The sequence below is a fragment of the Lactuca virosa genome, chromosome 8 (assembly GCF_052849685.1).
Source record: "Lactuca virosa cultivar CGN04683 chromosome 8, Lactuca_virosa_CGN04683_v6, whole genome shotgun sequence".
NCBI lineage: Eukaryota > Viridiplantae > Streptophyta > Magnoliopsida > Asterales > Asteraceae > Lactuca > Lactuca virosa.
In genome coordinates, this window is record NC_136433.1 from 150,572,519 (window position 1) to 150,644,607 (window position 72,089).

The window sequence follows — 72,089 nt, forward strand, 5'->3', positions numbered from 1 at the left end:
GTTGGCCTTCCTGGGGTGATATAAGATCTCATAGTCATAGTCCTTCACTACATCAAGCCACCTGTGCTGCCTCATATTCAAATTTGGCTGATCCATCAAGTAACTCAAACGCTTGTGGTCTTTGTAGATGGTACAAAAAACCCCATACAAGTAATGATGCCAAATCTTAAGGGCAAAAACCACAGCCCCCAGCTCCAAATCATGCGTAGGATAATTCGCCTCATGAGGCTTCAGCTGCCTCGAAGCGTACTATTCACAAACATAAAAACATAAGCATAAATAATGCAAGCATTAAATAATATAATAGGGATACATACCACTGATAACATATGGTGCTGCTCAGGCCTCCTCGACCGTCAAATGGAAAGCTTAACTCTTCACCACAAGAGCCTCCGCCTTGCCTCACGAAAGTTAGTAATCCTCAATGTAGCTGGAGCAGGTGCCCTAGCTGCTCCTCCAGATAATCTTGGGCAATCGGCCTTCTTGTGGCGCGTCTGATTGTAGTGTAAGAATATCAGTGCTCCACTAGTGCAATCTTTGTTGTAATGTCCAGTCTGGCTGCATTAAAGCAGCTTCTCCCTTCTCCTGGAAACTTCCCTCATGAACCCTCCAACACTTTCCGCAATGGCCATGGCCCTGCCGGCCTCTAGATCAAAAATTAAAAGTCTTGGTCCACTTTGATAGGCCTTCTGTTGTCTGAAAAAGAGTTGGCTTCCGCTTCTTCCAAAGCTCCAACTCAATCTCCCGCTCACGGGCTCTGTTAATCATATCCTTCAGGGTCCTGTAACCCGAAATGATAACAAACTTCTCGATGTCATCCCTCGACATATCACGATATCTGGTCTTCTTCATCTCCTCGTCTGCACCATACTGAGGAACCAATAAATCCTTCTCCCTAAACATGACGGTGATCTCTTACAAACTCTAAATCGCATGACGAAGGTCCTGAAACTACCTTACCAACTAATACACCTCAATAGATGGTACAAACTATGATATGAGTCTAGTAACAAAATTTGTCCAAGTCATGACCTCAGTGGCCTCAGCTCCCAAATCATGATCAATCTCCTCCCACCAGTCACGAGCTCTGTGTCTCAGAAGGCAAGCCACAAACCTCACCTTCAACCTCTTAGGGCTGAAGCTTATCCGAAAAGCACTCACGATATCTGCAATCCACTTTCTTCTAGAAATGGGGTCCTTCTTCCCGAAGAACTCAGGATCCCTAAAAGCATGAAACTCTCGAAAAGTGAGAACACAAGCCCTATGATGACCAATGGCTAACTCTGTACGAAAGGCAAACTCTCGAAAAGTGAGAACACAAGCCCTAGGACGACCGTACTCGTGAAGCTCAGCATCACTAGGTCTAGAACCAGAGCCTGAAGCAGAATTAGAACAAAAAACAACTCATACTACAAACTCCTTATATTCTCTGTGACTTTCCTTGATTCGAGTATGGATCTTATTCTTTTAGTAGTACGGGACCAAACTACCTTCCACATCTATTCACAATTTCCTCAAGAATCATCCCAAATTTTCTAAGTCACTCCCTTATGACTACTCACACTTTGGCTACATCGCTAAACAACACACATGACATACTAAAGATACTTCCTAGGATCTCCTAGGATTCTATTCTCCACATGTGGCGAAAAATCTATGCTGACACCGACAGCCATCCAATGAGTACAGGTCGTACATAGTTGCAATAAAATTAACGTTCGAATAGATGTCTCTACCATAAGGCCTTTATCAGACAAGAACATGCAATAAGGCTATCTAGTCTTAACTATGTACCACCCTAGAGCATTCATCAAAAAATTATTAGTATCAACACAAACCCTAAAGCACCTAATCAATCCACACATATTAGACATAAAAAGGCATCTCTCCTAACAAGCATTCTATCATGCAATTCTGAGCATATCCTTAGCCCTATTCTTTCATGCAATTCACTTATTAGCATACTAAAACGTAACATTCATTTATGGGTATTTTGGGAATCACTTACTAGAGCTCGGTTAATTGCATGCATCACATCCCTTTCTTTATAAAAAACCTTTTAAGAAAATCGTTTTCTTTTAAAAGATTTCATTAATCCTCAGTTTGAGTTCAGACACACCAGAAAGTATGTCTGAATCCCTCAAACCAAGGCTCTGATACCAACTTGTAATGTCCCAAAAATACTAGGTAAAAGTTTCATTTCTATACAACCCAAAACATTCATTCATTTGTTCAAAAGACAGTCAAATCGTAATTTAAACATTAAACTGAAAGCATAAAGCTTAGCGAGTTCCATAAAATACATATAAACATACATGCCCTGCCCAAAAACATAGTGGGCCCCGTCGAAGAGTATAACGGGCCCCGTCCAACATACATGTAAGAGGCGCAAAGACAATATATCATCCTACATAGTATAGTGAGAAGACTCACCTCACGCTCGAATCAAATATACCACAGCTCGTATAGTCGAGAAACTGGTGCTACAACCCACCTAAAGAAACAACCAAGGTCAAACCTTAGTATAAACTCTTAAACTAGAAATTTAACCAAAATTCAACCCTCAGTTGTACTCCATGTCGTGGTAGCTTCACGACAAAACATTCATGACTAGACCAGCCACCACGTCGTGGAAAATATAAAAGGGAAACTTAATGGATTAAGATATTAACCCTAAATATTAATAGCTCAAAAGGTCAGATCTGAGCCTCCTCAAGTTCTTGATGGATAAAGTGTCACACCCCAAAACCGGAACGGCGGAAACGTTCGGGGGAGGAGGATGTCATGTTTAGTATCACAAATCATGCATCATAGTAAGCAAAGTAATAAACAACCATTTCATTAGAAATAAAGTGTTTACAAAGTATGTGGTTCACATAACATAGACTACAAAGTAAATAACAAAAAGACACGAAGCTATTATGCTCCATCTTCTGAATCCCAGAGCGCGTACCTGTCTACTGGTCTCCTGAGAATACAAGTTATTTTGAAAGCGTAGATCAGCATTTAAGCTGGTGAGTTCATAAGATTTTAGTGATGTAAGTAAGTTGTAAGAAAGTTGTAGTAAGTTGTAAGTTCTGTTTAGAAAAGTTCGCCTGTTCCTCCAGAAAATACTATATTTCCTGCTTTGATGAAAGATAAGTAAAAATGACTCTACAATCCTTTCTATGAGTACTAAATGGATACAAGTTATATAAAACCCAGAGTAAACAAACAATCGGTTGTGTGTATCTGCCCTAAGCCCACAACCAATCAAGGAACAGGAAATGAGGCCGAAGGCACACATCCCATTGGTTGTTAGATCCTTGTTGTATATAACCCTGGTGTATTCACTTGGTACTCACGGAGTTAACTGTAATAGTTCCTTTAATTTGATGTAAACATTCTTTAAGAAAACCCTTATTTCTTTTAGTAAAAATGGTAACCACAATAGTTCCTTCTATAATCCTTTCTATCTTCTTGCTCTCAGGGGTAACCATCCCGGGGCATAGTGCTGCTAGGTCGCTAAACCTGTCAGTGTAGGCCACTATGTCTGAGCCGACCATAGTGAGCTCCCATAGTTCTTGTTCCAGTTTTTGAACTTCGCCCATCGGGCAGTATTCTTCCAGCATTAACTCTTTTAGGTTCTCCCAACCTATTGAGTTAGCAACTGATAGGGTCAGTGAATTAACATGGCTGTTCCACAATGTCAGGGCTCTGTTGGAAAAGGTGCAGGCAGCAAACTTCACTTTGCTCCCTTCTGGGCACGAACAGATTACGAAGATCGAATCTGTTTTCTCGAACCATCGCATCAGAGCGATGACTCCACCATTTCCATTAAAGGACTTGGGTTTGCAGTTCATGAAGTCCTTGTACGAACACTCCCTTGGGTGTCCGTGATAATCTCCGGGGTTGGTTAAGTGGGTACCGCTACCAAATCCGAAGGTACCACTTTAGCCGATGTGAGCTAGAGCAGTTGCCACTGCAGTTGAAATCGCTGCTTGGATAGCAGCAGGATCGAACTGTGGAGGAGGTAGTGGCAGTTGAGTTGGATTTATCAGAGTAGTGTGTCTGTTTGATCTGGGAGGAGGCATCTTTGCTAAAAGAATACAAAGATGAGATGGAATAAGTCTATAGCAGTGGTTTATAAGCCGAAAGCTGAAAGACAAGGTTATCCTAGTTCTGAGTGTATCTGGTTGTGGAAACAATTCATAAAGGAAGTCTATACAAAATAAACTTTATGAATTTAGAAATGGCTATCCTCGAATGACTATCTGCGAATTGAATAACTGATACTAGTTGCACGAAAGAAAATAATCCTAACACATAATGTGAGCAGTGTTCCCACTAACTCATTTAGTTAACCAAGATTATTATTTATTAGTGTGACACATAAGACGTTTTGGTTACTTCGGCTGATCCTTCTTTGAAAGCTTCTCCTGAGCCTGCTCTCGTTCCTCCTTGACTCTTCTGTTGTCTACTATGAGGAAGTGGTTACATCTATCTGGGTTTGTCATGCGAGAATGGAAGTGACTAAAGAATCTATGAGATTAAGTGAAACATTATGGGGTGATCCTTACAGAGTCCTCCTATAATTGAACAATGTATACAAGTTGTATATAATTTAAGATTAAATAGACCTTCGACTAAGTGATTCTACTCCAAAACCACAACCAAACAAGGAACAGGTAGTGAAGCATAGATCACAAAGTCTAAGTCTATAAAATCTCAATTATATAAAACCATGGAAGTATACACTCCAAAATTATAGATCTATCCGTAAGGGTCTTTTAAGTTATCAGATAAGTTATTTATAGTACCTAAAATACTCCTATAGTATTTTAATGTAATGAACTTGGTATTTTTTAAACTTGTTGTCATGTTATAGTATCATAAAATACTCCCATAGTATTCCAACTTTGTGTACTGATCTAGAAATCCCTTGAATAGAGTTAGGTAAGTTTTAAGACTGTTGCAACACCACATCACTCCCAAACACATGTCGGTCACATCTCGAATGAATATAGTTAATCAGGCTATATTGATCCTAGATATGATTACATAACTGTCCAGGTTTGACAGTAGTGTTCAACCTTTAAATACTTCTGTTCTGTTCTTCTTGTGATACTTGTTCTAGTATGTATATATGTATAAGCATGTATGTATACTTTTATAAGGTATCATTATATATTTAAAATATATTATTATCCAGAGCACTTCGGCCCCATTGTATTTATAGTTGTATATCTTTTATCGGTTGATATACTTAGTTCACTATAAACAATGCTCGGATACCAATCTGTCACACCCCAAAACCGGAACGGCAGAAACGTTCGGGGGCGGAGGACGTCATGTTTAGTATCACAAGTCATGCATCATAGTAAGCAAAGAAATAAACAACCATTTCATTAGAAAGAAAGTGTTTACAAAGTATGTGGTTCACATAACATAGACTACAAAGTAAATAACAAAAAGACACAAAGCTATTATGCTCCATCTTCTGAATCCTAGAGCGCGTACCTGTCTACTGGTCTCCTAAGAATACAAGTTATTTTGAAAGAGTAGATCAGCATTTAAGCTGGTGAGTTCATAAGATTTTAGTGATGTAAGTAAGTTGTAAGAAAGTTGTAGTAAGTTGTAAGTTCTGTTTAGAAAAGTTCGCCTGTTCCTCCAGAAAATCCTATATATCCTGCTTTGATGAAAGATAAGTAAAAATGACTCTATAATCCTTTCTATGGGTACTAAATGGATACAAGTTATATAAAACCCAGAGTAAACAAACAATCGGTTGTGTGTATCTGCCCTAAGCCCACAACCAAACAAGGAACAGGAAATGAGGTGGAAGGCACACATCCCATTGGTTGTTAGATCCTTGTTGTATATAACCCTGGTGTATTCACTTTGTACTCACGAAGTTAACTGTAATAGTTCCTTTAATTTGATGTAAACATTCTTTAAGAAAACCCTTATTTCTTTTAGTAAAAATGGTAACCACAATAGCTCCTTCTATAATCACTTAGTTTATACTAGCTATATATAATCTAATATCGAACAGATAGTTAGTTGCGTGAATCTACCCTAAGCCCACAACCAAACAAGGAATAGGAAGTAAGGCGGAAAGCACACATCCGACTACCTAGCGGATATTAAATATATATAACCCTGATCTATAAACTAAGGTATTATAGAATTAACCACCTAAGGTCCTTTAAGTTATACTGGTTTAATAAAATGGATTAAACCTTTACTGGTATGTTTCTAGTTTTGACTACCAAATGTTCTATTTGAAAGGTATGTTTTGTACTAGAAAACGGTGCATTGAATTAGTGTCCTATGACCTGACCCATACATGGTACTCCTTATGATTACTTGGTGTATACGGAATATATACATAGCTAAGATCGGATAGATAGTAGGTTGGGTGAATCTGCTCTAAGCCAACAACCAAACAAGGAACAGGAAATGAAGCGGAAATCACACATCCTACTACCTGTCGGATCCGCTTAATATATATCCATGATGTATAGACTAAGGAATCATAAAGTTATCATTATAGGTCCCTTTCTACTGAATGTACTAGACTCGACTGTTCTGTTTGTCGCTTGAAAAGATGTAAGTTTTCCCTAGTTTATAACTATCTTAACTCGAAAATAGTTTGCATTAACTTTCAAGTGGAACTGTCACAATATGAAAGTAATTGGAAAATGTAAGTACACAGTTGTGTTTTGAATTGAAAAACTGAAGTACTGAGTTCCTTAAAACAAGTTTGTTTTATTAAGGTCATAATGTGATGAATAGTACCCATACTATACGCTCTCCCTGCAAGAGATTCTGGTTACCAAACGCGACTTCCGCAAACATATTGCTAAGCCGTGTAAATTCATATTAAAGTTATATGATCATGTATACCCAATTTACTATCACCTTTTGTTTAGAACAATGAGTTAGTGATTATTGGTATAATTAGATCCTATATTGTTCTTCTGCTATAGCATCTTAGTATGTTCTTTCTGTTATAGTATCTTAGTATGTTCTTTTTGTTATAGTATCTTAGTATGTTCTTTCTGTTATAGTGTATTGTATCTTACTCCCTGTTTCTCTTTATAGTATGTTCTAGTATCTAGTATGAACTGAACCCCTAAACTATACCTATTATAGTTTACTACTATGTTTACTTGAACTGTTACTGAAAAGACTCACTTATCTACTAAGTTATGATTGTACTTATAAATGGAGTTTTATAAACTATAAAGTAACATAACTTAAAAAGAGTTTTTGAAATGTTTTGATCACTTATAAAAACATAAGCAATCCTTTGAAAGATGTTTATAACAAACATTTACACAATTATCATTGTGTTCAACTTGTATCCCCCCCTTAAAAGCATTTAAAACAGTTTAAAAGATTGATTATAGGGGTATGAACTCGCCTTATGTGGGTGATTCTAATGAATATGCGCGTAAGGATGAGAAGTTCCACGAATGAAGTCCCGAGACACAAACAATTCCTAAATGACATATATGGCATGTATTGGCATGAATATAGTGTTTAGAAGCAACTAACATGCAAGGAAACACTCTTAGGGACTAGGAAACACTTGGACCAAGTGTTAGAATCATATGTGATTCATCAAATGGGTGTTTACGGCCACACATAGGTGTTTACGGCCATGATGTTTACGGTCTAGGGTGTTTACAGCCAAGGGGTTTACGACCAAGGGAGTTTACAGCCAAGGGGTTCACGGCCAATGGAGTTTACGGTCGTAAACTCCTGGAGATCATCCTCAAATCGCTTTCCAAGCATTTAGGCTAGTGATTCTACTAGGTAGCAAGTGTATGGAAGGAATACTCACCTTTGGGAGGCTTTATGGAGTTCACGGCCACTAAGAACAAGTGTGTGTTCTTGGTGTTCTTGGTGAAAGATGAAGATCTTGAAGATCTACTCAAAAAGATGATTTTTATGGATGGAATCAAAGGGTGATTCATGAATAAGAAGGATAACAACAACTAGATGGAAGAATCACTTACTTTTTGAAGATCGGGAATCGAAAATCTTGATGATACTTGAGAGAGAAATCAAGTGTTCTTGAGGTGAAAGTGTAAGAAATGAAGAAAAGTGAAGGAATATGATACTTAGAGGCATGAGTTTACGGCTGGCAAGAGTTTACGGCCGTAAACTCCTTGTTTGCGGCCGTAAACTCCTTGAGATGGAGTTTATGGCTTGAATGATGCACAGTGAACTCAAACAGATACTTCCTAACACTTTATCTCTTAAGGTAACCGACTTAAAACACCTTAACAGACCCTTAACAGGGCTAAAAGATAGCAGAAACGAGTCTGACACATGGTTGAATTGAATGGTTGGACTTACGAGGCAAAAAATTTCGGGTTGTCACATAAAGTTTCCAACTTTATCCATTAAGACACCCTAATAAGTCACGATCTCTAAACCTAAGTTCTTAATGGTTGCACCAAATGCATGGACACCAAACTAAGTCATGTAAGACCATTTTCAACTAACACCATGGTGTAGAAGCCAAAAAATGCACTCAAAGGCTCTAGAGTTCACTCAAACTCCAAGAATAAGAATATTGTGACCAAAAAGCTCATAAAATAACCTAGAACATGATCTAGAGCATTAATGACAAATTTTGAGACTTTATACTTCCAAAAGGCCAGAAATGTGGTGAAGATGTTGGATCTAAGTTGGAACTAGGTACACAAGCAACAAGGTGGACTCCTTTTTCCTTCAACCTTCATAAAAGTGGATTCACACACTCAAAACATACATATAAAGACTAGGATTTGGACGGGGATCAAATTTCAGAGGATGGAGGTTGCAAAGTGAGGCAACCCTAAGAGTCAGTGCCTTTAAATATCACATAAATTTTGGAATCTATGATTTTGAACACCTACCATCACCACGTCGTGACGAATGCCTTTCCTTGTCGAGGTGCATCGCAAATGCCCGTTTCTTAAAACCAAAATGCAACATCGTGGTCACTCCGTCACCATGTTGTGGCCAAGCCAAAACCCCAAAACTTACATTTAAATAAAATAAACTCAGAAGTGTTGGATTAAAGTGTCTAAGCACATAACTAAATTTGTATATTCATGCAATTAAAAACATATTCCTTTTTGGGTTGCCCTCATAGCTAAAAATGGTATAGAATAACTTTTGGAGAATGAGGAAATAATTTGTTAATTTATTATGGTTAATAAATAACTAGAAATTGATTAGAAAATGTAATATTTAATTAAGAATTAATCAGAATTAATTTTTGGTTAACTGAAATTAATTTTAAGTGAAAGGACTGAGTTGTAATTATTTAATAGTTGAGAAATGGAGAGGTTCCAGAATCTTCCTAGTTTTGATGAATTTTGAGTTCCATAAAGGGGATTCTGGATGCTTCCAAATGATATAAGGAAACTAGATATTCACTTATTTAAAATAATATTATTTTATGTTTAAATCCAGGGTTTTCAGGGTTTCTATGCAACTATATAAAGGGTCCTCCATCTATCTCTCTAGTGAAGGCATAGCCGAAATTATCCTCTCTCCTCCTTTTTCATAAAAGTCTTCTAGTTTTTAGGGTTTGGGTGTGAGCCATTAGAGGCATCATACTTTTGGTGCTAAGCTTTCTGAAGTTTTAGAAGGGAATCAAGGGTATTGTTTGTTATAAAAATATAAAAGTTATCTATCCCTTACTTATAATTTTTGATTAGAACATAGGGATCTTGTAGTTTCAAAATATGTTGTTATTTATGTGCAAAAACATAGATCCTTTCGGTTGCATGTACCCTTACTTGTAACCTATAAATTTCATCAGTGGTATCAGAGCCATGTCTTGCAATTAAGAGTGCATGATAAATGAAACACAAAATATTCGAATGGCGTGCCAAGTTTTTTTTGGTTTTTTCTGTTATTTATCTGCTAATTCGAATCTAGCTAGTTTTTTTAGTGATTACCTGGATTTTGAACTGCTAAAATCCGAATTTTAATGTTCTAGATATGATTATAATCCTAATCCTAAATTTATGGAGATAAATAAGGAAACCTAACTTTTACTTATAAGATAATTAAATAAGATTATCCTATATGGATATTGATATACATAAAATTAATTAAATGTTAATCAAAAGAAAAATATAAAATCCATAACTGGATTATATGATTTAACTAATTTAATTAATTATTTAATTAAAAGATAAATATAAATCATATTAGGGTTTAAAAGATTAATTAATTAATAGTTAATTTAGATAATTAATATTTAAAGCATTACGTTTAAAATGTTTAAAGTACACCCTTTACATATATAAAACCTTAATTGTATATTTATAACTAAAAGTCAGTCTATTCAATAGTATGCCTCATTCACGAAGCCACACTATAAGAGAGGTATAAAGAAATAACATATAAAATGATCGTTGAATGGGTGTCCTTTTCACCAACCGCTTCTTTGTGTGGTGGAGAGTTGTTAGCCGAACGGTTTTTATAAGACATAAAGAAGATTAAAAGTATAATATAAAGTAATAGAACCTTTTTCAAAATCTCACTCTAGTTACTTTAGGAAAAACGTAAAATGTATGCTAATCCATGAAAACTATAACACTTGTTCTAAGTATGAATTAATCCATTATATTTTTAAGTCTTCATTTTGGGTTACCACGGTGTGGTGGAGCCTCACGATGTTGTGGCCATGTTTTCAAGAATCATGGGATTTAAAGTCCCGTCACGGCGCGGCCATATGTGCCACGATGTGGCAGTTGATTTTAAAGAAACCCTAATTTCTGGGCTTTGCACCCTATTTAAAGGAACGAGGAGGCTAGGGTTTATTCATCCTCATCCTCCATCACTCTCAAACCCCCAGAAACCCTAACCCTTATCTTCCTTGAGGCTTTTGGAGCTCATTGTCTAGCTTTTGGTGGTTTAGAAGGAAGTAGAAGAAGATTTTGTGCAAGACTTTGGTGGTCTAGAGTTATTTTGCTTAATAATTCTTTTATTGGATTTTTAGTGGAGCAAATAGATAAAGTTTGAAACTTTATGACATTTAGGAGTCCCAAGGATATTAAATCTCATAGATGGTTGTGATTTGGAAATCTTCCATGAGCTTTAGGTCCCATTTTTTTAACCTAGATTTGAGGGAGGACATGCATGAGGCATGCTTATCCATAAAGTTCACATTTGTAGGGATCAATAGGACCCCTAGAAGCTTTCTAGAACATTTAGGCTTGTATCCTTTGTGATTAAGGAAATAAAGGATGAGTTATACCTCTTAAATGACCTTTAGAACATAGATTTAGAGATCTTGTCTTAATGGATAACGTTGGAAACTTTATCCATCAAGACGGGTAGGAGTAGATATGGGCTTTTAAGCCCTTGAAAATGTGTTAAGAGCATTATACCTCGAATAAGCCATTCAGACTAGTCCCCACGACGTGGCACTAGCTCGCCACGGCGTGGCTACCAGAGACCAGTCGACTGTTTTGAAGTTTCATGCCCACAGCATGGCCAAGGAAGGCCACGACTTGGTGGGGTGCTGATGGAATTTTGACTTCTTTGACTTGGATCCAGACTAGGTTTAGAACTGTACGCCACGACGTGGCCAAGGATGGCCACGACGTGGAGGTCAGCTAAAATTGAATTTGTCTTTGTCCGTAGACTTTTTGACATGAGTTAAATTTTGGTCAACATTTAGTTTTTGGAAATTTTGAATAAAGGTCTACCTTTTATGAATGTAGGTGGGGTATAGCATCTGTGTTTCGGAAGAGATAGCAGTAGCATTTGATTATCGTCTGAAAGGTAAGTCTCTTCACTCTACTTGTGGGTCGAAGGCAACAACCCCGACCCAATGGTTTATGTATGTTGGATGGTAGTTGTCTTTGTGACTCTTGCATGTATTTGTATGTATACCGGGCGGGGCCTGATGTCGGGCTAGGCCTGATGAATACCAAGCGGCGCCCGATGTATACCGGGTAGGACCCAATGAATTTCGGACGGGGCCCGATACTTTTATTGTATGTGGTATTTTGGGGAAGTCACTAAAATTTGTGCTTACAGTTTTATTTTTATGTTTCAGGTATTTCTGGTACGAAAGGGTAGACCTCGACGTGATTGCATCACATCCTATGGTGTTCCGCATTTTATAGCATTGTTTTGTACTCTGATAATTATTTGATACTTCTCTATACTTTGACGAGTATTTGGGGTGAATGAATGCTTGTTTTAGTTGACTTAAACTAAAATTTACTTAGTATTTTTTGGATGTTACAAGTTGGTATTAGAGCCTGGGTTTGAGAGATTCGGGAACACTCTCGGGTGTTTCTGAACTCAAAGCGAGGAATTGATAATATTTTCGAAAGAAAATGAATTTTCTAAAATATTTTTATAAAGAAAAAGGGATGCGATGCGTGCAATTAGTCGAGTTCAAGTAAGTATTTCCCAGAATACCCATACATGTTTATTTGTTTTAGTGTGTATATATATATATATATATATATATATATATATATATATATATATATATATATATATATATATATATATATATATAGCATGCTAGATTAGGGCTAAGGATCTGCTCAGAATTGCATGGTAGGATGCTAGGAGAGATGCCTTTGTATGTCGGTTGTATGAGCCTTTAGAATGGCACGCTAGTATGAACTTCAGATGATTAGATAGAGTGGCATGTTTAGGCAGTGTACTGGTTTAGAACTCGATGCTTGAACGCTACTTTCTATGTGCTTTTAGGAACCTCCACTGGTATCAATTAACTATCAAGTGAATATTGTAGGTTACATGTTATAAAAATTATATAATTTTAGAAAGTTAGGTTTAACTCTATTGTGCAGCTCTTATGTGAGTCCAACCGTTGTAGTGTGATACCTTGCAGTTAAAGAATTATCTAGTTCCTGTTGCATGTTATTATATCCGTAAGGTAGTTAGTGAGTATAAGTGGGAGTTTCTTCTGCAGGTGATGGAGGAGAGAGGTGTGGAGGGAATCCTTGGAGAACCTAAGAAGCATGTTAGCGTGCCGAACGCATATTTTAACAGAATTGGAGAGTATTTTATGGTAAAGGAGTAACTTAGAGGATTTGGGGCGATCCTTGAGCAAAGTACATATAGGCGTGGAAGGTAGTATTGGGCTTGTATTACTGGAAGCACATGATCTATACTCAAAACAAGGGAAGTCACAAGGATACTAAGGAACTTGCTAAGTGTGGAAAATTCTTCGAGTGTTTTCTAATGGCTGCATCGTTTATTTTCAGTATCATGGTCACTCGAAGTGGTTCAGGACTTGGTGAAGGATCGAGTTCAGGCTTTGGAGTCACACTCTTGGATGATCAGATGTGAGAGTTCATTTTACCAAAGATCACTCACAATATTTTGGTGCAGACTCATCTGATCTTTGGTCCGATCAAGGAGGGAATTATGAAGATGTTGGATGAGCATCTGGGCAATCCGTATTGAGATTGTGGCTATGGTGCTTGCATGCTCTCTGACCTTTCGAGAGTTTCGTGCTTGTGGGGCTCCTGTGTTCTTCGGTAGGAAGGATCCCATTATCAGCAGGAGATGGTTGGCGGACATCACGAGCTCTTTCCAGACTAGCTTCTTCCCCGAGGGGTCGAAGGTCAGATTTCCATCCTCTCTTTTGATGGAAAGAGATCGTGATTGGTGGAGGATGTAGACCACGCCTTGGGAGGCAGGTCTGTTGAGACGATGAAATAGGAGGATTTTACGACGAGATTCAGGGCTGAGTTTGCACCATTGATCGAGGTTCGGCAGTTGGCGAGGAAGTTTTAGAACCTTCGTCATACAACTGAGTCTGTGGCGTAAGTCACCGTCATATTCCGCGAGGTACCATGAGATGCTGAAGGATGAGATTTGAGAGTTTGTTAGCATGTCCATGTTGGAACCTGAAAGTGAACTTCTAGCAATCCTAAGTACATATTCCGAAGGCTGTTGGTTCCGAAGGAAGATGTGATCCGGAACCTGTCCGGAGCTGGAGAAAAGGAATGAAGTATTTTGAAGAGGAACACATTCCGGAGCTGATCCTGGAGTCCGGAATGCATGCTGATCCGGACCAAACTTTTATCTCCGGAACATTACTTGTCCGAAATGAAGTTGTTTTGTCTCTTATGCATTTATTACTTTTGTCTTGTATTTTGATGTAACGTTTCATAGGACTTAGTCTAAAGTTGATTTAGGACAATCAGAATCTCAGACTTGTATCTTTTGTCCGGTCCTACGTAAACACTTGGGTTAATTCACTGTAACATTCTCTCCTATATATAGGAGCATTCAATACAAGTCAACAACGGATCTTTCACTCACTTTTGGCACTTACTCTTATCACATTTAAAACATTCTTCTTGTTCCTTATTTATTAACTTTACCTTGATCACTATTTACTTGTTCTCAATTAATGTCTTGATCATTTGTTGAACTAATTATCTAAGACTTGACTGGTCTTTCCAGTCTCGACTTGAACATCCATTTTATTAAGCAGACATTGATCTCAAGCATTCACTCAAGGTTTGAGTTTTCAAACATTGTCCATGCGCAAAGATCTTGTTCTCACAATTGGTATCAGAGCTCGAGTGGTTCTCCTTTGAATCCATAAGATCAGATTATAGTTGGTTTGAATTTACCTTGGTATTTCAACCATTTCTGTGTTAAGGATAAAAGTTCTTCTATATACCACTTAAGCTTGAACATATCTTGACTTCAATGGCTGCTTCAAATCCTCAGCAAATGATTTCAATGCAAATCGCAAATAGCGTGGGTGGCCCTACACGTGCCCCATTGCTAGTTGTTGAAGAATATGATCATTGGAAAGTTAGAATGGAAAGGTTTTTACTAGCCAAAGAGAAAGGTGAACAAATCTGGAGATCCGTCAAAGAAGGCCCTCATGTTCCTATAAGAACAGTTGTAAGAGATGCACCTGCTCAGCTCATGCAAGAGGATGAAGTTCTTCCAGCCCCTCTAACTGCTGATGATATTGAGAAGTTGCATGTTGATCAAGTTGCCTTCTCAGAAATGGTGTTTGGTGTTCCTCCATCACTCTTTGAGCACATCAAGCTATGCAAATCAGCCAAAGAAATTTGGGACACTCTTCAGGATCTGATTGAAGGTTCCGAAAATATGAAGGAAAAACGCCTCACCTCAGTTTTCAATGACTTTGACACCTTCACCACTACTCTAGGTGAATCTGTAGCCTCAGCCTCCAACCGATATCGAATCATTGTCAACAACATGACTGCTCATGGGATTGTTCAAACTCCTCTCGAGTACAATCTCAAGTTCATTAACAGTCTTGGTAAAGGATGGGGAAATGTAAAGTCCTGTCTTCAAAGCAATGGTTCCTTAAAAAAATTGAAACTCTATCAAATTTTTGATGAGCTTCAAGGACATGAATCAAACGTTGCTCAAACCATAAGAGAAATTTCCGGAGGACCACGTGCTCTAGTCAGTTCTTTTGAATCAACCATTCCGAACCCACCTGCTCCGGAACCTTACAAACCCACTGTTCCATTAACTCAGTCATCCTTAACTTCTTTACCCACACACATTTATCCTGATGATGATTCCGAAACCTTAGATTCTGAACTCCGTTTCCAACAAGAATTTGCCTTACTCTCAATGAAATACAAACGACCTTTCAATCCCTCTTACAAACCATACCAAAACAGATTCAACGCTCCTCACCAAAACCATCCTCAACCATATTCTGCTCCGGAACCAAAACACACCTCCGAAAATCCTCCTGCATACAAACCTAACCTCACTAAACCAAACTCAGCTCCGGAATCTTCTCAAAATTCCAACTCAGAAAAACCAAAGATCTTGTGTCATAAATGTGGTCATGCAAACCACTTTGCCAAAGATTGTCTAGCTGATGCTCCACAAAAACCAAAAGTCAAGGACTCAGCTTATTATGTTCGAAGAGCACAAGAAATGGCTGAAAGTGAGAAGGCATTTGTTACTACTGTTTCAAGAGATGTCGAAGGATATTGGTCATCCGGAGATGATGGTGATTTAGTGATTGGAAGAAACATGTGTTTGATGGCAAGACAAACGGTTGAATGTGATGAAGGTTATTGGTCTTCTGGATCCGAAGATGAAGATGATGTTGCTGAACCGTACTATTGCTACATGGCCACTAACGATCCACCAGGTCGAAGCATTGTTCAGCAGGTAAAATCCATGATCTCTGATAATAATTTTGATTTGACTTTATGTGAACCTTATCTGACCCAGATCCAAACAGATATGAACACCATCTATAAAGCCTATGAGTCTGCCATAGAAGCCAGTGAGAAGAAATACTGTGAACTAAGTCGTCTTAGATTACGTTTTGAGGATAAGAAATTGAAAATCGAGTCTCTAGAGCATGAACTTGTAATGTCAAAAGATGAATGTATCATTTTGAAAGATAAGTGTGAAATCACTTACTCTGAACGAAATATTTTGATCTCTGATAACAAACGTCTCAATGCCAAAATAGATGCTTTGCATAACTCTGTAGACATGCTTGAAGCTGACATTCAGATAACTCATAATTTTCATCATCCATGGTCCAAAGCTCCTGGTCTCGGAAGCGAGTTTTCGAAACCAATTGTTAGTCCCCTGAAGGAATTGCAAAATTTGACATTCATGGGAGAGGTTCCGAGCATTAAACATTCGGACACTCCTGTCTCTCCATTGTCACCCCTTCCGGAGGCTAAAAGATCTTTTGAGTCCCTAATTCCTGAGTTCCAACCAATAGTTGTCAAATGTCCTGATTCCACGCCTCTTCCGCCTCTGATAAACCTGGACCTGAATCGAACCACGGAATATCATTATAGTCTTCCAAATTGTGTAGACTATGTTCCTAAATGCAATCACGTCAACAACTGTGTGATTGAGGAAATTATTCCGGAAACAACTGAAGTCAATGCCTCGAAATTTGTATGGGCATCTTTAGATGATAAAGTTGAAGTCTCAAGCAATGTGTCCTCTGATTCGTGTGAATCGGACTCCGTAGTTTTTTCAAAGACCAAATTGGTTCCCATTACTCCTGAGTTTACAAATCCATCCAAAGGACAAACTTCTGGACCCTCTCCTCATCCTAAGAGAAAACCAATGTTGAATAGAAAAGATGTTGTAGATCCCAAGGTAGAAGCTAGAAATGCTTACAAAAAGGAAATTAAGACTAGACAAAATTCCAGGTTCCTTGCTAACTCTAAACCAAACTCATCTCGGAACAACACAAGGAAGTCCTTGTGTCAAAACCATAGTCAAAACTCGTTTGTTCCCACAAGGATCCTAAAAAGACCTTCCGAACCTCCTGTTCGTTCGGAACGAAAGGAAGTCCTTAACTCCAAATCACCTCAAGCTCATGTTAATGTCCATGTCAAAACCATCCGAAATACTTCGCCAGCACCTCGAAATGTTTCTTCTGTCTTTATTGCAAAATCTGATGGCATAATTTTTAAACCAAAAATTTCAAAGAACAATGTGTCATCAAACAAATCCACAAGTTCAAAAACCACTATTTCAAAATATTCAAATAAAAATCTTGTGTGGAAAATCAAAACATCTGTTAACAAAACAACTGTCTCGGAGATGACAAAAACTGTCAATCCTTCGGATACCAAAGTTCCGAAGAAGTCAGCTCCGAACCCATAAGTAGTTGAATATGACTACTGGATAGATGAAAAGACTTTAGCATTCTGTCTGTTTCCAAAGAACTCAAGTAATCTCACCAAGAAACACGTAGTTGTTCCAAAGTCACAATCAAAGTCCAAAGTCCATGCCTACGTCACATACGTCCCAAAGTCCCAAAGTCTAACTCACTAATTTTGCAGGCACTTTGTGCTTCGGAGCAAGAAACAATATGGTATATTGATAGTGCTTGCTCCATGCACATGACGGGGCAGAAGGATTTTCTGCGAGATTTAAAGCTTTCTCCAAATGCTGGTTACGTGACGTATGGCAACAACTCCAATTCTCAAATTCGTGGTTATGGAACTCTCACCAATGGAAACTTCTCTATTTCACAAGTTGCTTATGTAGCTGACTTGAAACATAATTTGATAAGTGTTGCTCAGCTCACTGACTCAAGCCGACGTGTGGAATTTTGCAAAAAATATAGCTATGTGATGACTGAAGACCGAAAAGAATGTTTGATAAAGTCTCTTCGTAACAAAAACATGTACCCACTTGACATCAATATGATTATCGGCAAACCGCAACTCTGCCTTCTCTCCAAAGTTGTTCCTGACGTCAGTTGGTTATGGCACCGAAGGCTCGCACATCTGAACTTTCGGTACATGAATGATCTTGTATTAGGTGAAATGGTAAGAGGTTTACCTCTTCTCAAGTTCGAAAATGATCATTTATGGGCTGCATGTGAGTGTGGTAAGCAATCAAAGAAGGGTCATCCTGTTATCATCGAAAAATCCATTTCGGATCCATTGGAACTTCTACACATTGATCTTTGTGGACCATCCATTGTAGAAAGTCTTCATCATAAGAAATACATTCTTGTGATTGTTGATGACTTTAGAAGGTTCACCTGGGTCTTCTTCCTAAGACTGATATCCGAAACAGCCTCTGAGCTCATCAATTTTATCAAAGGAATAGAAGTCCTTATCAAATTCCCAGTCAGAAGAATTCGAAGTGATAATGGTTCGGAATTTGTTAATTCCACCATTGAGAAGTTTCTCACAGAAAAAGGAATCGATCACAACTTCTCAGCTCGCTACACTCCCCAACAAAATGGTGTACTTGAAAGACGTAATAGAACACTTGTTGAAGCCGCTCGATCAATGCTGAACTATGCAAACCTACCACTCTATCTTTGGGCTGAAGCTGTATCCACTGCTTGTTTCACTCAAAATCGACGTACCATCAATCGACGTCTCAACATGACACCATACGAAGCAATGAATGGTCGGAAGCCAACGATCTCGTTCCTACATGTCTTCGGATGCAGATGCTTCATCAAAAACAACCGTGATCAGCTTACAAAGTTCCAACCTAAAGCTGATGAAGTTATCTTTCTAGGGTACTCTTCCAAATCCAAGGCTTATAGAGTTCTCAACCAAAGAACTCGTGTTCTGGAAGAAAGCTTTGATATTACCTTTGATGACAACTTTGTTCGGAATTCTGGTCCCACTCACGTCACAACTCACATCATGGAGTCTGATGCTCCTCCGCCAGGATGTCCGAACCCTCAAACCATTCTCGAGGTTGACTTTGAAACCCTCTTTGGTCCTTCCAAAACAACTCTTGATTCCGAATCTCGATCACGACCATCTCTGATTCCAGTTCCTCCTTTGGAAGCCCCAGTTTCTCATAACCTCTCCCGTTCACTTCCGAGCCTACCTCCATTTGATTCCGAACCGTTTCAACCTTCTCAGGTTGAGAGGGAGAATAATGCAAATCCCTCTCTTGAATCAAATGTGGATGGCTTCCAAGATGCAGCTGCTGATTTCGATGACTCAAATCCTCTCAACATTGATGAAAACAAAAATTTCTTTGTGTTTCCTTCTGATGATGATGTCAACCTCTCCGGTTCAGAAGTTCAGGGGGAGCATCATCCCAATATTCAAATCATTCAGGGGGAGCAAATCAATTCTATTGTTGATGTAGGATCTTCGGCTGCACAAGAACTCCCTCGATTGCATGTTTGGACGAAGGATCATCCTCCAAACCAAGTGATAGGCAATCCGAATGTTGGTGTACAAACTCGCTCAGCTACCAACATCCAAAATAAATGCCATTTTTCAGCATTCATATCCATGTTTGAACCCAAATCCATCAAGGAAGCATTAGAGCATGCTGATTGGATTACAACCATGCAAGAAGAACTGACAGAATTTGACCGAAATGAAGTCTGGACTCTCGTACCTCCTCCTCAACATCACCCTATTGTTGGTACAAGATGGGTATTTCGCAAGAAGCTAGACGATACAGGAGTTATCATCCGAAATAATGCAAGATTGGTAGCTAAAGGTTTCACTCAAATTGAAGTTCTTGACTACGACGAGACATTTGCTCCTGTTGCACGACTTGAAGCTATCAGAATCTTTCTTGCTTATGCTGCCCACAAAAGCTTCAAAGTTTATCAAATGGATGTTAAGAGTGCTTTTCTTAATGGTGAACTTGACACTGAAGTATACCTTCAACAGCCCCCCCATATTTATTAATCTTTCCTTTCCGATCTACTGTTATAAACTCCGAAAGGCTGTCTACGGACTCAAGCAAGCTCATCGGGCTTGGTACGAGACACTCACCGATTTTCTCAAGCGCTCAGGTTTTCAAAGAGGTATACTTGATCCCACTCTATTTCGAAGATCAAATTGAAAGCATCTCATGCTGGTACAAATTTATGTGGACGACATCATTTTTGGATCTACGGATTCATCTATGGTTGCTGATTTTGCCAAACTTATGGTCAGTCGTTTCCAAATGATCATGAATCGAGAATTAAGCTTCTTTCTTGGCCTTCAAGTCAAACAGACTAACAAAGGTATTTTCATTCACCAAGAGAAGTACATTTCTGAGCTTCTCAAAAAATACTCTATGGACACCTGTGCCTCAGCCAAGGTACCTATGGTCTTCGGTCACAAAATCTTTGCCGACCCTTCGGGTGTTTCAGTAGATGAAAAGAAGTATCGTGGAATGATTGGATCCTTACTCTATCTCACTGCAAGTCGTCTGGACATCATGTTCTCAACATGCTTATGTGCCAGATTTCAAGTCAATCCGAAGATGTCTAATCTTTTGGCTGTGAAACAAATATTCCGGTACCTCAAAGGTACAAAGAACCTTGGAATCTGGTATCCAGCAAATGAAAGTTTCCTTCTGCAAGCTTACTCTGATTCGAACTATGGTGGTCTTCAACTCGATAGGAAAAGTACATCAGGAGGATGTCAATTCCTAGGTGGTCGTTTAGTCAGCTCGTCATCCAAGAAACAGAACTGCATTGCTCTCTCTACAGCTGAAGCTGAATACATTGCTGCTGCCAGCTGTACCTCTCAAGTTCTCTAGATGAAATCTCAACTCTTGGATTATGGTTACCGATTTCAACGAATTCCTATCTACTGTGATTCTCAAAGTGCCATTGCAATCTCTCACAATCCAATTCAGCACTCCATGACGAAGCACATTGACATTTGGTACCACTTTATTAAAGATCATGTTCTAAATGGTAACATCGAACTTATTTTTGTTCCATCTGACGATGAAATTGCTGATGTCTTTACTAAGGCATTAGACGAAACCAAATTTAATGGTTTTCTGAACAAAATGAGTATGATGATGCCTGATCCTCAATTCTTTCAGGAGACATGTTCTCTTTGATAGAAGTATTCAGAACAAAAATATGCTCCGAACTCAATTATTTTTGCTTCGGAACTATTTTCCCTCTAAATACATAGGATCCTTTTACCTCCCTTTTTTACTAATTATCCCTTGAGTTTTTAAGCTGTACAGTTCATTCTATTCATCACGACTATCAAGAACGACCATCATTATATGTTCACCTTCTTTCTTTCGGAAGAAGGTTGGGTCAACCGAACCTTGCCTGAATTTTGACATTTTAAGAAAGCGAGTTAAAGTTTCATACCAGGCCCTCGGTGCTTGCTTTAGACCATATACAGCTTTATCTAACACATATCAATGATCAGGGTATTTCTCGTTCACGAACCCAGGTGGTTGCTCAACATATACCGTTTCTTCTAGTTCTCCATTCAAGAAAGCACACTTCACATCCATTTGGAAAAATTCGAAGTTTTTATGAGCAACATATGCCCGAAAAATTCTAACTGATTCCAAACTTGCTACTGGAGCGAAGGTCTCCTCATAATCTATTCCTTCTTCTTGGCAATATCCTTTCACCACCAACCGAGCCTTATTGCGTATTACGTTCCCCTCTTTGTCCAACTTATTTCTGAAGACCTATTTTAAGCCGACCACTGAAGCATCCTTTGGAGTGGGAATTAACCTCCATACTCGATTACGTTCAAACTCATGGAGTTCATCTTGCATAGCTTGTACCCAATCAGCGTGATCAAGTGCAGCATTAACCGTCTTCGGTTCGACTTTGGATATAAACGAATTAAACATACAGAATTCAACCTTAGAGAATAATGCAGTTTGTTTCGCTTTCAATTGAGAACGTGTTAGAACTTTCTCAGATGATTCACCAATTATTTGTGCTTTTGGATGGTCCTTAGTCCATTTCATTAGAGGAGGGTAATTAGGGTCATAAGCTGGTTCGAACTCTGCGTTTACTTCTTCTTCAAGTTCTGATTGATCACCTTCGTCAGTTGTATTCTCTTTCTCCCCCTCAAATGGCGAAGTGTAACCTTTGTCAGGTTCACAGTTGTCCTCCTCTGTGGGAGTCGGATTCTCCCCCTCGATTGGACTATTATTGGGTGGGTTTGGAGTTGGATGCTCCCCCTCACCTGGACTTTTATGGGTTGGGGATGGAATTGGATTCTCCCCCTCGAAAGACATATCGGTTGTCTTTGGTGCTGATGAACTTTCCCCCTTGAACATTGAGCTGTTGTTTGGAGGGTCAGTTGAGGGTTGACCACCATTCGGTTTAGGAGGTTCATTTTCCATTTCTTTTGCAGCTTCATCTATGATCTTTTTGATATTGTCGATTTTGTTGTCTGCTGCTTTCGCCTCCGAGTGTGCAGCCTTCTCAGGTTCATCAAATAGCCTTATGTATTCTTCAAACAGGTTGGAAATTGGAACCGAGACTTGTCCTGATTCAGGAAATATTTCCCCCAAGGCACTTTCGCTTCTTTGAACTTTCTTCATGTAGTTATCATCAAAGGTTACATAGTATGTTTCTTCAATTCGTTTAGAACGTTTGTTTAAAACTCTGTATGCCTTTGAAGTGAGTGAATAACCAAGAAAAATCCCCTCATCAGCTTTGACGTCAAACTTGTTTCGGTTCTCTTTGGAATTAAAGATGAAGCACCTTGAACCGAATACGTGGAAAAATTTAACGTTGGGCTTTCGATTGTTCAGTATCACATATGGAGTTATTCAGAATCGTTTGTTGAGAAAGGATCTGTTCTGAGTGTAGCACGCGGTTGCAACTGCATCAGCCCAGAAGTATAGCGGAAGAGAAGCGAAGCTTAGCATGGTTCGGGCTGCCTCACATAAAGAACGGTTTCGTCTTTCAACAATTCCGTTCTGTTGTGGTGTATAGGGGGCCGAAAAGTTGTGAGATATCCCCTTTTCAGCCAGAAAATCTTCAAAGTCTTTATTCTTGAATTCAAGCCCATTGTCGCTTCTGATATTCCTCACGAGCTTTCGCAGCTGCACTTCCACTTGCTTGAATTCAACATAACCTTTTTAGATTGCTTCTCAATTATTTCAGAGCCCTCATCATCGAATGAAACCTTCAAACCTGTTCCCACAACTAATTGTGATACACTGATGAGGTTATGCTGCAAACCTTCCACATATGCTACTTTTCGAATCGAGAAGTCTCCGTTGGTTATCATTCCATAGCCTTTGATTGTGCCATACGAGTTATTGCCATACTTCACACATCCACCATCCTTTAGGGACCAAAACTCCCTTAGCTCTTCCTTCCTTCCAGTCATGTGACGCGAGCAGCCACTGTCTATATACCATTCGTCATCGAACTGCTCGTCACTAATCACCTGCAAATTCAAGCAGATTTAGGAACCCAAAGTTTCTTGGGCCCTAGTGAGTCTTTCAAAGAAAAAGGAATTGCAGTGGAAATATCAACCAAATAAGTTCTTTTTATTAGAGTTTATTGATCTTTTCTTTCGATGGTATACACCTTGATTTTGGTTTTATCTTGTTTAAATTTTGGTGTATTCGATGGTGTGTTGTTAGATGGCTTTGGAATTTTCTTTTGAATCTTAGGGTTAGCTGACTTTTTCTTATTATTGAAATCAGAATCTGAATTAAGCTTTCCCTTTCCTTTGATATCCTTGACTGGTTTCGGTTTATTTTGGGAGTAGGAAGGACCGAAATTAGTCTTGGGACCGAAACTAGACGTTCGGTTGTTATCCTTGTCGTTGCGACCGAAACTAGACGTTCGGTTCTGAGCACTAGTTTTGGAACCGAAAGTAGACGTTCGGTTCTGAGCTTTTGAATTGTGGGATCTTGGACTAAAATTTTCTTTTCCTTTTAGCTTTTCCTTTCCTTTGTCAATCGACGCTTTCTTTGAAGGAACGTAGTTAGGGTTTTGAGATTGCCAATACCGTTTTCGCTCATTCAGATTTTTCATGTATCTTTGATTTCTTTGGCGTTTCTGTTCAGCTAACTCCTTCTGAGATTTGTGAATATTGAAGCTTGATTTTGGCTTCTCCTTTTGAGTTTCGGTTGTCTTAGTTGTAACATTCGGTTTTCTTTTTGGTTCTTTAGGGATCTCTTTTGTTCCACTTGTGCTTGGTTTGTCGAAACTTGAGGGTTTGTTGATGGGTTCAGCAACATATCTTCCTTTTACCCTCCATGAGGTCTGCTCAGATAAGTCGATGGTTTCGTCTGCGTTATCAATAGGGGCTGACCAAAAGTAATCGTCACACCCTTCAGCATTGTCTTTGTTGACCATGATTTTCAATTCTGCTGTTTGTTTTGCAGTGACTCCTGTAACAGCATAGACCTGATTCGGCACAGTTTGAACCTTTTGATAAACCATAGATTTTTCTTTGAGTTTCTGTGGCTTGTCCTTTGACAGGCGAGCGTATTCAACCGAATTTTCAGATATTAGGGGTTTCTCATTCTCGGTTTCGCTTTTCATAAACTCAGAGCAATCAACTACGTCTTCTACTGAGATTTCGCTCATCTCACTTTCCTCATCAAATTCAGACATATTTTCTATATTCATTTTATGTTCTGAAATTAATTTGGCGTTTGACGAGTCAAATGATTGAATAGTCTCGGACTTAATTTTTAACCTATCATTTTCATCTAAAAGATTTTTGAGCATACATTTATGTTCCTTAGAGTCAATGAAGGTCTCTATCTTGTCCAGTCTGATTTTGTAAGCGATGGATGTCTCTTCTGAGGACACTATTGATTCACATTCAGCAATAACCTCATCCTCCTTAAATTCAAGGAAGGGTAAGATCATCTTATGAATCTTTTTCCCTATTTCACAACTTAGGTGCAATTGAGCAATATTAGTATATAAGCGCTTAGCAATTAAACAAAAAACATTCCTTTGTTTCAAAAACTTTAAATTGTCTCGTTGCAAATAAATAGTTTCATCCCTAGCCCTATTTAACTCCGTCTCCTTCAGCTCAATCCACATCCTTCTCTCCTCAATCTTTGAAGACACCCTGCTGAGTTGGTCAGTTAGGTTAGAGTTCGCTAAGCGAGTTTGCATGAGACTACCACTTAGGTTAGAAAATTTAAATTTCAATTCATTTAATTCTTCTTCATAATTTGTTACTGGAACTTTAAGTGAATTAAGGATGGATTATACCTTTTTGATCAGCCGATCACAGTCGTTGATATTCTCACTCACGGGATTGGCCGCAAAGCACTTGTCCTCAGTCAGGTTCGGTTCCATACTCTCACTTTCAGTTGATCTACCAGCTGTAACCACCAAACATCTTCCAGCCGAACTTTCATCTCTCGCCACATAAGCTCTTCCATGCGTGGGCTTTCTCACTTCTTCATCCTCAGAATCAGTTGACCAAACTTCAACGCCACCGAATTCATCTTCATCTGCATTTTCCTGCACAATCAAGACATTCATTGAACTGTTAGTTGCCTTCTTTTTCTTGATCTCTTCCAACTTTCGCATGTAGTACGCCTCATCTTCACCATCTCTTTTCTCCGCCATCTTCCTCAGCATGCAATCTTTGGCAAAGTGGTTCTTACCGTGACAGTAATTGCAGTCGAATCCAGAGTCTCCTGCAAGCTTGCTCTCCTTCTTGTCGTCATCCTTTTGAGAAGTATTCTTCGCTTCATCTTTCACCTTCTGAGAACTATAACTTCCCTACCAGTTTCGGTTCTTGTTGACAGGAAATTTCCTTCGTGCAAACTTCTTTGGATTGGTGACCATCATAGCATATTCTTCGCTTGTAAGGTCACACTCAGACATATCCGACTCCTCCTCTTCTTCTGCAACGCTTTTTCCATTTGAAACAAGGGCCAATGATCCCACACCCGAAACTACCTTCGCCTCCTTGGTTACCACACTTTCATGGGACTTAAGTATTCTGACAAGTTTCGTTAGTGAGTAAGATTTAAATTGTTCATGTGCTTTCACTGTTGAAACCACAGCCATCCATTCTGGTCTCAAACCATTCATGAAGGTTACTTTTTGTTCGATCAACTTCCTTTATATACCATGCTTGATCATCTTGCTTAGGAGATGATTGAAGCGATCGAAGGTTTGTATCAGCTTCTCTTCTGGTTTCTGTTCGAAAACTCCAAATTCTGAGAGCAACAAGGTTTTAATAGAGTGTTCTAGATCTTCATCGGTTAAGTAGAGTTCCTTCAACCTATCCCAGATTTCTTTAGCCGTCGTGTATGAACCAACTAACCGAAAAGTGTCAGATTGAAAAGTGAATCTGATCATTCTCATGGCCTTCACATTACATAACAACTTGTCCTTCTCATCCTATGGCATTTTATCTACGTCTGCCACTAGCTTATTATATTCTTTTTGACTCTTCACAGTCGTGTTCGTTCCAGAGTGAACAAACGGCCCAAGCGTGATAGCTTCCCAGATTAGATAACCATTATCTTTAGATCCAACCACGTAATCTTCAAAGTGATGCGCCCATACTTCATAGTCTTGTGTGTAAAGAATGGGAACCCTTGTAGTGGATCCAATGCTGTTAGAGATGTTGATGGGATTTGTTTGAGAATCTTCGTGAGACATGGTGAGCCTTTCCTTAGAACCGTTAGAATCAGACTTGTAAACTTGAGATTAGGGTTTTATCAAACACCAGAGTTACCGTCGACAGGAAGAAGACGGCTTCTTTATATTCGATAAAAGCGGAAACCCTAAAGAATTCTTAATACATAAGGAATGTGTATTGATCACACAGTCTCCTGCTCTGATACCAATTGTTAGAACAAAGTTCTAGTAGGATCGATAGATTCTAAGCAGATAAATAATTAAAGACGCAATTAAGAACACAGGAATGAATTTAAAGATGTCGAATGATTAAACTTTAACACCTCAGAAGAGCTCGATTAAGAACTTCGACTGTAGAGGTGTTTAGGGTTACAAAAACAATAATAATGATAATCAAGAGCCTTTGTAATGCATACATGCATGCACTATTTATAGTTTAACCCTACAAGTTAATCACGGATGGACAGGCCCAATCCGGATATACAAAATAAGCCCATGACGCAACATATAATACCTAACACTTACATTTTAGCCCCTTTTGTTTGTGAGATGGTTTTGTTTATGATATTAGTGAAGAGTGGCTAAAGAGAATGGATAAAAACATGGCATCAATAAAGCCGATAATGGACTCAACATATGGGAAAGATTCAGCAGTCAAATGGGCAGTTTATTGGAGAACATTCTTCATTTCAGTTGCTGAATTATTTTTTTCAGGTTAAGTTCAAGACTTCTATCATGAAGGAAATGAAGAATTCAAGACTTAATTTATAAACCATCCGTTTATTGTTGTTGTTTTTATGTTATGCTTCAAAATTTTGGTTTTATGTTATAATGGTGTTTTTTCAATTGCACATGGAAAAAGGGTGTGAGAAAATGGGAAATTTTCAAAAGTCTATGATTTCAGCTCTTAATGTTTTTGCAGTTAAATTTACTCCTTTAGTTATATTGTGATTGTGAAAATTGGAAATTATAGAGAAAGAAGAGCAAGTTGTATAACCTGTGGGCATAGCTATAGAGACGACATGTCGTCTCCATAGATGCATCTATAGAGAAGACAAGTCGTTCCTACAGGTGCATCTATGGAGACGACATGTCGTCTCTATAGCATTATCTGTTGAGACCGGAAACGTATAGCGACGAACCAACACGGATGACTTGTCGTCTCTAAATGTAACCTATTGCGACGATATCCATAGCGACGACATAAACGATCTACTGCGACGGGGCTATGGAGACGAAAGCTATAGGGACGACATGTTGCCCCGGTCACCTATAAGGACGACATTTGAACCTTTAGAGACGATAAATGTCGTCCCTATAAGTCCCATTTCTTGTAGTGCACCAAGTTCAGCCATATTTCACCCTATAAATAGAACCTCTCCCACCCTCATTTTCTTCACATCTTTCCCATTCTTTCTTCTCTCTACTCTCTATCTAAACCTCCTACCCCCCCAAGCCCTAGGGAACTCCCCTAGCGCTAGAAGAAAGCCCCGGAGCGCTCGACGGCTCCGAGAAGAAGAGCTTTTCGGCTCAGAATTGCTGCTCTAGCGAAGCCCGATTTTTAATAAAAACCCGCTGTAAGTGAGATACGCCTACCATACTTTAAATATAGCTTATATATAAATATAATATCGTTATTATGAACCTATAAATAAGATTTATCAGTGATTCAAAGTCGTTATACTGATTCATCTACTTACGGGAATGATGTCTAGGCTGTGATTTAGTGAGGTGTTTAAAGTGGGATTTCCAAACAGTATACTTCGTATACCAAACGGACCCTACCTCCGATATAATCCTACCTGGTTGTTCCTTACTTGATAGATCATGAAAGTAGACTTTGAGTTAATGATGAATCTAGACTAATAGTTAGTCGTAATAAATATTAGACTAAATTCTAGTGGTAATAATACTAGGTTTCATCGAAGGAAATCATATTGTTAAGAAGCGAAGCGCTGCTCGAATATCGATTCGTCACTTTTACAAGTGAGTGCATAGTTACTTTCATCTTACAATAGATATGAAGTAATTTATATAACTTACATGCTATGTGTGCATATTGTCTGTATACTTGCTATCTATGTTGGATGAACGATTTTTATACATGTTTTAAATAATTTAAACTGTATATGTATTTTATATCTACAAATGTGTTGGGTAAAACATGGATAGATGTAATAGATGATGTGTGATAAAATGATGTGAGGCCTCGATGTTTTAAGATGATGCAGTCATCCAGCGGAGTATAGATGACAACCACGGACTATTCTAGACAGTCTAGTGGAACGCTAGCAGGCTCACAACTTGTAGGTGTTTATTTGAACTTAGTGTTCACCAGTAGTACTCCATCCCCCACATGGTTGCCTTATTTGACATAAATTGCTGAGGAACCCCCGAAACAGTGTTGTCACCCCGATGAAAGTCCTTAGACTAGGTCCCTTGTGTTAGATGTTTTAGGGACGTAAAGTGAGGATAACGGGAATGGGTAACCGGGTTTGTTTGGTTTGATAAAGTTAATAAATTTATTTATTGTGGTTTGAAAACCCTATGTGCTCACCAGGCTCCCAAGTCTGACCCACTCAGTTTCTTGTATTACAGGTAGTGGCACACGGGCATAGATATGATGTTGGGATGAGAGATTACGGATTATAGGCCTGTAAATATGAAATTATGTAGTAAGGCTTATATTGTACTGTTTATGCTTTTGATCTATATCAAACACGACATCCTGAGGTTTTTAATGAAATACATTTCTTCGGAAATGCTTTGATAAATCTTTATCATATTTTATTTTGGGAACAAATTCCGCAACACTTTTCTTTAAAATGTTACTCTGATTTTTAAACAAGCATAAACAAAATCGGTCTTTTCTGGCCGTAAAAATGGGGATGTCACAATAATCGAATTTCAGAATGCAATTTACACAATCGCTATCTCCTTAAAATCTCTCTTAGTGAAAGCGTTTCCTCACAATTCATTTTCATGAAGGAGAGAAACCTTATGACACTTAGATTTTATGGTGTATGTGCTCATATCCATGTGAATTTGTCATAACCATAATCATAAGATAATGTTTGTGACAAATCCAAACTCTTATGGACATAACTTGTTCATTCTTAATTTCTTGCCTTCAAGGGTCCCACCATTGCTTCCAAGTTATTTAACAGCTCACCTATACTAGTCAATGTACTTTCATTGAACAAGGTGTTTGCCTTTATGCAGTCTATTGAGAACTCGTAGAACTCATATGCATGATTAACTTTACTGGAATGGCACAGAAACAAGAATATGTCAACACGATAGGTTACAAACCTCAAGTCGTGTGCTAGTGTCTAATAGGTTACTCTTGAATAGTTCTTGAACCTTTTTCAAGATCGTTTAGACTCCCACTGACCTCTTGACATATAAGATTCTCTTGTCAAGAAACCTTTCTTGACAAAAAAATATTCAAGAGTTAGTGCGGATTCTTATCAAGACAAACATTACACACAATTGGTCTTAGTTGGCCTTTGTCTTTTCCAAGACATCACAACTTACCAATTTCAAACGTGCAATAGTAACAAAAACAATTTTTCTACTCCACATTTGATGAGTGTGTTAACAACTTACGGAAGACATGTCACTCAATATCACAATCTTGGAGTATGATTCTAAGACTAGATTTTGGAATGAATTATGATTCACCTATTGATTTAACCATTTCAACAATTTCTGATTCCTCTTCTTATCCATACTAGTGCACTAAGGTTTAAATAGAGGATCAATTGTGATATGGTTTCATAATCAATAAGACGATCATAAAATATGATACAAAAATACTCTCCCTTCTTTCCAGATTGGAGAAACTTTTATCTTTCTGCCTAATTGATTCTTCTTATTCGTTCTGCTATTATTGAAACTTTTCAATAATTCAGAATTATACTTAATCTTGTAAGCATAACCATATTTACTAGACTTTTAGTAAATCATGACGAATCGTCTTATTGTTATTTGTGGTGGACTTGACCGGTGCACAACATTGTGTTCTAGTCCTTTAGTCCTTCACTTGACTCACTTGTGTGATCAAGGAATTAGTCTTAATTTCCTAAGTATCAAGATTTCCACACATCACATGATTCAAATCATGTGATTCCAAGCTTCTGTCCAATTGAAACTTGGGCGATGGTAATCTTTCCTTACTTAGAAAAATTATGACATTACCATAAATAACATAACTAAGAATCACATCCACTTAATATTGCTTACAATAGAAACACATAAGCATCAATTTTCATAAATAACATTGCAAGGAGATATAAATAAGAGAAAACTCAAATTTTATTTTATTTATAAAAGGTGCGGAAAAAACTTGTCCTTACAATGTAAATTCAAATGAAAACTATGCTATTTCATATTCCTAAATAATCTATCATAACTCCAAAAGTAGCAGCTCCAAAAATCCAATCATGGCATCATGCGATCGAAATCCATTTCTTCGCGATCAGACTCAGCTCACTTCTTCCTTTAAGCTTCCTTTCTTTTCTTCGATCCTACAAAATACCAAAATGTAATCTTATCACATCATGTATTAAGAATCTACAAATAGGAAATTAATAGAATTAGATAGTGGATTTTACCTAAAGCAGAGTCATACATCTTGACTCTCCCATCTCTTAGATCTCTCAGGTAGTCATGGCAGCTTCTTAACCAATGCCCTTTCTTTTGGCAGTAGAAACATATGAATTCTTCTGGAATGGTACACGGGACTATCTCAGACTCAGTCTTTATCTTGCGTAGAGAAAACGTTTCTGGACTTCCAATGTTGCCATTGCCCATAGAGGGTTGGTATATTGATTTACCAGACAAATTTGCTCGACCAGTGCGCCAAATCATCGCTGATTCAGCAGCAATAAGCAAATAAGTCAAATCAATGAGGGTCACGTCATGGTCCATCATATAGTACTCTCTTTTGAACTCACTATATGATTCAGGAAGTGACTTAAGAACCAAGTCAACAGCCAACTTCTTTGAGACATCGACACCCAACATTCCCAATCTATCAATATGCAACTTCATATCCAAGACATGAGCACATACAGACTTTCCATCTTTGTGTCTTTTTGCCAATAGGGCTTGAGTGACCTTGAACCTTTCAAGTCTTCGAACACGTGGGTCAGGGAGAATTATTGGAGGAGGCGGAGGAAGTGAAGCATGATTTCCATTTCTATAATCCAATCGTGGAACATCATCCTCATGTGGAAAACTTTTTCCAACAGATTCAGGAAGACCATGGTTGTCAGACTTTGACATCTACAAAATGGGAGAAATTCAAGTTAGTTGATTGGAATCCTTGATATAACACCCAAATGAAACATCAAGGCTAGGACCTAACATAATATTCTACAATTTGGAAGAGGGATGCCGTAATCCAATTTTGCAGAACATTTGAAGGTAGGTAAATGATGATTTACCAATTTCCACCATGAAAAATGAAAATTGAAAATTAAGTTTTAAATGAATTGAAACTCCTAGATCTTTTGAGATTCATTGAACTTTTCAATGGCATGTTTAAATCTCGAGTGTGCCCTTCGTTTGTGACTGGGATGCGGAGGATCACAAACAAGTTGTGGATAACCATGCAAATATACAGGGTGCCCCCAATGTTACAGTCACCTAATCGACGTGCCGGTGAACCACACACGCTCCATCGATCTATGACAAACATCGAGTCACCCTTTGGCACCTTTGCTTAGAGCCCAATTAGTGTGCCGGTTAACCACACACGCCCCACTAACGTCTTAGCAAGGGGACAAAGTGTAATTTCATGGAATAGCACCAACTCCACATTTTTCCTAAAGTAACTAAGATTTGGGAATTTATAAAACATTTAGTTACTTTGTATTTCATTATACTTATAATGGAATGTTGTGTCCTATCATACCCGTTCGACTAACGACCCTCCACTAGTCAAGAGTTCAGTGGGTAAGAGTGGATACCCAATGGCGGTCATTTTACAGGCCGCTTTCTTAACCACCCCTTATAGACCAGCTTCATGAATGAGGCCTACTAACGGTAAGACTGACTTTTTACTCATACATATATAATATTAGACTTTTAATTTTATATAGTATAAGGGTGTATTTTACACTTTTAAAATACTAGGTGGTTTAATTTAATAAATTATACCTTTAATTTTGTTAAATGTAAACCATTTCATTATGGATTTATTAACTCTCTTTTAATTACACACTTAATTAATTTAATAAAACCATAAGGGTGTAATTTGATCTTTTCAAAATACTAGGGTTTTAGAATTTAATATTTCAAAATTAAACTTTTCATCAAAATTTTAAATTCCAAAACTTGAGGACAAATTTTGAAACTTTTCAAAACTTTAGGGATTAGAATTTAAATATTCCAACATTAAACTTTTAATCAAAAATTTAAATTCAAAACTTGAGGGCAAGTTTTGAAACTTTTCAAAACTTCCTAGATCAAATTACAAATAATTCAATTAATCAAATAATTGGTGGTTATCTAAATTTGAACTAATTCAATTTCCATACAAGATAATGCAAATCAAAACTACAAATAATTAATTTTTATCTTATAAAACAAGTAATTTTTTCTTAATTTTGACAATTATCAATAAATTTGATTAGGATATCAATTACCATAATTAAAAAATCTGATTTTTATTTAGAAAAAAATTTTATGGTAATTATCCAAATCAAATTAGGGCAAAAATTTTGAAATCTGCTGTCAGACTGTGTTCACGAGGTGAACATACTGTGTTCACGACGTGAATCTGGTAGATTCGAAATTCGTAATTTTTCAGCTTTGAAAACTTAATTTTGCATCAAATACATTAGATAAACAACCTAGGCTCTGATACCACTGATGGGTTATGAGCACTACATCAACCCTATGGTGTGCATGCAAACCCTAAAGCTTTGGATCTAGTTTGTCTAATGAACATGCAATAATCATCCAAAGCTCATAAACCCTAGATCTTGGATATAATAATCGAAATCAACATGTAATTAGGGTTTAAATCTTACCTTGATTGTTATTTAGCAATAACAATCACAGAACTTCTTGATCTTGACTTCTGAAAGCTTAGTGCCTCAAATATTGCACCTCTCATGGAGTCACAAACACCATGAGCAACAAGATGAACAAGGAGAGAGGGAAGAGGCACCAAAAACGTCTAGGGTTCTCTTAGAAGTGTTAGCCACGTTTTTTGGAGCCTTAGGGGTCCTTTTATACTTGTGTGGGTTGCTAGGGTTTCAGGTGAAACCCTAATTCTCTGCTTAGGCCTTAAGCAACCCATGGAGTTCCCTTAGAAAGCCCTTAGACGAAATCCATATGGGCTTCCCATAGATTTCGTCCAATCCCCTTTCCATTAGGAATCCATAGCCCAATTGCAACTATCATATAATTTAAATATCAGTCCCCTTTATTTAATTAATCTCTTTTAGACACAAAATTAATTCTTATTAATTCTTGACTAATATTAATTAAATAATATGATTTCTCTTTTAATATATTATTCATATAACATATTAATAAATCATAATTAATCCTTTTTCTCCTTAGTTCATCCTATCAGTTACTATGGTGAAGGCAACCCAAAAGGATCATGCTCACAATCGGGTCAAGTACATACCAAAATAGTTATGGGCTTAGACACCTAATCCAACAAGTGCGGCGAGATGTACGAGGGGATTTGCAGGGTGGGTGGTTCTGGCTGCTTCACGTGAGGCAAGATTGGTCACTACAGTAAGGATTGCACCGCCACTACCACTACCACCTAGTGATCGAGTCTGATTTGGTTCCATTGAAATCAGACGTGCCATTAGAAGGATAATTGTCCGAGTTTGACAGTGGGAGCGGTGGCAGAACCCGCTCCAGCGACATTGAGGATCACTGACGGCCGCCAGGGCAAGGAGAAGGCGCTGGTTGTGAGGATTCGAGCTTTCCAGCTGTCTGTCAAGGAGGCACGTTCAATACCTGATGTGGTTACTAGTATGTATCTTCTCCTTGTTTCATTTATTTCTTATTTGATTATGCATATTGTGTATGTTTCTATTTAGGGACGTTCCTAGTGATAGAAATTTCGGCCTTGGTCCTTTTGGATTCGGGCGCCACCCGATCATTTGTATCTTTTGCTCTCAGCAAGAGGTTTGGTGACGCTCCTAGAGAGCTTGATTACCCGATAGAAGTGGAGATTGCCGACGATCGTCCAGTACATGTATCCATGGTTCATTGGGGTTGTGTTCTGGAGTTATTTCATGAGCGATATCCGATTGATTTCTTTCGTATACCTCTGCATGAGAGCAAGGTTATCGTCGGTATGGATTGGTTACTCCCCATTAGGGTGATGGTTGACTACGGGCACCAGTTAGTTCAGGTTCGAACCCAAAGTGGGGGAGAACTAGTTATTCATGGTGAGGGTGCTCAACATGGACCTGCTCTCTATTCAGTCATGAAGGCTAGGAGGTATCTTCAGTAGGGTTGTTTGAGCTTTGTGGCTTATGTATTGGATATCAGAGAGAAGGGAAAGAGAACAGTTGGTGATGTGGCAATTGTTCGAGAGTATCCTGATGTGTTCCCCAAGGAATTTCCTAGAGTGCATTCAAAGAAGCAGGTTGAGTTCCGTATTGATATAGTTTAAGGTGCAACTCTGATAGCCAAGGCACCTTATCAGTTAGCACCACCTGAGATGTAGGAGTTGTCTATTGAGCTGTAGGAGCTATTAGACAAGGGGTTTATCAGGACAAGTAGTTCACCATGGGGAGCACCGATACTATTTATGAAGAAAAAAATTGGTTCCCACATGATGTGCATCGACTACCGGGAGCTGAACAAGTTAACGGTGAAGAATCCTTATCCAATTTCGAGGATCGATGACTTGTTCGACCACCTACAGGATGCGTCTTGGTTTTCCAAGATTAATCTTCATTCAGGCTACCATCAGATGAGGGTTTGGGGTGACGATGTTCAAAAGATAGCTTTCAGAACTCGTTATGGTTATTACGAGTTCGTGGTGATGCTTTTTAGGCTCACCAACGCACCGCGCAACGTTCATGGAACTCATGTATAAGGTTTGTAGTACAATGTTGGATCGGTTAGTGATCGTCTTCATTGATGATATCTTGGTTTATTATAAGAGTAACGATCAGCATGAGGTTCACTTGCCAGAGATTCTGGAGAATCTAAGGAGGGAGACGCTTTATGCCAGTTTCTCCAAGTGTTAGTTCTGGTTGCGTGAGGTGCATTTTTTTGGGCGACTTGTCAATCAGAAGGGTATTTTGGTCAATCCGGCCAATAATAAGGTTGTGATGCAGTGGGAGGTTCCGAGGTCTCCTTCCAAGATTCTGAGTTTAATTGGGAAGAGGTCAACTACTTTCTGTTGACCAGGTTGACGAAAAAGTCAGCTACTTTCTGTTGGGGGCCTAAGTAGCTGGCAACATTTGATACTCTGAGGTAGAGACTACGCGAGGCTCCGATCCTGACTTTTCTTAAGTGTATTGATGACTTTGTAGTTTATTGTGATGCTTCAATCACAGGATTGGGTGTAGTGCTTATGAAACGGGTTCGCATGATCACTTATTCATCGAAACAGTTTAAGCCACATGAGGCAAATTATCTAAGACGTTATTTGGAGCTAGGGGATATGGTTTTCACCCTAAAGATTTTGCAACATTACCTCTATAGGGTCCGTTGTACCATTTATACGGACCGCATGAATTTGAGATACTTGATGGATTGACGAAATTTGAATATGAGGCAATGTAGATGGCTTGATGTAGTGAAAGATTACGACTGTGAGATTTTACACCACCCCAGGAATGCTAAAGTAGTGGCTAATGTGTTGAGTTGCTAGGTGACTAGCGCATAAATTTAGGATCTATGTTTGAGGATGAAGGTTGTTGCCCCAATACTGAAGCGAATTCGCGAGGCTCAGGTCGAGGCCTTAAAGGAGGAGCACTAGAAGAGTGAGAACATAGTGGGTCTGGAGTCCTCTTTTGATTATGATAGTTGGGTTTTGGTGCCCTTGCATCAGAGGGTTTGGGTTCCTTATCTCGATACTGCATGACAGATCCTGATGGAGGAGGCGCCCAAGTCAAGGTTTTCTATCTATCCGAGAGCGACGAAGATGTACAAAGATCTCTGGCTTGATTATTGGTGGCCCTGCATGAATCAGAATGTGGCGTGGTATGTGGAGAGGTGCCTGACTTGCAAGAAAGTCAAGCCCGAGCATCAGCGACCTCATGGAAAGATGGAACCGTTGGCTATCCCCGTTTGGAAATGGGAAGATACCACGATGGATTTCATCACGAAGTTACCGCGGACAGCACGAGGAGTGTATTCAATTTGGATAATCATGGATCAATTGACCAAGAGTGCGCATTTTAAACCTATTCAGGATATTATCTCGATAGAGAAGTTAACAGACATCAATATCCGTGAGGTAGTTGCACGTCACAGAGTCCCGATATCTGTGGTTTTTTACCGGGATGTACGTTTTACTTACAGATTCTGGAAGAGATTTCATGAGGATTTGGGTACTCAACTGCACTTCAGCATGACTTTTCTAACCACAGAGCGATGGTCAAAGTGAGCGGACTATCCAGACCCTAGAGGATATGCTCTTGGAATGTGTTATGGAACTTGGTGGTAGTTGGGATTCATACCTACCTTTGGCTAAGTTTTCTTACAATAACATCTACCATGCCAATATCGATTGACCTCCTTTCTAGATGCTCTATGGGAGGAACTGTCGGACACCTATTTGTTGGGGAGAGGTCGGTCAGCAAGTCATGGGTAGCATAGAGGTGGTGCTTCGGACTATCGAGTTGATACAATAGGTGTACAGGAGATTGCAGAATGCACAGAGTCAGCAAAATACCTATGCAGATCGGCGACGATCCGGTCTCGAGTTTTAGCTTGGTGACATGGTACTTCTGAAGGTGTCACCTTGGAAGGGTCTCATCCAATTTCGGAAGCGGGGCAAGTTGGGCCCCAAATATATTGGTCCGTTCAGAGTTGTTGCCCGGGTGGGTAGGGTTGCATACCATATGGAGTTACCCAACGAGCTCAGTTAGATTCATAGCATGTTCGATGTCTCTCAACTACGGAAATGCATATTTGATGATTCTATGGTAGTCCCATTAGAGGATATTTAGGTTGACGAGATCCTGAATTATATAGAGAAACCGATTGTTATCGTCGATAAGAAGACGAAGACACTGTGAAACAAGGAAGTGGGTTTGGTGAAGGTGCAATGGCAGCACCGGAAGGGCTCATAGTGGACGTGGGAACCTGAGGAGGAGATGAAGAAGCATTATCCATAGTTATTTTGCAGCAGAGGACTTCGAGGATGAAGTCTGATTCAAGTGGGGGAGAGTTGTAACACACGTTCTAGGTATGAATTAATCCATTATACTTTTAAGTCTTCATTTTGGGTGGCCATGGCATGCTGAAGCCTCACCACGGCGTGGCGATGTTTTCAAGCTTCACAAGAATTGAAGACCTGCTACGCCGTGGCCATATGTGCCACGGCATGGCAGCTGATTTTAATGAAACCCTAGTTTCGGTCTTTTTACTCTATTTAAAGGAATGAGGAGACTAGGGTTTATTCATCCTCAACCTTTATCACTCTCAAACCCCCAGAAACCCAAACCCTTATCTTCCTTGAAGCTTTTGGAGCTCATTTGCTAGCTTTTGGTTGTTTAGAAGGAAGTAAAATAAAATTTTGTTCAAGAGACCAGCAAGAAACACTCCCAACCTCTGAAAGTACATTTTTCGACCATTTATAAGGCTCTTGATCTAGTCTTTTTTCTTCTCCTTAGAGATCTAGAGTTATTTTTCTTAATAAACTATTTTATTGGACTTTGAGTGGAGCAAAGAGATAAATTTTGCAACTTTATGGCTCTTAGGAGTCCCAAGGGAATTATATCTCATAGATCTGAGAAATGGTTGTGATTTGGAAATCCTGCATGAGCTTTAGGTCCCATTTCCTCTTTTTGACCTAGATTTTAGGGAGCACATGCAAGGGGAATGCATGCCCATAAAGTTAACATTTTTATGGATCAATAAGACACATAGAAGCTTTATGGAAAGTTTGGGCTTGTGTCTTTTGTGATTAAGGACTTAAATGATGAGTTATACCTCTTAAATGACCTTAAGAACCTAGGTTTAGAGATCTTGTCTTAACGGAGTGTCTTAATGGACAAAGTTGGAAAATTTATCCATCAAGACGATGGGAAGGAGTAGACCTAGGATTTTGAGCCCTTGAAAACCAGTTAAGAGAAGCTTAACACGAACAAGCCATTCAGGCTAGTCCCCATGGCGTGTCACTAGTTCACCATGGTGTGGAGACCAAAGAGCAGTTGACTGTTTCGTCGTTTCGTTCCCACGGCATGGCCAAGGATGGCCATAGTGTGGAGGGGTGCTAATGGAATTTTGACTTCTTTGACTTGAATCTAGATCGGGTTTAGACCACTGGGACACGACGTGGCCAAGGATGTGCATGACGTGGAGGTCAGCTAAAATTGATTTTGTATTTGATCGTTGACTCTTTGATCTGAGTTGACTTTTGGTCAACTCTTAGTTTTTGGAAAGGTGGACTAAGGGTTTACCTTGTATTAATGTATAGGGGGGGGGGGTATAACACTTGTCTTTCAGCAGAGAGAGAAGTAGCAGTTGATTATCGTCTGAAAGGTGAGTCTCTTCACTGTACTTGTGGGTCGAAGGAACCAATGTTGACCCAATGGTTTATGTATGTAGGATTCTATTTGTCTTTATGAATCATGCATGTATTTGTACGTATATCAAGCAGGGCCTGATGAATACCGAGTGGGGCCTGATGTCGGGCTGGGCCTGATAAATAGCAGGCGTGGCCCGATACTTGTATGTCATGTGGTATTTTGGGGAACTCACAGAGCTTTGTGCTTACGGTTTTATGTTGATGGTTCAGGTACTTCCGGTACGAAAGGGAAGAGCTCGACGTGATTGCATCGGATCCTCCGGTGTTCTGCGTTTTATGACACTGTTTTGTACTCTGATAATTATTTGATACTTCTATGTAATTTGATGGGTTTTTGGATTGTATGAATGGTTGTTTTGGTTGATTTAAACAAAAAATTTTACTTAGTATTTTTGGGATGTTACAAAAACACACATAATTTCTTTATTAGTCGTTAGTGGGGCGCGCACGGTTAACCGACACATTAATTTGGGACTAGAATGAAAATGGGAATGTGCCCTACCTACCTAAATAAATTAACAATTATATTACAACATACTCTTATCATTTCAAATTGTATTTTTGATCATAGCCTTGAATATTAATTTGGGTTAAAATATTAAGGAATCATATCAACTAACTAAAACTTCTTTCTTACTATAGATGTCTGGAAATGGTGATGCTTCTTCTACTCCAAATTCAAACTTCACTCTCTTATTTATCTTGTCCAAGGAAAAGCTCATTGGTCAAAACTACATGGATTGGATGCGCAACCTGAAGATGGCTCTTTTCTATGAGAAAAGGAATATGTTCTCAATAGCCCTATTCCATAGATTGATAAATTGATTGCTACTCGTGAAGAACTAACTCTTCATAAACAACATGTTGATGATGACACCAAGGTCGCTTGCATCATGATTGCAACTCTGGTACATGACCTACAAAAGTGCTATGAGGAATATTGTCCATATGAACTGAACTCGACTCTTGCTGGAATGTTTCACAAGAAGGCACGACAAGAAAGTTCTGAAGTTGTCAAGTCCCTAATGGCGTGTAAGCTCAAGGAAGGATATTATGTATGTGGTTATATTCAAAAGATGTAGAGGCATGTAGAAATGTTGAAGAAACTCAATGTGAAATTCGATAAGGAGTTGGACATTGACATGGTTCTAAGCTCGTTACTTGCCAGTTATGATAAGTTCATCCTGACCTATCATCTGAACAGCACTGAAATGACATTGACTCAACTTCACAACTTGTTGCAAACTGCTGAGGCAAGAATGAAAAAGTCTCATGTCCCTACTGCAAGAACTGCTCCTGTCCTGTCCGTCAATCATAACATATGAAATCAAAGGAAGGAAAACGCCCAACCCAATTGTAAAGGAAAAATCATATGTTGGAGCGTCTAGTAGTAGGTCAAAGGGCAAGGCCAACTTTGATGTTCCGAATGTTACTGATCCTAATAAAAGCCACTTGCTTTCATTGTGGTGAAAAGAGGAATTGGAAGAGAAGTTGCCTGAAATACCTGCAAGAGTTGAAAGAAGGAAAGATCAAGCTATCTGATTCTTCATTAGGTATATACACCATACATATCAATAACACATAACTTACTAATTCTTGGGTCCTTGATTGGGATGTGGTTTTCACATTTACACTGATATGTAGGGTTTAATAAAAAGTGAGGATGTTGAGAATGGAAGATCAAACCTGATCATGGGGAATAGTCATTCTTCGCCTGTTACCAAGATTGGAACTTATGAACTTATGTTTGATAGTGGTGTTAGGGTTTACTTGTCAAATTGTTTTTACTATTCTAATATGACTAGAAACATAATTTCATTTCACGCTTTGTTTAAAAAAGGATATCGCTACTCCTTTGATAATGACAATGGTTCTATGTTGGTTTATAAAAATGGTATTTTTATATTCAAAGCTTTTCCTTGTAATGGCATTTATGAAAATGTTATATGTATTGATAACTTAGGGAATGGTGTATTTAATATTGATTCATCTAATGGTATAGATAAAGCGTGCTTATGGCATTGTTGTTTTGGACACATAAACAAGAAGTGCATCGCCCAACTACAAAAGGATAGAGTGTTGGAATCATTTGACAAGATGACTAAGTTTCCTTTCACTGGAACATGTGAAAGAGATGACGGACTATTAGACCTAATCTATACAGACGTATGTGGGCCTTTCAGATATGCCACAAGAGATGCTAATTTCTACTACGTGACATTTACTGATGATTATAGCAGATATGGGTATATCTACTAAATCAAGCATAAATCAGAACCCTTTGAAAGGTTCAAAGAGTTTAAGCACGAAGTAGAGAAACAATTGAGAAAGAGGATAAAGATGCTCCGATCTGATAGAGGTGAAGTGTATCTTAGTATCAAGTTCAACGACTACATCAAGGAATGTGGAATTGTTTCACAATTGACACCTCCAAGAACACCACAACTTAATGGTGTGGCTGAGAGGCGCAATCGAACCTTACTTGACATGGTTCGGTCCATGATGATTCGAGTCACTCTTCCTATATATTTCTTGAAAGATCTTGTATGCCCAAGAGTCATTATAGAAATATATTGCTAATAACATGTGATCATATAGGGTCACACCTTATAGCAAGTTAGCATCAACAGATTATTTATTAGTATAATTTAATTATTAATAAATATATCAGCACTTGTATTTAATTAGAGTAACACTATTTTGGGAAATAATATTTTATCACTAATTGGGAATTTATTATTTATGGAAATAATATTTATTGGAGAAATAACAACTTATGAAATATATCATATAATGTGATTATTTATTAGTTACATTTATATCTTAATAAACTAGTTAGAGTTTATTTATATAAAAGATAGTTTTATATACAAGATATATATATATATATATATATATATATATATATATATATATATATATATATATATATATGTATATATATGTATATATATATATATATATATATATATATATATATATATATATATATATATGTATATATATATATATATATATATATATATATATATATATATATATATATATATATATATATATGACTAGTTAATTAAATAAAGAGAATAACTTTTTGAACTTTGTCGCCTTGACCTTCATGGACGAAAATGATGAAGGGATGGGTCAAGAATAGCATTTACTTATTTTAATCAACTTCCCATTCTTGTAAGAGAGACACTTTTGCTTTTCCTTTTGTGTCTCCCCTTGCTTTAGTTAAAAGGTAATATAAAGTCAATTCATGAGAGGTAATGAACTAGTTCTTCCACTTGTCTTTCTTCTTTCGTTAGGAGTTCAAATCCGAGAGCTATAAGAGCTCCCAAAGGCTGCCAAAATTTGAAGTACCAAGGTCTTTCTTCCCTATTCCTTTCTTTCATTTTGTGCTAGAGAAAATTCCATTTGTTTCTTCATCTTTGAAAATATGTTTGTTTTATATTTCTAAGTCTTATGAACAACAAATTACAAATGATTACTAGCATCTTATTGTGGTTTCATATTGCTTGGTGGATACTTCTAGAGAGCTTCTACTTTGGAGCTTAAAGTTGATTTAGAAAAATAAAGAGTTGTTTTATATAATTTTTATTATATAAATATCTATGATGTGCATAAACTAGCTAAGGACATTTGTGTGGCTGTTTGTGTTGATTTGTTGAAAAAGTGGTTGTGATATTTATTCATATGGTATGTAATAATTAAATATCTTAGTTTTCTTTGTTTATTTTTGTAAGTAATAGATTAGTTTTTAGAGATAATTTATTTGTACAAAAATGTAACAAGAAATGAAGGTGGAGCCATTTTTTGATGACCAAAAGTTAATATTCGCAACTTATAAGTGTGCAGGGAAAATTGTGACACTTCTTGAAACTGTCACTAAAGTTGCCGCTGTTGGCAGTTCCCTTAAAGGATGTTGGAGATTTTGCGACACTTTCTACAACTCTTTCTTAAAGCGTTGGATGTTGCTGAATTATTACTTTCAAGATGTTTTTCAACTTTTTGCAAGTATTGGGTGTTTTCTCAAGTGAAAGTTTCTACAACAACATTATTAGATGATTTTTTGGTCCCTTTAAATGTTCTTTTAGGAATGGACTTGACATTTTGTGATGGCGCACAAATTGTCATTAGATGGTTGGTTTACGCACATATGTTTTTAATATGTTTGTGTGGTTTTATATTTATGTTGTCATTATTATGTTATTGTTGATAAATATGTTTTTAAATGCAAAATAATATTTGAACATAAATAAACATCACAAAATAGTTTGGTTTAAATGAAATTTACCTTTTTTTTTTAACATAATATGATAAAAGAGTTTTAAAATTAAAACAAGCTTTATCGTTAAAACTTGTAACCGGTAACATTTCGGGATTAAAATTATATAAGTGTAAAATAGAGATTTATAAACTTATCAAACTCCAAACCTTATTTTATAAAGGGAAATTTTATTAAGAGGTTTCCAAATGTTCTAAAGCGCTCAAACGTCAGACTTAATACTAGTTATTAAAATTTGATCGCGTCAATTTTATAGAACCAGATTTTATAAAAGAACATTGTTAAAATGTAATTTTTACATTAAATAAGATTTTTTTTAAAGTATATCATGGTTTATTGGATGCATTCAATAACCATGATATAATATGCCTTTTTAAACTAGAATTAAAAAACATCGAAGACCATTTACAAACCTCAAATCGATGCAATCCATTTTGAAGAATAGTCGCACATCTCTTGTATTCACTAGTGGGATAAATGTCACCTAACCACTTAGTGTTATCTTTTGATAGTCGGGGTGTTCTCAAGATTTCTATAACCACAAGCTTCTCAAATTGGTTGATTTGATCATAAATCTTTTGTGATAAAGGTCACCTAAGCAAGAGAGTTTTGAGGCATAGATGATATCAAACATGTCAAATGAAATTTATTATTAGCGATCCCAAAAATCTAGGAATTACATAGTAGAATATAACTGATAATCGATATCTACCGGATTGTATTCAAATGAATTGGATGTAGATCACCTAACCATTTATTTGTTTTGCAACTTGTATCATTGACTTTCATAATTAATGTTTTTTTTTGAAACTAAAAGGGTATTAATTATTAAAGATTAAATATTGAAAATACTAAATGAATTTTGTTAAATTTTTGTAGATATATAATGCACTCTCGGTACCATGAATTGTCATTTTCTTTAATGACTTAATAAAACAATAACACTCTATAGATACAACTTTAATGAATGGGTTCATGTCTTGATAGAAAATCTCGTGAGATATGTGAAATTGTCTACACTTAAAGGTTGTAGTCCTAAAACAACTTGCTCTGAGCAATAGACCTAAAAATGATACATAGTAAAGGCATCACTGTGATGTTGAAGATGTTTCTAACATCATACTACGAACAAGTTATTCAAGATTTCCAGGAAGTCTTGGATAATTTATATATATATATATATATATATATATATATATATATATATATATATATATATATGTATATATATATATATATATATATATATATATATATATATATATATATATATATAACTGCTTCTCTTATCTGAAAAGAAAGTCTGGAAGAGACTAGTACTTAAAGTATCTACTAGATAGAATTTATACTTTTCATAGAATTCCTAATCATATTTTCACTAATCTGTAGAAAAAAATAATTATTAAGGAACTATACACTATGATGTATGACTTCCTTTCTAGTTAATGTCTAAGATTTAATGCAAGATACCAATGAAGTTTATTGACAACTATAGTAGTTATAATTATATTTTACATGGTAAGGAATAATTGTGAAATGAAGCTTTTAAATATAAAGTTGAGATACAATCCAATAACACCATTTAAAGCTTTAAGTGATAATAAAGGTTGAATTAGACCTTACCGGATAAAGTTTACTTTTTAATCGGTAAAAATTATCTTCCTTTATGCTCTTGGGATTATACGTTAATCACTATTAATTGTATCTTGAATACACCCCAACGAATTACATGTATGTAAAATATTCTAAAATGGCAGTTAGATTATTATATACAAACCCACCAAGAATAAGTTCCCTTATTTCTCTGAATCATGAGTTAGAATAAAGAAAGCTTCTATTGACAAAGCAAGTAAGAGGCATATGGAACTTGAAGTAGCTCAAGAACCATAGCCCGATGTAGTAATTATTGGCACTAGTTTCAACAAGGAATTGTTGAACTTGAAAAATAGCTATCTAAAAACACAAGCTGTTTGCATTAATGGTAGAAATCATATTTGACTTGAGAAATGTGGAATCTCTCATTAACGAGTTCTTATTGATGGTTTCTTGCAAATCCATCAACCACCAAATGGTATGTACATAAGAACTAAGATACGATCCAAAGATCTTCAATAAGATCACAAGAATTAGTTAATGTTGTGACTGGTTTATGTCCGGATCTTCGACCTAAAGTAGAAAAAGAAGTCAAACAAATTCAAGATACAGAAGAACCAAAGAAATGGAACAGTTTTACATATGAGGCTTCTAATTCCAAAGGAATAAATATCAAAGTCGTACTAAAATCACCACAAGGGGACATTATACCTAAAGCATTAAATTGAGAATTTCAAACAACTAAATGAAAAAGAATATAAAGCATTAATTATGGGCTTACAAATTGCCCATGATCTTGGAATCACAAAACTTCAGGTGTGTGTTGATTCATTGTTAATAACTAACCAAATTAATGGATCCTACACAGTTAAAAGCGAAAGGATAGTTGTATGATTGAAGATAATAAAGGACTTGGCCTCCAAGTTCCAAGATTTCGAAATAAAACAGGTACACGGAGAAGACAATATAAGGGCATATACATTATCCAATATTGAATCTGCTTTGAAGATTCACCTAGACGTCAAGATATCGATTTCTTACATTGCCAAGCGTGAGGTATAAGATATTAAGGAACAAATGGCGCATCTCGATAATCGTCAATCCAAAGATCCCGAAATCAAAGATCTTAGACCAGAAGAACTTGAAGCTGGCATCTTGAGCTAAATCTTCAATCTTGCCCATATTACAATATCTCAAAGATGGATCTAATCCCAAAAGTGAAAAACACCTAAGAACATTCAGATTAAAGCCGAACAATTTAACATCTTTCATCGTATCTTATTTAGGGAATCTAAAATAGGACGTTATTTTAGGTATCTTGAAGATAAAGAAGTAAAGATGATTCTCATGGAATCCATAAAGGAGAATGCGAAACTCATACTGGGGGCAAAAAAATTCTTCTCCAAGATCTTGAGAACTGGTTACTATTAGCTAACAATGAAGAAGGACGTTGCTGAACATGTCCAAAAATGTGATGCATGCCAAAGAGATAATAACATCTTGCATCAACCAGCTGAGCCTCTAAACACAATAATATCTCCATGGTCATTCATGAGATGGGAAATGTACATTATTGGCAAAAATTCCATAGCATCAGGTGGTAAAGTTTTCATGCTAACAATGACAAACTACTTCTTTAAATGGATAAAAGCTGAAGCCTTTGTCCAAGTTAGAGAAAAGGAAGTGATATCCTTCATCAAGCGCAACATCCTAACCAGGTTTGACATATCATCTAAATCTATATTTTATAATGGATCCGAATTTATAGGTAAAAGAGCACAAAACTTTTGTGCAAGATGGGGAATCAAAATGATTGCTTCTACGTATGTTTATCCTCAAGAAAACGGTCAAGATGAGTCAAGCAACAAGATCATCATCCAAAACTTAAGGAAAAGACTCAAAAAAAGAAGAGGGAGAAGGGCTGAGGAACTAATCTTAGTTCTTTAGGTAAATATAGCCACAAAAAAAGTTTCCACATGATAGACCCTACATTGTTTGGTGTCTAGAACAGAAGCAGTGATCTATGCATAAGTCATAATCCTTATAGACAGGATAAGATTCTACAATCCCGAAGAAAATGAAAAGATCTTGAACCAAGATCTTAATGTAGTGGATGAACTTAAGGATCTTGCCAAGATAAGGATATCAACATATCAACAAAGGATTGCAAAATCCTATAAGAAGAACATCAGAATAAGAAGACTCCAGGTAAGAGATATTGTCTTTAGAAAAGTTTTCCAAAATTGCAAAACTTAGTACAGGTAAACTTTCTCCAAAATTTGAAGGTCTTGGAATGCTATAGACATTAAAACACATTTTACATAAACCAAAGATCTCGACTCAAGATACTCAGGTATGTTTTATTTTCTAATTTTAAATTATATTTATATATTTTCATACTTGATACTGACTTAAGCATCAGATGGGTGTTAGTTAAGCTAACACGCACCCTTTACCCAAGATATTTGTTTCGCAGACATCAAAGATCCTCACCAAGACTTTATGGACTAATCATCCTTCCTAAGATACCTTCTATGGTTTAGAGACTGACGTCTTTCTACGAGATTAGGTTAAACCACCTCTTTTGGATTCACAAACTCAACCAATAATCAAAGGGAATAGGGTTCAACTTACGCTTTAGTACCCGACAACCTCCATATTACTAACTATCTGTTAGAACTTAAGCAAAAATCAATGGAATGACATGGGTATGTCATACACTGGGAAATTATACCCATACATTTAATATTAACATGTGAAACTAAAGCACAAGGGAACATCCTAAGGATGTGGAAAATCCCAAGGGAACAATCTTAGGACGAGCTTATCCCAAGATATGCAACATTTCTATGTTCTCAAGTGGTTTAGACATGGTCATTTCACTAAGCTAAGAAATACAAAGACACATGAATATATCAAACCTAAGAGATTAAATTAAAACCAAAGAATTAAAGCAGTGGGGACATCCCAAGATATCATCCATGGAAACTTTCACTCAAAATGTCATCCAAGATAACCCTCACTCTCATAAGTACTTGATTTTGACAAGTCAATCAAAGATTGAACATAATCATATTGATAGAAGCTCAAGTGTTCAAAATTTTGAAAAGACATCAGAGGTACATTCATCAAGTCTAAGATTTTGAAGATCTCAGAAGAATTTCCAAGCATTGCATAAGAACCTAGAAGAAATTCATCCAAGTTTTCTGGATTTATATGAATCTAAGTTTCTATGACAATTTCAAAGTTCCAAGACTATGTTCAAGACATATAAAGCTACTTCTAAGGTACACAACCTTTCATATTGAACTTTTATAAAATCTTTAGGAGATTTACTTTAAAATCATTTTTAAAGGAATTCGTCACTTCAATTTTTTAGATCTATTCTTAAACATCTTTTGAACTAATATTTTTTTAAGTATGATATTCTTTCTTCTCTCTTAAAAGAATTTGGAGTCTTAAAATTATTTAATCTATGTATAAAACCTTTTAAATATTTTCTTAAACACCTTCTAAAGGTTTATAAAATACATTCCTTGAAAGTCTATTTTTTCTTGACTATTTAGGATTTGATACCTAAGATTTTTATCAAAATATTCTAAGAACTTAACAACTAAGATATCCAAACATTATTTCCTAGAAAATTTTCTCCAAAAATATAATAAATAACATCATGAGTTATCTTTAAAAAATATTCCATTTTTTTACCATTATAAGATATTCTCAAAGATTATTTTCCTATTTGAATATTAGCAAGAAAGATAAAAACAAGGAAAATATCCAATCACTTCTACTTTTATTTTGCCAAGTTCTTGGCCCTGTTCTAGAAATTCTTTGATGGAATGAGATTTAGTTTATTCATATATCTAGAATATGATACTTTTGTTAGAATTTTTTTTTAAAGTACATTAAATTTTAGAGTTTTGAATTTTTCTGAAAGCTTTCCAACAAGGCTTGAACATTTCATACTATTAAATATTTATTTTCAAAATTATTTTCCTAAGTGACATATTCCATTTCTAAATTATTATTTAACATATATCTTACCAAGATATGCTTCACCAAATATTATTTAAAAAGTTTGAAAAACTATGCTCCCATTAGTATATTAAAAATTAAACCAAATTATTACAAAATAAAACTATTTTTCAAACATAACCATTGAAAAATTAAAACGACCATACCCTCAAGGGAAACATCTAACCAACTCTTCGGCTCGTTAACATATTGACCCTCCTTATCTTTTCTACTCATCAACATTTACCATCTTCAACGATTTCACCCACTTCTCTCAACCCTAAAAAGCTTTATTACCCATCTTGAGAATATGTATCATCTTTGACCTCACCTCCAACACCAATTTCAAAGGAAAGACCTTAGCCTCATTTTTAGTCTCATAAATATTTCCTTCATGTTCAACATATGTGACATCCCCAATTTCACGGCCAGAAAAGACCGATTTAATTTATGCTTTTAAAGTAAAATCAGAGTAATCCTTTGATTAAAAGAGTTGCAGAATTTGTTCCCAAAACAAAATATGATAAAACAAAATTTATCAATGCATTTCTTAAAGAAATGCATTTTCATTATATAACAAAATCTCGGGATGTCATGTTCCGATACAGACCAAAATCATAAACAATACAAAATAGACCTTACAACAGTTATAAATAACTATGGTCTAAAATCCAAAATATCTTGACAAGTCATCCAACTTATGCTCTCGTGCCACTACCTGTAATACAAAGAAAAACTGAGTGGGTCAGGCTTGGGAGCCTGGTGAGCATATAGGGTTTTCAACCCACAATAAATGATTATATTAATTTCATCAACCAATAATAACCTAATTACCCATTCCCGTTATCCTCACTTTACGTCCCTAAAACAATTAACCCAAGGGACCTAGCCTAAGGATTTTCATCGGGGCGACAACACTGCTTTGGGGGTTTCCCAACAATTTATGTCAAATAAGGCAACCATGGGGGGATGGAGTACAACAAATGAACACCCAAGTTCATTAACACCTACAGGTTATAAGCCTGCTAGCGTTCCACTAGACTGTCTAGAAAAGTTTGTGGTCGTCATCTAAACTTTGCTAGATGACTGAGTCAGCAACAACAACGAGGCCTCTCATAATTTTATTTCATCACACACCAACTGTCTACCCATGTTCTACCCAACATATTAGTAGATAAAAATATATACATTTATATACAGCTTAAACCTGTGCAAATCATTCATTCAACAATTATTTCAAATAAACAAATAATATATAAACACATAACACGTATTTTATAAAGAATACTTCATATCTATGTGTTAGAAGAAAGTGACTACACACTCACATGATCAGAAGATGATCAGACAGCACTACGGCTCTAAGAGTAGTATTCTTCAGTGAAACCGGGATGCTTTCTTGAAAATCAGGCTTCTCGCGGGCAGAGTTTCGGCTCGGAAACTTTACTTCTCGGGATCCTCGGGGCTTCGGGACTTGCTTCGGGTCTTGGGAATGATATCGGGGCTTCGGGGTATAAGTTGCATGCAAAACGAGGTAATAACGAGTGAGAGAGAAGAATTTGAGCACTAAAACTCGGCAGCCCATGACATCTATTTATAGGGTGCTAAGCATCGGATTACGCTGGGCGTAATCTCAGAGTACACTGGGCGTACTCCCTCTACAAGCAGTACGTTGGGCGTACATTGGGTACGCTGGGCGTACTAAGCGGATCAGATCGAATGCGTCACTGCTTACGGACCCGGGGCACTCGAGTGGTGGAATAGGGCGACGTGGCCCATTTCGATCCATGTATACAGGTACGCTGGGCGTACTCCGATTTATCGAACTTCAAAAATTCGTAACATTCGCATACGATCTCCGTTTTCAACGTTCTTTATTTCCACGCGTAGGTGAGACTATGATCTACAACTTTCATTTAGACTCCGTCGGCTAATTTTTTCTTTATTTTTAATATTATATTTTTAACAGGTCTGGACAGGAAATGTCCGTTAAAAGTTCATAACTTCTTCATCCGACGTCCGTTTTCGTCTGTCTTTTTACCGTTGCACTACTAATAAGGAGATCTTCGATTCTCGTTTAGATTGTTTCGGCTAAAAATCACTCCATCTCATATTCGAGTTTCGGGCTGCATACTGCTAAGCTGAAATTTAGAAAAATCATAACTTCGACTTACGAAGTCAGATTTAGGCGTTCTTTTTACGCACGCTCTCGGTTTAACGTATTCTACGACTTTCGTTTAGATCACTAAGGCTAAAACCGCTCTATCGTAAATTCACATTTTACGTCATCCAGCGTCGAACCGGTTCTGTCGCGAAACTTCGACAGGTCATAACTTCTTTGTTATAACTCGGATTTCCGTATTCTTTATACCTCTGGAATCCTTGTTCCGACCACTTTAAATTCATTCATAGATATCGGCTTTTTCTAATATTTATTTTCGACGCTCATTTTTATTCTTAGATAAATTAAATCACATAATTAAGCATAAAACACATAATACTCAAATAATACATTTCTATTATTTCAAAATGACTTACAAAGGTTAACCTAGACTATTACATCAATATTAATGCCTAGCCTAGAAACACGGGCGTTACAACATATCTCTTGGATAACCCTTCATTTTCGGCTACAAGATCCTTAAACTTAAGACAAAGATCTTTATCCTTTTTCTTCGACTCTCTCTCATTTCCAGACAAATTGACTGGCAGTTGTCTCTTCAAGGCTGCAAGATCCTATTTGAACTCCTTAATACCCTTCAACATCAGTGTAACAGTTTGAAACAAGTAATTTATTCATTAATATATACTAACAATTAAGAAATAAAAATAGAAGCGACTTACAGTTTGAAGAAAGATCGAAAGAAATCTTACCTAAAGGATTTAAGGATCTTCGTAATTGCCAATAAAGCGATAATCATAATCAGGTTGGAATTTTTAGTAGGTCTTGAATGGAATTTGAAATTATCAAGTAAGTTGAACAACTAAAATTTGGTCCTGATAAAAGAGCTATCATCACCTAACAATATGATTTCATAATGCAAATTTATGTGGGAAATTTTTATGGGTAGATACTTTGACTTACTACTTTTATATCTTGAACCTGTATTGACATCCTAGTCAAGTCCAAGATTTTGGATTTAACCAGTATCTTAGCTAGCCATCGTATTTCTTGTGATATCTTATGCAGGAACTTAAAGATTGAATACAAATGAATGGACCAAGTCTACTACACGTGGTCAATGCCTCGCGAACATTAAAGACTCTCGAGAAACAAGGATCAAACAAAGATGAAGGAGAATCCCAAGAAAGTCAGAATTTTAGTTATTATTGTTATGTATATAAAGACTAGCTGATCAATGCATACATAGACACTTCCACTGCCATTTTTTCTCTGATTCCTTCGACACTTGAGCATATTCACTTCATTTCTAAGATCAGCTAGCACTTGTAATTTTATTTCGATTTAATATAAGTTCTAAGGAAAGTGAGTTCATCACTTCTAGGGGTTTTATTGTAGAGATCCGTAAGGATTAAGGAATTTCCTCTTAATTCTCTTTATTCTTGCATTTATTTTTATATACTTCTATTATTTGATTAACAAAAACTTATTCCATTGTTTGCTTGATTGATAACTTGTTTTCATATCGAAATTATCAAGATACTTAGTTGTATCTTGGTACCTTTTTTAGTACCTTAAAGCTTTATTATGCATATTCGCTTATTGATTACTTTAACACTATTTTTGTCCCAAACATACTCATTTTCATCTCAATATTATTATACTTTAACTTAATAGCTCCTCGAGTACTATAGTTTTCCACCCCGAATCTTGGGCACAACCAAGACCTTAGACATATTTCAAAATCTTAAGCTCTCCAGTTTTTAACATCATATTTCTAACATCACACCACAATTACTAATTTGGTTAAGACATTAGTTTGTTAATTTTTGACCAAAACAGACATACTATGAAGTTTAATCATAAAAATACATCACGTGCCAGCTCCCTTGGCTTTTTTTCTTCTTCACGTCTTCATAGTATTTTGGGCATCTATGTCTCTAGTGACCTTTCTCTTGGTAGTAAAATTGTGTTTGTGTTAGGTGCAATCTCAGAATCGGCTTTCTCTTAAGGCCTTGATTGGAAGATCCAACCCTGTCTTTGCCCTTAACATGAGAAAACTTCTTCTTCTTGCTTGTACCATGCCTTATGGCCAAGATATGCATAGTAAGGTTGGAGCTTTTGGTCTTAGCCAAACCAACTCTGGTAATTTTCAAAATACCATGATGTTCCATGAGGGTCTTGTTAAGATGGTTCATATTATAGTTCATGACAAAATTGATGATACAAACTACAATGTGAGTTCAATACCATATCAACGACTAACTCCTTTGGAAATTTGACACCCAAATTCCTCAGTTTTTTTATGTTCGACTTCGTTTTTTGATCGTGCACATACAAAAAATTTCCATCTTGGTGTTTTCATGCCATCAAGGATTTGACAATCTCGAATTGTTCTTATCGAGCTCGGTCTTGAAACATTTCATTGAGTTGCTCTTTTATTACAAATGCCCCAACATTCTCTAAGTTCTTTTGAATCTCGGGAGACATGGTCGCCAACATTATGCAAGCAAATTTAGTGGATTCTTTGTCATGGTTGTTGTAAGTAGCTATATATTCTCAAAATACAAGAAGGCGGTGAGGGTGCTAAGCACAGAACATTTTAAAAACCGAACTCATTAGGAATCAAAGCAACCTCCTTAAACCTTTCTTAGAGTATTAGAGTGGGTGAGCATAGTCTTGATTCGGCGATAAGGTGTTTATTAACATGTGAGGACACATGTGGTATAATTGTCATACATATAGTAGGATTATACCATATAGCAAATTTTAATCATTTAAATTTATAAGAAAAAACTGCAAGAATGGTCCATGTGGTATGTCAAAAATTTACACTTTGGTTCAATAAGGTTTGGACTAACACCAGTGGTCCAAACGTTTTCATTTTTTTTGCGACTTTGGTCCAATTTGCTTTGAACATTTTTATAATGACGGTTTTGTCATTACTTTTTGCATTTTCAGTTATTTATTTATTTATTTATTTAAATACTTTTATGATTAAAAGAATATAAAAAAGAGAAATAAAATACTCTCTCTCTCTCTCTCTCTCTCTGATCACTATGACTAGGGATGAACATCAGCACTGGGTACCTGCTTTTGGAACGGGAACCGCCTTGGAACCGCCAGTTTTGGAATTGGAACTGCCCTAAGCTGTTCCGGTTCCGTTTTTTTACAGAACCGTTACCCGCTGGCTACCCATCGGAACCAGTGTGTGTATGTATGTATGTATGTATATATATATATATATATATATATATATATATATATATATATATATATATATATATATATATATATATATATATATATATATATATATATATCACAATCACATACTTTATACAGTATCTTAAATAACATCATTTAAAATTATAGAATTTTGAGTAATTTGATTTGAACCTTCAAAGGTTTTAAGAAACATTCACATAATTTTTTGTCATATTATATATATATATATATATATATATATATATATATATATATATATATATATATATATATATATATATATATATATATATATATATATATATATATATATATATATATCACAATCACATACTTTATACGGTATCTTAAATAACATCATTTAAAATTATAGAATTTTGAGTAATTTGATTTGAACCTTCAAAGGTTTTAAGAAACATCCACACAATTTTTTGTCATATTATTCAAGCTACTGATATTTTATAATGATCATTTTTAATACGTAGCAAATTACATATTGATGTTATCGATAACTTCTTGTAAGTTTACAATAGGTATACTTTTTTAAGTTTTAAAAATTCAACAAATGTAACGAATCGAGTACCCAGTATTGGAACCGCTACCCGCCGGTTCCGGTTCCGGTTCCAACATTTTAGAAACCACCGGTTCCGATTCTGGTTCCAGATAATTAGGGCAGGTACCTGCCTACGCTCATCCCTAAATTTAATCGTCTCCTTGAATGTTGTGAAACTACATACCCTTCAAAGAAATTCAATACTGCAGTCTCAAGATCATCAACAAAGTACTTGATATAATTTTCAGGGTGCCTCCCACTCTTTATATGACTCATGAATCTCCCAAAAATGAATTCTAAGCCAGAATGACTAGATCAGAAATGGAGATTCTTAGCTCTTCACGAAGCTATGTATATGATATTATCCATAAAGCTTGAGCTCTATGCACATCTTCAAACATGGTGTTAAAGGACTTGAACCGTTCTCTCAAAGCAGTTTTTGAAACCCCAGATGAGAAAATTCCAATCACATTCTATCAAAGCAGTTTTTGATATGAGCTTTCTCAGGTAGTGATCTCTGATTATCTCTCTCATCTCTGGTGATTCTTTGATTTTTTGGGTGATGTAGTGAAGACGAAGGGCGGCGACGAGTTAGGGTTTTCAGTTTCGACGAGTTAGGGTTCCTAGACCAACGATTCATCACCACTATCTTCACAAGAAAACCCTAGATCCACCATCTTCTCCAGTGAAATGTCGCTGCCACTATGAAGGGTTTTAAAACCCACTTGCAGTGGTGGTTTGCTAGAAATCGAGTCGGAGTAGAAGGATATCGTCGTTCTCGAAGAAGGGCAATGACCTAGGTTTTCGACCTCCATCGTCATCGTTGTTTGGAATGGAGGACAACGACTCTCCTCAATTTATGGTTCTCCGATTTTAAACCTAACACCTCTCTTTTAACATATTTCAGCCTCTTTCACAAACATCGATGGATCTGTGGTTGAGCACCACCACATATCTTCACCACGATTGTGGAAATGCTTTCTAGTGGAGTAGACGAACGGAGAAGGTAACGACGAATTTTTAACATTCCAGTGAGTAGCACATTGGACCAAACTCGCATTATAAAAAACTTCAAAGCACATTGGACCAAACTCGTAACAAAATGAAAAGTTTGGACCTCTTGTGCTATTCCAAACCTTTTTAGACTAAAGTGGCAGTTTTCGACATACTACGGGGACCATTGTTGTAGTTTTGTCAAATTATAATCTTGTCTTTCTAATTTAATATTCTTATTAAATAAAGTTCTAGATAAATGTTGAAATTTTAATTCATATTTAAATAATATTAAATTTAATTAATAAAATATTCAAATTTCTATTTCAATCAAATAATATTTCAAATCAATTACTAAATTCCAATATTCAGATTTAAATAATTTAAATAATATTTTAAAAAGAGGCTTATCCTTAGATTTTCGAAATCAGTCAAAATCCAGAAATTTAAGAATCCGGATAGATGTGTTGCGTCGGCCAGGGACGCGTCATGTCCGTCAGTTAACAATCAAGTACACTATCTAAAGGAAATGAAATAATCAAAAGATTTATCTAAGTGCACATGCATCCTAGAATCTTGGTTTTACTAGTTATAGCAACAGACTTTAAAAAATCAACAAATGAAATGGTTACTAGCCTCATGATTGCTTGTTTGTGATCTTTTATGTGCCATCTCGTCGCAAGGATGAAGGATCTAACGCCGAAACCATCTAATAGAATCAGACCCACAACACCAAAAGCAAAAGAAAGAACCCAAAGACTAGGGTTTATTGAAAAATCACCAACCCTAGGAGAGATGTTATGATTTTCGTCCAGATGGAGAGATAAGGGCGAGGGAGAGAGAGAGAAAGAGAGAGAGAGAGAGAGAGAGAGAGAGAGAGAGAGAGAGAGAGAGAGAGAGAGAGATAGAGAGGCAAAGTAAGGATGATTTTATGAAAGGAATAAGTAGACTCTAGGGTTTACGCTAACAGTCTATTTATAGGTAGCATATATAATTCTAGAAGGATACAAACACTTAGGTTTTATCCTAATCTGATTCAAATCAAGCACATCCATATCCTTGGCACACCAAAACCGCCCCCCTATAGCCTCCAGAGGATTATGATATTCCAATTAATCCCTTTGATTAATTAATACTCAAGCCTTTTATTTAATTACGAAAATAATTTCTAATTAATTTATTAATTCTTTAGTAAATTAACAACTTATTTATTTCCATTTCCTTGTGCTATTTGGGTCATCAAGCCAAATAAGTTAGGGGTCTGGTGTTGATTTATAGAACAAGATCACTTCAGTTGTGTTGAATCTTGTGGATATTGTTCGAAAAGTTCTTGGGTATTTTTCACTTTCAGGAATGGAAGCATCTTTGAGATATTGCAAGATGGTCAACGTCCGAGGTTTGGCTGAAGATGTTGATCCTTCAGGTTGAAGATCTTCAGGTCTAATATATTTGGATTCAAGATCTTCAAAAGCTGCCACTTCTTTTTGATATCTTCTATCATAGGCTTGATGATGTAACAAATTGGTATCTTGCTGTTTGGATGAATTTTGAAAGTAGAACCAAGATTATCTGATGCATCTTCTTATGTATTGTCTTCTCGAGGTACATTTTCTATGTCAAAATCTTGGAATTTAGACGCCAAGTCATTTACTATCGTCATGTATGAAGCTAGTTTTTCACTTTTAATTGTGTAGGATCCATTGAATTGGTTAGTTATTAACAATAAATGAACACGTACCTGAAGACTTCTAATACCAAGATCTTAGGCAATAAGTAAGCCCATGATTAATGCTTTATATTCTGCTTTGTTATTGGTTATTTGAAATACACAACTTATTGAATGGACTATAATGTCCCCTTGTGGAGATTTTAGTACAACTCCAAGACCTATTCCCTTAGAATTGGAAGCCCAATCTGTAAAAAGGATCCATTTCTTTAGTTCTTCTGTATTGTGGATCCAATGGACTTCTTTTTCAACTTCAAGTTGAAGATCTAGAATGAAATTAGCCACAAAATATGATAATGGTTGTGATTTTATCATATATATTGGCTCGTACATTAGGTTATATGTACCTAATTGTACATACCACTTATCCATTCTTCCCAACATCGCAAACTTTCTCATTACATTCTTAGTCGAATAGTTAGATCTTACACAAAAAGGGCTAGTTTCAAAATAATGTCATAACTTAGTTGAAGCACATACAAGATATAAGATTAGTTTTTTAAAATGTGAGTACATGGTCTCAACATCAAGAAACTTTTACTTACGTAGTAGACTGGATGTTGAGCATAATCTTGTTCCTTTACTAGGAGTATACTTGATGCATTCTTTGATATAGCTAGGTATAGGATCAAAGGGTCTCTATCTTCAGGTTTGGCTAATAATGGAGGCAAAGATAGATAATTCTTCAGTTCTTGGAATTCTTATTTATCCTCCGTTTTCCATTCTAACTTCTTGTTCTTTCTCGAGATATCATAGAAGGGTTTGCATCATTCAGATGTTTTAGAGATAAACCTGTTTAAGGCTGCTAATCTACATATTAATCTTTGGATATCTTTGGATGAGGTTGGGGATCAAAGTTTCAAAATAGACTTTATTTGTTTTGGCATAGCTTCTATACCTCTTTTTATTATCACATAGCCCAACAATTTTCCAGCCTTGATGCCAAAATGGGACTTCTAAGGATTGAACATAGTGTTGAACTTGTACAAGATGTTGAACACCTCTTCAAGATCTTGGAGATGATTTTCAGCCTTTTTGAACTTTACCACTGTATCGTTGTTATGGGTGTGCAGGATTTGGGACAACATGTTAGAAAAAATCTTCACCAACTTCTTAATCAAGATACCATTGATTACTAACTCTTACATTTTCCTCTTTATTTATTTATTTCTTTGATTTAGGTTATGAATATGTCAACTAAGACCTGGTAAAATTGGAATTACAACGAGAAACGTGAAGAAAATACTCAATCATTCGGAAATTCATATTAATGGAACACTGGTCATCAAGAATATCAGGGTAGAAGATAATGTCAAGATTTTAGGGATTTGGGTTGTAACAACCCAATTTTCAAAAGAAAATTTTCATTTTTAATTTATCAAAACACTTCCAATTATCCATAAAATCTCCAAAACAATTGTTTTCAAATTCATACATCAACAAACTTATTTCAAATATCAGAGTGTCCCAAAAGAAAAATGCCAGTGAGAGTGCATACCGCGCCATCAGACCTTGCCCTTGACCTTAGGCTCAGATATACCTGAAACATATCCACAAACTGTAAGTTAATGCTTAGTGAGTTCCCAGAGCATACCCCCACCCAATCCACATAATCACATAATCATATTTGCTATAAAAGCTACATAAACCACATAAGCCATTCATACAACATATAAGGATGCCATGGAAACCCTCCAAGGTCTTATACCTAGTGCCACTGGAACCCCCAAGTGGTCTTAACTACCTGCCATGGGAACCCCCACTTGGTCTTCCTGCCATGGGAACCCCCACATGGTCTTCATTAACTGCCATGGGAACCCCCGCATGGTCTTCACTACCAAGCAAATATCATACAAACTAAACATGCAAATATACTAGGATGCCATGGAAACCCTCCAAGGTCTTACATGCAAATATCATACAAACTAAACATGCAAATATACTAGGATGCCATGGGAACCCCCACATGGTCTCAGTCTACTGCCACGGGAACCCCCCGGGGTCTTCCATGCAAATGTCATACCAACATTACGCATAATCAATCGAAAATCCACATATCATAAAATGGGCCGGCCTTGGTGCCTTAGACTCATTGGTATGGTGAGAAGACTCACCTCTCGCGAATGCTGAACTGACAAGATAAAATCAGATAAGTCCCACACACTGCTCCAACTCAACTGCCTATAATCATCATGTGATTAACTTGACAAAATCCCGAAATACCATAAATGCCCTCAAAGTCAACCCTGGTCAAGGTCAAGGTCAATAGTCCATGTTGACCTCAACTCGTTGAGTGCATCCAACAACTCGTCGAGTTACCTGAGTAAGTCGATAAATCGCCGACTTACCTTTGTAACTCGTTGAGTTCCTTAATGTCCAGAAGACCGAAAACTCATGTAGACTGAAAACTCTAATCCTTCACCGAATTCACTCGAAATAACAAAAACGGGTAAACCCTACCCGACTCGTCGAGTTGGCTAAGGAACTTGACGAGTTCCTTTAGTCCTTTTTGTGTTCAGACATTTTTAAGCTACCCTACAGCTCCAAATTGCAGATCTATCCTCCTAGGGCATGGTTTCCACGTAAAGTTGCAAACTTTACGTGCATGCAATCTTTTAAATGCCAAAACCAAGCTAAGGGAGGGGTTTAAGCCAAAAAGAAAAACCAATGCTTGATAAATTCAGTGACTTTATAAATCTAAGGACTTGGAGGAGTCCATATCTGAAGTTACAACTTCAGATCATACCGAATACCCGAAATAATCCACAAATGTACTAAAAATGACCTTAAACCTAAGAAAAAGGGGATCTAATGCTAGAATGACCAAGGTAACAACTTGTTACCTTCAAATGGAAGCCCAACCGATGTTGATGTTGGATCTACAAGCTCCTTCCCATTCCAAGCTTCTCAACCTTCGATCTTCTTCAACAAGTTGCACCAAAAACACTCTCTTAGCCTCTCAAGCACAAGGAAGCAGCAAAGAACGGCTAGGGTTTCTTCTCTGGGTAATGAAGTGGTAAGGGAGGCCACAAGAGGCAGATTAAGTCCTTTATATAGGGTGCAAACCCTAAAAATTAGGTTTTTCCTTTACAGTGCCTACTCGTCGAGTCGGGGCCTTCCGACTCGTCGAGTAGAATCTAAATCCTGCGTCTTCATAATTGACCACTACTCGACGGGTTTGTGCTCTCCAACTCATCGAGTTCCAACACAAAACTATAAAAAAAATAAGAAAATTAAATGGTACCTGGAACAGGTGTTACAAATCTCCCTACTTGCACTAGACTTCGTCCTCGAAGTCTACTGACGCGAATAAGTCCGGATAATGATCTCTCATCTCCTCTTCCGGCTCCCATGTCTATTCGGAACCCCTTCGGTGCTGCCATTGCACCTTTACTAGATGCACTTCCTTGTTCTGAAGAAACTTGGTCTTCCTATCCAAAATCGCAACGGGCGTCTCAATGTAGTTCTGGCTAAGCTCGTCCGGCAGATCCAAGCGGTAAGCCACCTTGCCCATTCGGGCCGAAATCCTGAAAGGTCCAATATATCGGGGACCTAGCTTGCCCCTCTTCCGGAACCTGATGACTCCCTGCCATGGGGACACCTTTAGTAACATAAAGTCCCCCACCTGGAACTCAAGATCACATCGTCGCCGGTCATCATAGCTTTTCTGACGGCTCTGTGCGACTCGTAGTTGGTCGGGCACCTGCTGAATCAACCCGGTAGTCTTGAGCACTACTTCGGTGCTCCCCATGACTCGGTGTCCAACCTCGCCCCAAAAAACCGGGGTCCTACATCTCCGACCATACAACATCTCAAACGGAAGTCGGTCGATACTGACATGGTAACTATTGTTGTATGAAAACTCTACCAATGGGAGGTATGTATCCCAACTACCTCCAAAATCCAACATGCATGCCCAAATCATATCCTCGAGTGTCTGGATCGTCCTCTCGCTTTGGCCATCTGTCTGGGGGTGGTATGCCGTGCTGAAATGCAACTGAGTGCCCAGTTCCTCGTGGAACGTTTTCCAGAATGTAGATGTGAATCGAACGTCCCACTCAGAGACTACTGACACTGGTTCTCCGTGCCTAACCACCACCTCTCGTACGTAAATATCCGCTAATTTCTCCGTGGAGATGCTCTTGGAGATCGGAATAAAGTGGGAACTCTTCGTCAACCTATCCACATTCACCCATATGGCATCCACACCCCTCGCTGTCCTTGGTAACTTCGTGATGAAGTCTATAGTGATCTCTTCCCACTTCCGCATGGGAATGGGTAGCGGCTGAACCTTTCCATGAGGTTGCTGATGCTCGGCCTTGACCTTCCGGCAGGTCAAGCACCGCTCCACAAACCAGGCGATCTCCCGCTTCATGCAGGGCCACCAGTAACTCAGTCTCAAGTCTCTATACATTTTTGTAGCCCCCGGATGTATAGAGAACTTGCAATTGTGTGCCTCCTCCAATATCATCTGTCTTACTACCCTAGTCACCGGTACCCACACCCGGCCACACTGTGTCAGAAGACCTCGGCTATCCCGAACAAACAAGGGGTACTGACCCCGAATCCGCTCTATCTTCCAATTCTCTTTCTTCACACCCTCGACCTGAGCTTGTTTGATCAAATCAAACAATGGAGAGATCACCGTCATCCTCAAGCAAACGTTCCCAATCGGGGAACCTGCCGCCTTGTGGCTGAAAGCATCGGCCACCACATTGGCCTTTCCTGGATGATATAAGATCTCACAGTCATAATCTTTCAGCACATCCAACCACCTCCTCTATCACATGTTGAGGTTCTATTGATCCATAAAATACTTCAAACTCTTATGATCAGTATAAATAGTGCACCGTACTCCATATAAGTACTGCCTCCAAATCCTGAGGGCAAACACTATTGCCCCCAATTCCAGGTCGTGATTGGGGTAATTCACCTCATGAGGCTTCAACTGCCTCGAGGCGTAGGAGATCAGATGTCCCCTATGCATCAGTACCTCGCCTAACCCTGAGATTGATGCATCACAGTACACTACCAAGTCATCCAGCCCCTCAGGTAGTACTAGAATCGGAGCCTCACATAACCTCTGTCTCAGGGTCTCAAAAGCCAACTGTTGATCTGAGCCCCATCGAAATGTCACATTCTTCTTGGTCAAGCAGGTCAAAGGCACGACGATCATGGAGAAATCCTGGATGAATCTTCGATAATAGCCCATTAAACCCAAGAAGCTACAGATCTCGGATGCGTTCTTCGGTACTTCCCACCGCATCACTGCCTCAACCTTGACCAGATCAACCAAAAAGCCCTCCTGGTTGATGATGTGCCCCAAAAATTGCACCTCACGCAACCAGAAATCACATTTTGAGAACTTGGCATATAGCCTTTCCGTTCTCAATGTCTTCAATACCTCCCTCAGATGTTGCTCATGATGCTCCTTGGTCTTAGAATAGACCAGGATATCATCAATAAAAACGATCACCGACCGATCCAGCATCGGTCTACACACTACGTTCATGAGATCCATGAACGTTGTTGGGGCATTGGTGAGCCCAAATGGCATCACCACAAACTCATAGTGCCCGTACCGGGTCCTGAACGTTGTCTTCAGTATATCCTCATCCCGAATCCTCATCTGATGGTATCCCGACCGAAGATCAATCTTGGAAAACCAAGACGCACCCTGCAGCAGATCGAACAAATCGTCGATCCTCGTTAGCGGATAACGGTTTTTCACCGTTACTTTGTTCAGCTCTCGGTAATTAATGCACATCCTGTGGGACCCGTCCTTCTTTTTCACGAACAAGATCTGATCTCCCCACGGGGAACTGCTTGGACAGATAAACCCTCGGTCTAGCAGCTCCTGAAGCTGCGTAGATAGCCCATGCATCTCGGGCGGAGCTCTCCGGTATGGTGCCTTGGCTATCTGAGCGGCACCCGACACCAAATCAATGTGAAACTCCACTTGCCTCTCCGGAGGCACTCCAGGTAACTCCTCAGGAAAGACATCCCGAAACTCCTGTACAACCGGTACACTGTCCAAATCCCTTGGGGTCTCAACCCTCGTATCCGAGATATATACCAAAAATCCCGTACAACCCTGCTGCAAAAACCTCCTAGCCCTCGTAGTTGAACAGAGGGTTGGCCCCTATGAGGGCCTCTCTCCATGAATAACCAGTTCTCCCCCACTTGGGGTTCGAACCCTCACTAGTTGGCACTCACAATCAATCATGGCCCCATTGGCCCCCAACCAGTCCATCCCGACAATCACCTTTAGCCCTCGTCACGGTATCGGGACTAGATCAACACGAAACCTCTCCCCAAGCACATTCAGGACACACTCCCGATACACCCTCTCAACACTCACGGTGCGGTCGTACATAATCTCAACCTCAAGCGGGGAATCCAAAGTCCCCGGTGCATCCTGAAACTTCTTGCTAAGTGCAAGAGATACACATGATCGAGTAGCTCCTGAATCGAACAAAACATGGGCATATATACCATTGACCAAAAAGGTCCCTATTCATAAGCACAATATACACATAAGCAATGCAATAAATCTAGAGCAGGAAGATAAAATATATACCAGCCACAACATTTGGCGCTGCCCGAGCCTCCTCGGTTGTTGACTGAAATGCGCAACTCTTCACCGCAGGAGCATCCGCCTTAGCAGGGCAGCCATCGGTGATCCTCATTGTGGCGGGCGCAGGCGCCGCCACTGCTCCTCCCCCTCCCTGCAACCTCAGACAATCGGCCTTTTTATGGCCAGTCTGGTTGCAGTGGAAACAAATCAAGCCCTTCTTTGGGAAATCCCTGCTCACGTGGCCCTGATGGCCACACGTATAACATACCGACCCGTCACCCAAAAAACTGCACCATGAGATCTCCCACACTTGGCACACCGGCCACGGCCCTGTTGTTCCCTACTGGATGAATCTGAGGTCTTAGGCTTTTTAGCCTGACCTACTACTATCTGTGTCTGCTCAGGCTTCCGCTTGGTGCGAAAGTCCAACTCTATCTCCCGCTCACATGCCTTATCCACCATCTCATTCAGGGTTTTGCACCCTGTGAAGCTTACATTGGTTCGGGCACAGGTCTTGTGCTTTCAGTAGTACGGGCCCAATAATACTTTCCACACCTACTTGTACCTTCCCCAAGGCTCTACCTGATAACTCTAATTCGTCCCAAAAACAAATCATATCTCACAGGCTACCGCATAGCTCAAATCCTAGGCTAACCTAAGATTCCCTCCATCCATATCAAACCATAACTCAATCATAATAGGTTGCCTTTATGCATGCAAATTATACACAGAAAAGGATCAAATAGACTTTCGAATAATAAATGCTACCCTCGGACCAAAACCAGACAAGGAACATGAAATAAGGCCAAATCAATCATTCTAAGCCTATAAGCTCCTAACCATATACAATTTTAAGAGCATACACATAGCAAGATCCATACGATTATCATAACTCAAATATCAGTATAACATGGCTAACACATTGGGGAACTACTTACTTGGCTAGGTCGATCACGCGCATTCCACTCTCCTCTTTTCCAGTTAAGAAATTTTTAACTTTTATTTTTTTTAAAACAATTTTTACCATTTCCTTAGTTTGAGTCCTGATACACCCGAGAGTGTGCCCGAATCCCTCAAACCAAGGCTCTGATACCAACTTGTAACAACCCATTTTTCAAAAGAAATTTTTCATTTTTAATTTATCAAAACACTTCCAATTATCCATAAAATCTTCGGAACAATTGCTTTCAAATTCATACATCAAAAAAATTATTTCAAATATCAGAGTGTCCCAAAAGAAAAACGCTGGTGAGAGTGCATGTCGCGCCATCAGAACTTGCCCTTGCCCTTAGGCTCAGATGTACTTGAAACAAATCCACAAACTATAAGGTAATGCTTATTGAGTTCCCCAGAGTATACCCCCACCCAATCCACATAATTACATAATCATATTAGCTATATAAGCTACATAAACCACATAAGTCATGCATACAACATATAAGGATGCCATGGAAACCCTCCAAGGTCTTATACCTAGTGCCACTGGAACCACCACGTGGTCTTAACTACCTGCCATGGGAACCCCCACATGGTCTTCCTGTCATGGGAACCCCCACGTGGTCTTCACTAACTGCCATGGGAACCCCCACATGGTATTCACTACCAAGAAAATATCATACAAACAAAACATGCAAATATACTAGGATGCCATGGAAACCCTCCTAGATCTTACACCAAATGCCATGGGAACCCCCACATGGTCTCAGTCTATTGCCACGGGAACCCCCCGGGGTCTTCCATGCAAATGTCATACCAACATAACGCATAATCAATCGACAATCCACATATCATAAAATAGGCCGGCCTTGGGGCCTTAGACCCATTGGTATGGTGAGAAGACTCACCTCTCTCGAATGCTGATCTGACAAGATAAAATCAGATAAGTCCCATGCACTACTCCAACTCAACTGCCTATAATCATCATGTAATTAACTTGACAAAATATTGAAATACCATAAATGCCCTCAAAGTCAACCCTGGTCAAGGTCAGGGTCAACACTCAAGGTCAACAGTCCATGTTGACCTCAACTCGTCGAGTGCATCCAACAACTCGTCGAGTTACCTGATTAACTCGATAAATCGCCGAGTTACCTGTATAACACGTCGAGTTCCTTAATGTCCAGAAGACCGAAAACTCATGTAGACTGAAAACTCTAATCCTTCATCGAATTCACTCGGAATACCCAAAACGGGTAAACCCTACCCGACTTGTCGATTTGGTTAAGGAACTCGACGAGTCCCTTCAGTCCTTTTTGTGTTCAGACGTTTTTAAGCTACCCCAAAGCTCCAAATTGCATATCTAGCCTCCTAGGGCATGTTTTCCACATAAAGTTGCATACTTTACGTGCATGCAAGCTCTTAAATGCCAAAACCAAGCTAAGGGAGGGGTTTAAGCCAAAAAGGAGGACCAATGCTTGATAAATTCAGTGACTTTATAAATCTAAGGACTTATAGGAGTCCAGATCTGAAGTTACAACTTCAGATCCTACCCAATACCCGAAATAATCTACAAATGTACTAAAAATAACCTTAAACCTAAGAAAAAGGGGATCTAATGCTAGAATGACCAAGGTAATAACTTGTTACCTTCAAATGGAAGCCCAACCAATGTAGATGCTGGATCTACAAGCTCCTTCCCTTTCCAAGCTTCTCAACCTTCTAACTTCTTCAACAAGTTGCACTAAAAACACTCTCTTAGCCTCTCAAGCACAAGGAAGCACCAAAGAACGGCTAGGGTTTCTTCTCTGGGTAATGAAGTGGTAAGGGAGGCCATAAGAGGCAGATTAAGTCCTTTATATAGGATGCAAACCCTAAAAATTAGGGTTTTCCTTTACAGCGCCTACTCGTCGAGTCGGGGCCTTCCGACTCGTCGAGTAGAATCTAAATCCCGCGTCTTCATAATTGACTTCTACTCGACGAGTTGGAACTCCCGAACTCGTCGAGTTCCAGCACAAAACCCTAAAAATTAAGAAAATTAAATGGTACCTGGAACATGTGTTACATAGGTTATATACGTTATGACTCTTGTGTAGAAATTTGAAACTAGAGTCGCAATACATACACACACACACACAATTAATCAATAAAAACATCATCTGTAGCCTGAACATATTCGGCTCCGAAGGTTTTTTCCCAGAGATCTTAGTCATGATCAAGGGATTTCCTCATAATTCTAGTGCATTGAACCTTGGAATCTTTTGTAAGTTTTTTATTAAAACTCCACAACCTTTACTAATTTAGTTGATATTTAGGTGATGTTTGTTTTTTCAGAGCGAAACGTCTACAGCCTGGGGGCATATCTACAAACCTCTGCAGTATAAGACGTGGACCAAACGTCTGCAGTACGTAGGAAGAAGACTGTTTGTTTTTTAACGTTCTTAAGCTGCTGAAATAAATAGAAATTTAAATAAATAGAAATTTAAATAAATAGAATTTATAAACACACAATAAATTTTCAATACCAAAATTTAAATCATTACAGTCTAACAATATTGAAATAAAATAACAATTGCAATTCAAGACTCGGTTTAGTAAACGTATTTTACTAATTATATAATTTTTTACAGCCTTTTGTTAACCTTTTTTAATAACTATTTGAAACTAATTTACAAGCCTTATAAAAAAAATACAACCTATTGAAGCCGGAAAAATATAGAAGTTTTGGACATTATAAAAATTATAAATAAAAATGTTTAGGAAAAACATAAATTGTAAAATAAAACATTTGAAGCTTTTTTTAAAGCCTATAAAAAGGGATTGTCTTTTTTAAACACTCTAAATAACATTTTAATTGTTTAAAACATTTTTATTTTGTTTTATTTACATTTTTATGTTGTAAAAAAGTTGAGGAAATATGTAATTTTTTAAAAAGACTTGTAAAAAAGTTTAAATATGTTATAAATAAAGATTGTAACAAAACTTTCAAATATTATGTAAAAAAGTTTAAAATGTTATCAAAAAATTTCTAAATATTATAAAAAAATATAACGGACGTTATAAAAAAGTTGTAAAACAGTAGTAAAAAAGGTTGTAAAAAAGTCTATAAAGATCAATAAAAAGTTTGTGCAAAAAGTCTTTAAATTGTTTTAAGAAGTTTAAAAATAATAATACTGAAAAAAAAATTTGGTAAATTTTCTATAATAAGAGTCCATACCAAAATTTTAGGTTTTTATATATCTTTTTTGTTTTGCAGAGGTCTGCAAGAAATGTCTTCCCGCCCGAAGACATTGGTCTAGGTTTTTTGGCGCTCAGATCCTTTCGCATCTATAGTCTTTTAAAAACCAAACAAATTTCATACTCCGCAGACATAGATGTCTTCCCGTCTGTAGACATAAGTGCTCAAAAAGACATTTTTCCAAAAAAAAAACAAACAACACCTTACTTAGTATATTTTTGACCAAAACAATTTGGCACCCACCGTGGGGTCATGGTGTTATTCATCATCAAAATGTTATCATCCGAATCATCTCTCAAGTCATGTATACTCTACCCATCACATGTTCAACCTCGATGCCTTCACAAGTTTCCAAAATGCCTTTTGCATTTGTACCGCCAACCACGAATCCTCAGACCAGGATTCCATAATATATCTCAAGATCATCGTTCACTTCCGTTGGGAATGTTGTCCGACATCCTGATATAGGAACTCCTCAAGAAATCCTGATTCCGATTTCCAATGATGAGATCTTGACCACTCTAGGTCAATTAGTAGAACACATGAGGAAACACTATGAAAACAACTGAAGTTTTCGAAGAGAGATGGACCGATTAGGAATTCCTCAAGCAACCCATGTTCTGATTTTCGTCATCCTATGCTCCAAGGATTACTCCTTTGTCCCTTAGAAACCTGAACTTTGATATGGAAGTATCTTCATTGAATCATAACAAAGATCTAATCCCTATAGAAAGCGTTATAACAACATATCACCTCACTATTACTATTTGACTACAAAATCCAATACACTTGGATGGAATTTTCGCAAGTGTAGAAATTAATAAACTAATGATGTGAATGAATAATTAATATTAGAAATAATACATGAGATAAAATGTTGAAATTTATAGCAAAAGAGAAAAGGTCATAAGTATTGTTATAGTGATAACAGTAACGTGATAACAAAATAAGAATGGTAATATTGACAAGCTAATAAAATGGTAAATTAGTTTTCAAATGATGAATTGGTGGAAAGTCCAGAAGATGCACCAAGGGATGGAGATAAACTTGCTTGAAGAATCCTTGAACTAGAACACCTTCTTCTTTCTTCAAAAACCATAAGAACAACATAAAAGGCTTAAAAGTGGAGGAGATGAGATTAGGCTATGGTTCAAGGCACTTGGAGGTGATGGATGTTGAGGGTGGGAGATACCCTACCCATCACTTCCTTTAAATAGGGCCCCAAGCCCGAAATCTAGGGTTTTAAGCCTTAGAAGTCACCAAGTCGTGGCCAATACGTGACCACGTCGTGCCCTCTTAAAAATCACGGCTCAAAAGACGTTGGCACCACGTGGTGATTCTCCTTCACTACGTCGTGGCCACCAAAAACACACAAGATTAAAACATAAAACTCATACCTGAAAATCGAATGTTACATCTCTCCTCCACTTGAATCAGATTTCATCCTCGAAATCTTCTACTACAAATAACTAAGGTTAATTCTCTATCATCTCATCCTCAGGTTCCCATGTCCATTCGGAACCCTTCTTGTGCTGCCATTGCACATTGACCAGACCCACCACCTTGTTGCACAAGGTCTTTGTCTTTCTGTCAATAATGGCAATCGTTCTCTCTATATTGTTCATGCTCTCATCAACATGAAAGTCATCTAAGGGTACCACTACACAATCATCAACTCAACACTTTCGCAACTAGGAAACATGAAAGATGGTGTGTATCTGAATAAGCTTCTTATGGAGATCAAACTGATAAGAAACCATGCCTACTCGAGCAATAACCCTGAAAGGACCAATGAATATCGGGCCCAACTTTCCCCGCTTCTGGAACCTGATGACACCTTTCCATGGTGACACCTTTAGAAACACGAAATCTATAATGGGTTTTGAGCACTATAACAATCATATGGTGCACATACAACCCTAATGCTTTGGATCTAAGTTTTCTCAAATTATACATGGAATTTTTGTTTATCCAAAGAATGAACCCTAACTAGTATACAATTTCGAGATTTACAAAATAAAACAAGTTAGATGAATACCTCTTTGTTGTAGCTTGTAGAACTTGGCCTTTCAAGAGCTTAGTACCTCAAATGTGATACCTCAAATAAGTCACAAACACCAAGAACAATGGAGGATAATGAGAGAGAGGCTAGGAGGCACCAAAAATCGGCTAGGGTTTCTTCTTGGAAGTCTTGGCCGATTTTAGGGGTGCTAGGGGTTACATTTATAGTGTAGAATTCCTAGGGTTTTAACTTGTAACCCCTTATTCATCATGGACTCTTCACATTTGATAGGCCCTTTGGACTAACTCTTCATGGACTCTCACATAGATTTAGTCCATCCCTAATCAACATGGATCATTAGCCCAAACTATATGTATTACTGATTTACCTAATCAGTCCCCGTTAATTTAATCAGTCTCTTTTCATCACTAAATTAATTCCAAATTAATTCCTGATCAATACCAATTAAAAATATGATTTCTCAATTAATATATTATTCTTATAATATATTAATAAATCACAAATAACCTCTTTCTCAAATATCCATCCTATCAAATTGCTCCGGTGAAGGCAACCCAAAAGGACCATGCTACTATCGAGTCAAGTACATGCCAATTATAATTATGGGCTTAGACACCTAATCCAACAATCTCTAACCTGAAACTCGAGATTGGAATGATGCCAGTCAACATAACTCTTATGTCTACTCTGTCCGGTGTGTATTCTACTATGAACATGTTGTATCAACTCCGTATTCTTGAGCAATACCTCAGTACTCCCTGTCACAGGCTGACCAACCTCACCCCAATAAATCGGGATTCTACATTTCCTACCATAAAGCAACTCAAAGGGAGGCATACCATTGATGGTGTAATAGCTGTTATTGTGGGAGAACTCATCTAAAAGAAGATAAGTATCCCAGCTCTCTCTAATATCCAAAACACACACCCGAAGCATTTCCTCTAGAGTCTAAATGGTCTGCTCGCTCTAGCCGTCAGTCTGTGGGTGGTAAGCAGTAGTAAAATGTAATCGAGTACCCAATTCCACATGAAACTTACTCCAGAACCTGGAAGTGGAATGAACATCACAGTCGGAAACAATAGAAACAGGTACACTGATATGGGCATATTTAGTTATAAAATTCATGCATTATCTTAATACTTTATGTTGCTTTGATCTCATTTTGTGGACAAAAGGTACTTAGTTATCTTAATATTTCAATT

General features: G+C 37.6%; 2 protein-coding genes across 2 annotated transcripts; both read left to right on the forward strand.

Annotated features, from left to right (window-relative positions):
* Positions 1-11,478: 11,478 nt before the first annotated feature.
* LOC145130952 (uncharacterized) lies at positions 11,479-35,498 on the forward strand. The gene is made up of 4 exons (XM_079065697.1): positions 11,479-11,610; positions 11,724-11,784; positions 34,918-35,323; positions 35,375-35,498. Exons 1-4 carry the CDS (start codon positions 11,479-11,481, stop codon positions 35,496-35,498), a joined length of 723 nt encoding a protein of 240 aa, XP_078921823.1.
* An 11,413-nt stretch (positions 35,499-46,911) lies between these two features.
* Positions 46,912-47,421, forward strand: LOC145130953 (uncharacterized). The gene has a single exon (XM_079065698.1). The coding sequence runs from the start codon at positions 46,912-46,914 to the stop codon at positions 47,419-47,421; it is 510 nt and encodes a 169-aa protein (XP_078921824.1).
* The last annotated feature ends 24,668 nt before the right edge of the window (positions 47,422-72,089 follow it).

Coding starts and splice junctions, on each gene's coding strand:
- LOC145130952 (XM_079065697.1), top strand. CDS start 11,479: ATGCCCACAGCATGGCCAAGGAAGGCCACGACTTGGTGGGGTGCTGAT. Junction 11,611..11,723: donor AGGATGGCCACGACGTGGAG/GTCAGCTAAAAT, acceptor TTATGAATGTAG/GTGGGGTATAGCATCTGTGT. Junction 35,324..35,374: donor TCAGTCATGAAGGCTAGGAG/GTATCTTCAGTA, acceptor ATTGGATATCAG/AGAGAAGGGAAAGAGAACAG.
- LOC145130953 (XM_079065698.1), top strand. CDS start 46,912: ATGAAGAAGGACGTTGCTGAACATGTCCAAAAATGTGATGCATGCCAA.